Source organism: Haliotis rufescens, unplaced genomic scaffold (assembly GCF_023055435.1).
Source record: "Haliotis rufescens isolate VD_foot unplaced genomic scaffold, xgHalRufe1.0.p SCAF_7, whole genome shotgun sequence".
NCBI classification, from domain to species: domain Eukaryota; kingdom Metazoa; phylum Mollusca; class Gastropoda; order Lepetellida; family Haliotidae; genus Haliotis; species Haliotis rufescens.
Genome location: NW_025964361.1, coordinates 52,509,089 through 52,570,553, shown reverse-complemented (window position 1 = coordinate 52,570,553; position 61,465 = coordinate 52,509,089). Strand labels below are relative to the sequence as shown.

The 61,465-nt window shown below is 40.0% G+C and overlaps 5 protein-coding genes across 9 annotated transcripts; 3 read left to right on the top strand and 2 right to left on the bottom strand.

The window, feature by feature from the left end:
• Positions 1-846: 846 nt before the first annotated feature.
• On the bottom strand, positions 847-6,726 carry LOC124133662. The gene is made up of 2 exons (XM_046498121.2): positions 6,624-6,726; positions 847-3,962 (listed from the first exon to the last, which is right to left on the bottom strand). Exon 2 carries the CDS (start codon positions 3,935-3,937, stop codon positions 2,516-2,518), a length of 1,422 nt encoding a protein of 473 aa, XP_046354077.2. The 5' UTR covers positions 3,938-3,962; positions 6,624-6,726; the 3' UTR covers positions 847-2,515.
• Positions 6,727-8,438: 1,712 nt separating this feature from the next.
• LOC124133661 (putative ankyrin repeat protein RF_0381) lies at positions 8,439-16,222 on the top strand. Its single transcript, XM_046498120.2, has 6 exons — positions 8,439-8,533; positions 11,070-11,247; positions 11,697-11,806; positions 12,630-12,753; positions 13,401-13,600; positions 15,357-16,222. Exons 2-6 carry the CDS (start codon positions 11,109-11,111, stop codon positions 15,564-15,566), a joined length of 783 nt encoding a protein of 260 aa, XP_046354076.1. The 5' UTR covers positions 8,439-8,533; positions 11,070-11,108; the 3' UTR covers positions 15,567-16,222.
• A 9,454-nt stretch (positions 16,223-25,676) lies between these two features.
• LOC124133660 (nocturnin-like) lies at positions 25,677-32,818 on the top strand. Of its 2 annotated transcripts, none has more exons than XM_046498118.2 (3): positions 25,677-25,751; positions 27,332-27,500; positions 29,051-32,818. In XM_046498118.2, exons 2-3 carry the CDS (start codon positions 27,338-27,340, stop codon positions 29,866-29,868), a joined length of 981 nt encoding a protein of 326 aa, XP_046354074.1. In that variant the 5' UTR covers positions 25,677-25,751; positions 27,332-27,337; the 3' UTR covers positions 29,869-32,818. The 2 variants fall into 2 exon arrangements, with proteins under 2 accessions (XP_046354074.1, XP_046354073.1); XM_046498117.2 differs by having other exon boundaries at positions 25,693-25,751; positions 27,298-27,500.
• Positions 32,819-38,827: 6,009 nt separating this feature from the next.
• Positions 38,828-51,429, bottom strand: LOC124133657 (probable dolichyl pyrophosphate Glc1Man9GlcNAc2 alpha-1,3-glucosyltransferase). 3 transcript variants are annotated; one of them, XM_046498113.2, is made up of 13 exons: positions 51,401-51,429; positions 50,414-50,492; positions 49,685-49,878; positions 49,112-49,230; positions 48,086-48,153; positions 47,092-47,215; positions 45,678-45,781; positions 43,971-44,091; positions 43,001-43,140; positions 42,098-42,237; positions 40,747-40,844; positions 40,244-40,316; positions 38,828-39,109 (listed from the first exon to the last, which is right to left on the bottom strand). In XM_046498113.2, exons 1-13 carry the CDS (start codon positions 51,412-51,414, stop codon positions 38,866-38,868), a joined length of 1,518 nt encoding a protein of 505 aa, XP_046354069.2. In that variant the 5' UTR covers positions 51,415-51,429; the 3' UTR covers positions 38,828-38,865. The 3 variants fall into 3 exon arrangements, with proteins under 3 accessions (XP_046354069.2, XP_046354068.2, XP_046354070.2); XM_046498112.2 differs by lacking the exon at positions 51,401-51,429 and adding an exon at positions 51,010-51,091; XM_046498114.2 differs by lacking the exon at positions 51,401-51,429 and adding an exon at positions 50,750-50,921.
• Positions 51,394-56,715, top strand: LOC124133659 (39S ribosomal protein L30, mitochondrial-like). 2 transcript variants are annotated; one of them, XM_046498115.2, is made up of 3 exons: positions 51,394-51,481; positions 53,820-54,080; positions 56,251-56,715. In XM_046498115.2, exons 1-3 carry the CDS (start codon positions 51,425-51,427, stop codon positions 56,641-56,643), a joined length of 711 nt encoding a protein of 236 aa, XP_046354071.1. In that variant the 5' UTR covers positions 51,394-51,424; the 3' UTR covers positions 56,644-56,715. The 2 variants fall into 2 exon arrangements, with proteins under 2 accessions (XP_046354071.1, XP_046354072.1); XM_046498116.2 differs by lacking the exon at positions 51,394-51,481 and adding an exon at positions 51,689-51,981.
• The last annotated feature ends 4,750 nt before the right edge of the window (positions 56,716-61,465 follow it).

Below are 61,465 nucleotides of genomic sequence, written 5' to 3'. Positions count from 1 at the left end.
TTTTCAATAGCGTTTATCAAAAGGTACATAACCACTTTGCAATGATTCATTAAGAGAAAATTCATTATTTTATATGCTATCACTGTGAACCATCTCAATAACAAAGTTATATAATCTTTGTCTTTGGTATGACATATCCCTCTGATGTGGGAAAATGGCGACATTCATGTACCTCATGAGTGCAGTCAAGATTGTTTTTTTTCAACCAGTGACATTGTAAAAACAAACAAAATTCCATAACCCAACCAAACACAATTAATAGCCTTACATAACGATTCTCTCAGTCTGAAACTGATAACAGAAACATGTACAATAACAGCTTTCACGAACATCCACATGGTGTTATCCTGCCTATCAGCTTTCATCTAAATATATATACATGTATTCACAGATCTGTATCTTTTGCTGCTGATAATTAAAAGAAAAAATGCAAAGAACAAAAACAAAATGTACAACTCAAAAGATGTTAAAGAACACCCGATTAAATAACAGATTAAATGTAGTAATATGAAAATCGGATGGTCTTAACTTCGTTCGAGTAATATTATCAGAATAGTTTCAACTAAATTTCTAAAGAAATACTCAACATTTTCCAAATTAACATCAACATAAAAAAAGCAATCAACATTAAGCCTGTAAGCAATGTAAAATGTTGTAAATATGGGTACCGTATTCGACTTAATAAGTGCCCAGGGCGCTCTCAAAAATAGAAATAGGGGGAGTTGAAAGATGACTTTCGTGGTTTATGCTGACAGCCTGAAATGTTTATGTACGGCAGATATATTTTTATAGAATTAATTGCCCATAATTAACACACCAGGGCATATTATACACAAATAGATAAGACTTGAGTACATTGATCAATCGGACGGGATGCTAATTGGGATTGTTCACTAGCCAATATATTAGCAAATACCGCCGTGGGCGCTTATTACATCGAATACAGTAAGTGACACGAACCCCATTGTAAATGTGTAAAATAAATGCACTGCAAACCCTCCAGTAAACGTGGTGAAGATACATCATCGTGTACAAGATGTGAGACTAACTGGGATTATTTCCCAAATGAGTACAAACGACAAAGGCCATTCACGATTACATACTTACATCTTGTTACATCAAAAGAGAAATCCTACCCAACATCACATCTACCTTCTGTACTGCTTTATTTATAGTATTACCTTATTCATCGTACTAAGCGCCTTGCTCCATAAGTGTCAACTTCTAGACCAGTCTGCAAGTAATCTTTAGAAACTCTCCTGTAAGACCAAACACTTATATGACGGTCCATATTTTCTTGTGTAAATGACAGATTTGTTACAGTGCCAGCAGTACAGAATGGGTACATAACATTTTGGTTTCATCGACGTCTGTTCTTTAGCTCAATCTCTAAAAACAAATTTCACTTGAGTATGGTTTTAATCAGCACCCAATTTGGCCAAGGGCATTTTTACAGCAACTACAGCATTATACTGTAGGGATGTTCACTGGTGTTGGCAATATGTTATAAAAACATGATCTATCATCACATGGAGATAAAAAAAACTTTCTAATAATTTATCCTGTTTAAATCTTAAACATTGAAATGAAACATTGAAAACAACAAGAAGTGTTCATGACTGGAGCGTTTCTCATACAACTTTCTATTTAAAATGAGGTTGAAAATAAGTCATGATGATTTTTCCCCATCCAGATCTACTGACTAACAAATTGATAATCATAACATCAATATAATAACCTCTGAACACATTTGTAAATAATACTGACATGCATATTTGATGTAATCTCATAATTCTTTGGTCACCTCCAAATTCAAAATCTCCACAGCAAATCTATACTCAATGTCATTACTGAGGGGACAATAAGAGATAAAATTATTTCAAAAACATATTTTCAACTTCTGACAGTACAGTTCAGTTTTATCTGGAATGAACCATTTTATACCCACATTGACTGTTACTTGTCATGCATTGCACTGCATGGGTTAAACCACTGGTTGAGTTAAGCCATGTGTTTTGGGTAGCTTTTTCCATCACCTTCAATATTGCGCTTTTATATTCTTTATAACAGTCGTCTATTTTAACAGTTTCAAAAAAGCATCCGATCAGTGTGACAAAGGCAAAAAAACCATGTTCTTCAATGGTTAACCACATTGTCAACATACTCAGACCAATTGGTGCTTGTTGGCATTCACCCTAGTTTGCCCTCCAAAAAGTTAAATACTACATCACTTAAATGTTCTTCAGACAACAAAGCCATTTGTTTATCTAATTTCAGATTTGTTGTCAATTGGTTTTGTGAACCAACTAACAAACAAATAGAAGGGCTCAAACAGCATGACGGACAAGACTGTTTCATAAACACTCAAAAAATGGTTACATATTCAGATATTGTTTTGAAGAACAAAAAAATCTGAAATGTCTTTGTTATTTTTCTCACCTACAGGAAATAGGATTACAAACAAAATTTGTAAACCAAGACACTAAAAGCGTTTGTGGCCTATGGACAGTCAAGTTTATACTGGCTTCCACTTGTACCCCATCACTCCTGAAACCACAGAACTCATTTGTTCAATTGTCTCTTCCCTGTTGTCGTCATGGCGATGGAATCTATGCAGCCCTACCAGTATATACTCTCCAGCTTCGTTCCTCCTGATGGCCTCATCAGCATCCACATCATCCCCATCTTCATCATCAAACGTGTCCAGTTTCTTTTCCACAAACTCCAGCTTTGACCACTGTCCAGATTTCTGTGTCGCCATGGTAACAACTGTGGAACACTTGATGCTCCCATGGAACACCAGAGTCCTCAGACCAGAACACTTGGACACCAGGTATCTAAGTTCAATGTCTACATCAGAGGTGTCGGCATAACAGATGAAGTCTTTGAGAGACGACATAAACTTGTCTGTGATGGAGCCAATAATCTGCCCATTGCATCTGGAGTATGGGAGAAAGGTGATAGACTTGAGCGGCACATCAGGACACAGGAGGAGAGAGAGTTCCGGGTTCGGAACCTGGGACATCACGGAACACTCCACCTCCAGTTCCGGACTTGCCAGCACCAATGTCTTCCAGATATCTGATGATATGTCTGGAATCTGAAAGGCTTGGTTGAAGGCCGAATATGTGACATATATCTGTAGCAACTTGAGCCTGCATCTGTCTGGAGAAGACAGCATGGTGAGAATGTCCTCGTTCAACATGGGAGATCTCACAGCAAGGTGAGACAGCTTTTTCAAATCTGGTAGAAATGTCATCAGAAATCGGGGTGATGGTAAAAGAGGCTCTCGCTCAGACCATGCACTGTCGTCTCTCCAAAATAAACTCAAGGATTCTAGATCCTTGAGTTTTTCATTCTTGACAATGGCGTTGAAAATATTGAGGCTATTTTGAGTGAATAACGCTGGATACATTGGCCATGATCTGATATTCAATTGTTTCAATCTAAAAGCATTATTGATAAAATTTATGAAAATTTGTATATCTGACTTAAATGGTGGAAATCCACTTATATCAAACTGGGTGATCAATTTCCCGGCCTCAAGGGTCAGACTCTCCAGACGACAGACTTCGCTAAGTTTTGTCAAAATTAAACGACTGTCATCATCAAAAGTGCTCACATGACCAAATATTTTGATGGTGAGCTTCTGAAACAGATGGCCAAACTTGTCAATCATCTGGACCAGTCTGTTTGGAATATAAGTGTTACTGAGTGAGAAGTTTGTTGACCCTCCCGTCAAGTTGACCTTGACATTGCTCCACAAGGAGGGGTGATAGAAGTGTTGGTACAATGCCTGACAGGTGATGGACAAGCTGTATCTGTCCTTCAGTTGTAGATACTGCATAATCTGAACCCATGCCACCTCTGGAAGCAGACCAAAGTCGTAATTCTCTCGTCCTGCATCCACAGGAATCTCACCTTCGGCAACCTCCATGGCTTTGCCCAGTCTTGGTTCAGTACTAGAAAACAGAAAGAAAATTCTAAGCAATACAAATATACTACCATATTTTCTTGAGTATAGTGCGCACTTTCTTTCCCGAAAACACAGCTGTGAATAAGGGGGGGTGCATTATACACGCCATGATGAGTTTTGAGTTTTTTACCCCCAATGCAAAGACCTTACTGAGAGCACATAACACTGGAAATACCATGTCAACAAATCCCTACTGAAGTAGGCAAATTAATCGTGTAATTACACTGTCTAGCTATAACAAGTGTTCATTGTATATCCGGACTTATGTTTGTAACTTATTTCATTAATTTTATTCACATTTTATGCATAACATTTGCGCTTTTGGTTCCGGCGCCAGCACTGGACAGTCTAAGTGATACAAACGGTCAATTTTTTATGTCAAATGTTCGCACATTCTGAATCCTACGCAGACCTCAAGGTTAATATTTTCCTTGGGATACACCGGGTCACATTGTTATTTTCCAAGCTAAAACAATGTTTAAGACACAAACAAAATTTCACAAGGAGTAATCATTTAAATATTTAAACAATGTAGATCCAGTTTCACAGTCAAGATAAAAATCCCAAAGAGTAGAAACTGGTCGATATTTGAAATAGTTTTGATAGGTTTTGTATTGCATCAGACACATGGGTTCCTCGTCTAACCAGTGTATCATATCTCAATTCTGTTGCGATAAATACCCTACGCCCTTTCACTACCATAGGATAAATTTAGAAATGATGTCAGTCACTGGTCACAAAGGTGACTTCATGAAAGTGAGAGATTGAGTGAGTGCATTCAGTCTAAACGCACTTTGAACAGTATCTCAGTTATTTCACAGTGTGTCAGCTTCATGTTGGAGGAAAGCTTGAAATGAATCACGTCTTAGACGTTTATCACAAGCACAGGAATGGTGCTGACAAACCTACAAACATAATCAGGTCAAATCCGGGATACTAACCCACGATCATAGGCTCCTGGAATACCTAAGGGACAAAACTCTGCACCACAAATTGCAACTACTGATAGATGAGTTGGTCACCTGTGCCCCTACTTCATGATAATCATTGAAATGTAGAGGTTGGTTGCACTGCAACCAGATATGGCCACCTAACCCAGGGCTCTTCAGATTCAATATTACAAGTACCGTATTCGACGTAATAAGCGCCCAGGGCGCTCTCAAAATAAGAAATAGGGGGGCTCTTATTAGAATATTATTTTGGTATAAAAATAAACAGAGTTGAAAGATAAATTTCGTTGTTTATGCTGTCAGCCTGAAATGTTTATGTATGACAGATATATTTTTCAAAATTAAATGCCATAATTAAGGGTGCATAACACACAAGTGCGTATTATACGCGAATAAATAAGTCTTGTGTACATTCATCAATCGGAAGGGGTGCTAATTGGGATTGTTCACTAGCCAATATCTTAGCAAATGTCGCCGTGGGCGCTTATTAGAGCGGGGCGCTTATTACGTCGAATACGGTATTATTAATTAATTTTACTGGTTCAATACAATTTTCCTTTTTGGAGCCCTATGTACAGCTGTGCATGCCTATATATGTTTTCATTATCATGATTGTCATTAAAACCAAAATGTCTAGGATATTACTTTTTCCGTTTTTAATGCATGGGTACCCGGTAGGATGTGGTGGTAACGTGACTGTCACCTTTCTAGAGCCTGAAGGCAGCTTTGGTTGTATCAAGGACACGTAAGGTCCATGGCTGTATACTCAGCAGGGAGCTGAGACTGAAATGGAGTGCACATGCACTGATCCACTGACCGGGGTACTAATAATGTACGTAGTGCCAAGAGCATTTACTTAATTGTGAGTGGGGGGCGGTTGGGTAGCCTAGTGGTTAAAGCGTTCGCTCGTAACGCCGAAGACCCAGGTTCGATTCCCGACATGGGTACAATGTGTGAAGCTCATTTCTGGTGTCCTCCGCCGTGATATTGCTGGAATATTGCTAAAAGCAGCGTAAAATCAAAACTCACTCACTCACTACTTGTGAGTGGAATTTGGGGCACTGTAAATATGGGCTTATCAATATCTAGGGTTGGCTAAAAAGATTGATAATCTGAATGATCGTCGATGAGAAGAACTATTAACTATTATCTATATTGTTGTCATTGATAATAACATATACATAAATTATTGTGATGAAATAGATTTAGATTTACTGGTCATGCATACACTGAAGTTGATTGAAGTTTTATAACTTTATGCAAACATATAAAGTTAGTAGGAATGTGTACATAGTCAGAAAGATATGTGAACACTTGTCACTTATAGTGTAACCATAGAGTTCTAGCAACAATATAATCACGTGACTAACCACCGGTCCGCGATGTCCTATGGGTACCCGGGTCCTACTCAGTTCCCATCCGACCCGAGTACCCGAGTTACCCGTCCCAGCCCTTATACTCTATCGACACAACATAAACACAAACTATGACAATGTACAACAGTTTGTCGGTTAAATGACTCAACCACCGAAAATAACTTTCAAGTTTTAAAAGATAAATACATAATGCATCACCATTCAAGATAATGAAACTACGATACTAAGAAACCCTACTTCCGGGATACTGCGTATATAAGTGGAACAAAGTAAAGTTGAAAAAGATTTTCTGTTGATTTTAAACACATCTGATAAACATACCTTATAACATTGTCACCTGAAACCGAGGCAACGCCTCACACACATCTGAGGTTTGTCCGTATCTAAACCAACCAAGTAAATTCCGGACACGGGAATCTCCCTATGTCATTTCTAAAAATAGACCAAATGCGGATGCGTTCGTGCGATTTTTCGTGTTCTGGAAACACAGGTTGAGCAGGGAATCGTAACCACGCGGAGCCCACTGTGGCCTATTTGAATCTGTTTCGAACACAAAAATTATAGAAGTCGACTGTTTGTGGCAGTTTATGCATCAAATCCTCAAAAACAAATTATTCGTTGTTAGTTTTGTTTTTGTTTTAGGTCAAAGAAAATATCATCAAAACAAATGTAATTATGTTGTCATGCTCAACTGGGCATATGTGGCCATAAATTATTGGGGTGTATGTCATGTTGATGTGGTGTAAGGTGTATAACTATCTCCCAGTCATGCGACACGCCCTCGGTGAGAAACCGCCTCCGTGATCTGGTGGAGGAAGTCTGCCCGAAGAACGGAAGGTCGATGCATGTTTTGAACCAAGGCTGCGTATTACCAAAAATCGTTAAATTATACTTGTTGTTACCTTGCCTGGCAGTTGGCATTAAGGGGCTAAAACAAGGACCAGTGGGCTCGGAGTCAGTATACTGTGTTTGAGTGGGGTATCAATGTTAAACTGTGACGTGGGATCACAATTAATGAGCTTGCACGTTGCTATATATATAAGTGCACTTATCTTGAACGCGAAGTGAAACCCCTCATCTTTAGTCAACAATACACTATTTTTCATATATTCATATGTTTGATTGGTTACTAATACTTTGTCGTAAAATCGTTGAATAGTATGAGTGAGCTGGGTTTAACGCCGCTTTTAACAGTATTCCAGTTATATCACGGCGTGTCAGCTTAATGTGGGGGGAAAGCCCGAAGTGATACAGGTCTTAGACGTTTACCACTTTGGTGAAACCCACGAGCACGGGCATGGTGCTGACAAACCTAGAAACATAATCGGGGCAAGCCGGGATTCGAACCCACAATCATAGGTTTCTGTCGTGCCCGCGTGACGCAACACTCCACAGCGAATTGTTGCACCTCAGATGACTGGGCCACCCGTGCTCACGAATATTGTTTATGAAGAACATTGATCAACATATGACAAATCAACGTGCTTCCAAACTCTCATATGAAATGCATTTAATTTCTTTCTCCATATCACAAATTTGGTGAAAATGTTAGACTTATTTGGTTATCTTCTCGAGGCAAGGGAGTTGACTGACTGAAAAAGTCCAGTTTCCATCCTTGCCGAACCAGGCTGCAATTTTGGGGTTACATTTTGGCTGGATTAACGAGTCTATGCATAGTCCAATCAAAATCGCGTTACGAACTAGACATCCAGTATTACCCATAGGCTTTTTTTTCTAAGAAAATATAGGAAAACATGGGTATGCTGATCACCCGTGGAGGTATTAAATTGAGGAAGACAATGAAAAAAATGGATGAACTAGCTAATCAGCATGAATCAAAGTTAATAAAATATTTTCACTGATAAACGTGTTTCTGTGGGCAAAATAGCTTTAGAGAGGGGTGTTTCTTTATTTAAATCAGACTGCGAATTCACCGTGCATGACCCCTCGGGCTCGTACCGAAAAGTCATTTGTATTATTGGAGAAAAATATTGGACGCTGATATTGACAGTTCAATACAATCGTCAAACCTCGCCCCTTTCCTTGGTCTATCTTCAAAGTTAACTTAAAGCTGCAAGACACGGAAACAAAGTGCGGTTAGGAGCTGCACTTTTGGTGATGTCGGGAGCTTAACACCGACAACGAGAGTTAGCTCCCTTTGTAAACACGCTCTGTCATGATGTGTTGATTGTTGATACTTCGTCTTGCAGAACAGAAGAGATCGTAGTTAGGTATAACTTTCTATTCGAATGTTAATGTTAGTTGATACAACTATAGATATACACAAATTTTAATTATTTATGCTTTGTATACGAAAGTCAATCGAGCCGAGAATAATCTCACGGTGCCATATGACTTGACGACGTTTGCGATTAGAGTGAGTGAGTGGATAGTGTTTTAGGCCACAGTCAGCTGTTTTTTTCAGTAGCCTGACCAGCGATCTTGTTGGTACGATGATACACAAGCAGCCCGGTCATACATGGTTGTGAACAATTCTCGGAAAATCTTTACTTAAGATACTAATTCTTTGAATGTGAGTGAGTTGGGTTTAACGGCACTTTTAACAGTATTCCAGTTACATCACGGCGTGTCAGCTTAATGTTGGATTAAAGCCCGAAGTGATGCAGGTCTCAGACGTTTTACACCTCGGTGAAACACACGAGCACGGGTATGGTGCTGACAAACCTAGAAACATAATTGGGGCGAACCAGGATTTGAACCCACAATCATAGCTAGGTTTCTGGCGTGCCCAAGGGACGCAACTCTGCACAGCGAATCGCAGCCCTTAGACGACTGGCCAACCCGTGCCCCCTCTTTGAATGTATGACAAAGTATATTAATTAACAAACTGTGCAATGAAAAGAATGCTCATTGTTAGGAGAATGAAAATCTCAAAACAGTCTTTAGATCAAGTATGATTTTTGTATTCAGTCGACTGAAGAAATATAAGCATACAATTTTGTAGTGTCTATCGATGTTTGACGTTTAGTTCACCAAAATGGAGACTAAAAAGACAAATTTTCACACCCTGTTCTGGCTATCAAAATGTTTTTTCCTCCTGTTCAAAATATTATCAACATTAAGATTCTAACCACAGACCTTCTGATCCGAGGTTGGACGCTTTGTCCACATGACCAAAGAGGTTAACCCTGTCAACAAGATGACAAGGTAGGATGTCGTCTGTGGGATGACTCCACACCCTGCTACATACTCCCCAGTCAACAGAAGGCACGTCTCGGGCCACATTGTAGGGTACTGAGACAAGCTCAGTCCCATTACTGGCACCAATATTGCGTCCATAAAATTTCTGAGTCATGTGATGGGATTCAAACCACGGACCTTCATATCAGAGGTCGGACACCTTGTGCACATGACCATTGAGGTTAACCTCGTCAGCAAGCTGACAAGGTAAGGATGTCATCTGTGGGATGACTCCATGCCCTTATACAATTGCGTAAATATCTATAGGTCATAACAAATTAGTTTTGTTCATACAAAATACTATATTCAAAGAATGCATTAATTACAGACATATATTAAAAAAAGTTTTCAGCAAACTCATCAGCTGTATTGGGTAAGGGCCTGTCTGTTGAAGATTTACCCAACATTGTTAAATATCATATTTTGCAAGAAATATCTTCGGAAATGTTTGTAAATTAAAACCAACAAAACACTTCCCATACCGGTAATCATAATAAAAGCAGAGTCCATTGTATGATTCCAACTATATCATAACCATGTGTTTATGAATCTCTAAAGTAGAGATACTGGCAGGTGTTTGCAAACAAACATGGGAATGCATGGTACATGTTAAAAAAGGAAGTTTTGTTTGTTTGTTTGTTGTTTAACGCTGCACTCAGAAATATTCCAGCTATATGACGGCGGTCTGTTAATAATCGAGTCTGGACCAGACAATCCAGTGATTGATATCATGAACATCCATCCACGCAAGTGGGACACAATGACATGCATCACTAAGTCAGCGAGCCTGACCACCCGATCCCGTTAGTCGCCTTTTACGACAAGCATAGTCACCTTTTACGGCAAGTATGTTTACTCGTGGGGAATCAAACCCTAAAATATTATCTTGACGGGCTCAAACTTGTGAGCTTTATACCATGTTATAAGAGACTGGGTCATTTATTAGAACAGTGTATTAGAGAGGATCGAGATTGGTCTACATTATTTCATGACCCCTCCCCCCCCTAAACTTACCAGTCTCTACCCTAAATAATGGTAAAATCTATTTTGTTCTTTTTGAAAGAGATATAACTGTCAATTGGTGCCTCTTACGACAAGCATAGTCACCTTTTAGAGCAAACATAAGTTGCTGAAGACCTATTCTACCCCGGATCTTCATGGGTCAAAATAGGAAGTAAGTGAGTTACATTTAACGTTGCTTTGAACAGTATTCAAGTTCTATCACTGCATATTAACTTAATGTTGAAGGAAAGCCCAAAGTGATGCAAGTCTCAAATGTTTTCCCTTTGGTGAAACCTAGAACCATGATCAGAACAAACCAGGATTGAGACCCACGACCATAGGTTACTGGCGTGCCCAAGGGATGCAACTCTGTACAGCAAATTGCAGCACCTTACACAACTGGGCCACCTGTTTCCCCTTAAAAAAGCAAACTTAAAATGCGTGAACCTTGTATGTTTTGTATATTTTCTCAATTAACTTTTTGAAGCTTTCCTACTTCCCAGAATGCTGTAACACAGGTCACATTTAAAGACAAAACTTAATATTCATGTTCTTTGTTCACAGTCCACAATGAAATAGACAGAAGAACTACAAATTACTATTATGTCTACCCTGGAGCAAGAGTTGCACAATGCAGTGAGGGGTGGTCAACTGCCCCAGATTCAATCTTTGCTCAAGAAAGGAGCCAAAATTGATGGCATCTACTATGGATGGACGCCACTACAGCAAGCCATTGATGTTGGTAGGTGTTAAGAAAAATAGGGAATTGAACATGTTGAAGCGTGGAATTATTTCCCTTTTGTCTAGAACAAGGAACATTTTGTAGTAGCACCAGAAGTGTTCAAAAGTAAGCGTGAAAAAAAAAGTGATAGTTGTTTTAACCCTAATGTAAAAGGTATTTTTTCTCAGTGTTAATTGTGTTCAGGCATGTTGGAAGGGTAGAATCTAACATTTTTAGTCCACTAGTCCTTACAATGATAACATATAGCAAAACCCTTAAAAAATGGCAAATTTCTACTGGTCCTTATGATACCTTAACTATTGGCCAGTTTGGCAAGGACTACAGGACTAGTGCCAATTTCTAATGCTGCATGTAGGGGAGAAGGATTGTTCTTTAAAATACAATTATCACCTATTTGTGACATGTTCTACTCTGTGTTGTTGTACTATATATTCAAATTTCTTCCCAAGGAAATGAAGATGTGGCGATATTTCTAATAGGGGAAGGCTGTGACATCAATTACCATGACAACAACCATCTGGCACCGTTTGAGAATGCTGTCAGAAAGAACCTGGCCAAAGTAAGATTCCTTAGACTGAATCCTCCTGATGCCGTCCTGTTAATGTAAAAAGGGACAGGTTTGCAAAGCTCCAGATAAGCTGTGTATTTGTGTAAAATATCCACAATAAATCACCATGACCAAATTACTATTGAGTTGCTTGCACACAAATATGCATGAAGAAATTTGATACCCCAATAGTATAACAACACTGGCTTAATTACCCAGCTTGCATTCATGCATGTCTTTATTTAAGGATTGACTGTGTATTTTTTTTCAGCAATGCTTATAATTAAATTCGACAACGAAAACATACAATAGTTTAACCCAAAAGAGTTGTATGTATCAAAACAGACGAAAATGACGAGATTCATAGACATGACAGTTGAGGAGCTGAGGCCTGCACGTTTGCTAGTTCATTCCTTCTCGGTCTCAAAGGGTTGTTTAGGTAATGAATATGCATGAATTTTGCTAAATATCTTGTGCATGACGATACACATGAGCAGAAAGGGAATTCTCTCGACTGTAATATTGGGATTCCCGCACATTCCGTAGTTATGTAACTGTGACATGTCCCTGTTTAACATATTAAAAGCCAGTGCCAAAACAAAATTCTGTCTTAAAGGTTGATTGCCTGTTTATTAAACATTGAGATACACAACTTGAAGGGTTATTTCTGCTGTTTGTGAAGAAGATAACTGTTAGTGGGTAAGTGAAAACATTGTGCAAGGGCGGTTTCAGCATTTTTTAAATGGGTGGGTTCCGGGGGGGGCGGGGTCTGGACCCCCTCTGGATCCGCCTATGTTCTGTTGGTGAAGACTAAATCGCTATTTATGACTTTAAGGTGTGTGAAGTATTCCTGAAGAAGGGCATCGATGGTAACCTTGCGTTGTCGGATGGGGAGACCCCGCTGAATGTTGCTGTTGAGAAAGGCAGCACCAAGCTGGTCAGTGTGCTGGTCAATGAAGGTAATGTATCAGCTAACATGACTCTCTCATAGAAGATAAAGACATTCACTTTGTCATGGATTACTCTTTGTAATGACGCTCTTGCTCATTTCTTGTCACCATTTGTTCAAGAAATAAACAACTAGTGGGTTTTGATAAGAAGTACAAGCTTAAAATTTTTAACCAATTTTTGATAATGATGATACCCACAATAGAATCCGACCTCGGAAATGTCATTTTATGAACAGGTGGGCTAAGTTTGGTATTTCCCGCATATTCTCACAATCCTCACGTCGATGACATGTACCTTTTTTCCTAATACCAACTGTCAGATCTCTCCCACTTTTGGATGCGGTTGCTTGGTCACTGCTTTATCTGTGCATCCCAGCTACATCTCTGGGGAACAACTCACAAGACACTTGACTCAAAGTAACGTCGCCCAATATATGACGTCATCAAGTTGCGAGCGCATATTTGAATCACCAGAAATTACGTCATGATAGAACGTTTTTTTATGAAATAAAGACATGCTTCGTTCTTCATTGCTCTTTGTGACTTATCACGTAGCTCTCTCAGGATTTATTCTCCCTGCATTGTTTAATTGTACAATCAACGATCATGAGTCGTTTATTTCTATCTAGTTATTACTTAGGGTTTCTGTTTCTCAGGGAAAGTTGACCTGAGCTGTAAAAGCAAGCGAGGACAGTCGCCACTGTACGTGGCGTGCTCCGAGGGCCTGACTAAGATTGCCTCCATGCTGGTGACCTCAGGGGCAGATGTCAACTTTGTCTGTGACGATGATGGGCAGACTTCACTCATTGCTGCAGCTAGCAGCGAACACCTGGATGTCGTCAAGCTTCTCTTAAAAGTAAAGTTTCTATTCTAGCTTCATTAGATGGGAAAGATTCTGACTCACAGTAATACTACATTTGTAATTAGTTTTGCTGGTGAGTGGGTATGCTCTAACATAACTGAAATACTGTATACTTATAGTGATGAGTGAGTATGGTTTTACACCAGTGTTAGCAAATTTCCAGTAATATTTTGGTAGAGGGCTTCACACATTATACCCACATGGGTAATCCAACTCTGCCTTCAGCATTTCAAGCCTATGGTTTAGCCACTAGGCTACCCCACCACCCCTACTACTGTGCTGGTGACTTTGCTTGTCGTAAGAGGCGACAAACAGGATCAGATGGTCAGGTTCGCCGATTTGGTTGATGCATGTCATCGTTCCCAATTGTGTGGATCGATGCTCATATCAATCGCTGGATTGTCTGGTCCAGACTCGATTATTTATTGACCCCCGTCATATAGCTGGAATATGGCTGATCGCGGCGTTAAACAACAAACAAACAAATACTACTGTGCTATACATATTTGTGATTAATGCTCGGCTTGGAGGACTGCCTGCTTGGTCTTGTGAATAGAGTGTATTCCCAGAGATTGGAAGGTCGGTGGTCTGAAGTATTCATGTTATAATGCAGCATGGTATGTCAATGGGCTAGCACTTTAACAAACCATTAAAATGACTAACAGGAATTCAACATTAGCCAATAAAAAAATAGCTTCCTAGAGTTTTACAGCAGTTGTTTCAAAATGGCAACTTCAGTTCGTGACTATGCTTTGGAAAATATTTTGATAATGTTCTCAATGCAAAACTTGAAAACTGAAAAAAAAAGTATTCTGGAATGTTTAATAGATGGCCGAAATTTTATTGGCAGTACTTCGCCCGGGCAATGGAAAGTCTTTTCCGTTTCATATGTTTATGGTTTTTGAAGCAAGAGATGGACAATGTCTAGCATTCAGAATCAATCTACAGCCCGTAGCTGACATTCGGTTAGGCCTCTGTTAACCTTTTCGGGGTTGCATGATTAGAAGACACATTAAGAATTTCACGAGCTCATAAGCAACACTCTGAATGGTTGGATGAAAGGTCGTTCTGACGCTATCTCTAATGGGATGTCGTTAGATCTTTGTGTTGGGGGACAGGGCACTAACATCTGATTTTAATTCAATTCTGGTAACATGGGTGTGTGTTGCTAGTAAACACTGTGCCAGGGTATGCTTGTGATACAGTGTTTAAAACAATTTTAAAACCCTAAAAGTGACCAAAAGTGGGCAGGTGACCTTCAGATATTGCCTGCCCATCTTCAAAGTTACCAGCCCACATTCAGACATTATAAACTTTGAAAAAAAAACTAAAAAAACTAAGAGACAAATCTTGATTCAGTTGAAATAATGCAAACAATTACATGTACTTGAGAATCTATGAGGAGTTCTGATAAAACTGAATACGTAAGTGGTCTTATTTGAAAGACAGTCGGGCAGGTTGAGACAAATTTTATGCACCCTGACAGAAATTATTCGAGGCGCAGGCAGACAGGCAGGCAGTTATGTCAGACACTGTTGTGATGGGTCCAAATCCCAGATGCTGAGTTTGTCTGTACCATACCCATGCTCATGCTACACTGAAGGGGTAAATGTTTGTGCATCAGGATGGGTTTTCCTCCCACAATTTGACATAACATGATCTGACTGAAGAACAGCTCATAGTGGCATTTAAGTGACATTTAACTCACGCACTCACAGAAAAGTTGACATTGTTTCCCTCTTCTGTGCAGTACAACGCAGACGTGAACCTCCAGGACACAGATGGGTGGACGGCGCTGTGGCATGCTTACACCAACAGCAGCGAGGACATCATCGAGCTGTTGCTGAAGGCGGGGGCAGACAGAAACATCCCCAACAGCGACGGCCTCACCATCATGGAGGACGCCAGGGAGAATGAGGATGACGAGATGCTGATCTTGTTCCAGAAGTATCTCACATGACACTCGTCCAGAGCTTCACAATCTCAAAACACAATGAAAGTCCACTTTTTGTGTCATGACAAGCTTTTCACATTTCAATTTCAATTATAGGTTCGGGTGTTTGTTAGTTTAACCCATGCTCAAAAACCGGCATTTGTCTCACTCATCACTTCACATTTAGCCATGGGTAATCTTCAATCAATATGGTATCATACTTCGCTCTTATGATTATCAACCAATCAAAACATGTGACACAAAGATGTGGCACTGATTGGAAAGGGAGGTAACTCCAGTGTGCACAGACTGTTGCACTGATAGGGAAGGGAAGTAACTCCAGTGTGCAGAGATACCTAAAGAGAAGGTGAAAAAGTTTGGTTGAGAGAAATTAAATATATAGGCTCCAGAGCTCCAGATATGCTTCTTATTTGCATAAAATATGAAAATATTATTAGCATTACCCAATTAATTGTAAATGAGTTGCCATCACATACTATGAAATGACATATAACAATCTTAGTGCTAAGATCACTTTTTGGAACAGTGTCCTGGCCTTCTGCAATCTCATTAAAGTCAGACCTTAGTTCTTGCTACTGCTAAACAAAGATCTGAGGACATCCCATTACGGGTCACGTCAGACCGACCTTGCACGAACTTTGACTTTCTCGTGCTTTACGGCACTAATTTCAAATTGGCGACTACGTATCGAAACATATTTTGACAAATTCTCGATTACAAATTTGAAACCTAAACAAAAAAACATTCTGGAATGGCTGATAGATGGTCTAGATTGTATATATTCAGTAACCTGTAACTATCGTTTGGAATACCCCATGTTAAAGTTTTCGAGGTTGTATGATTAGAAATCACATTCCGACTGTCACTTTCATGATCTGGTAAGCGATGCTCTCATTGGTCGGATGAAAGGTCGTTCTGATGTGACCCCTAATGGGATGTCTTCAGATCTTTGTTTAGCGGTAGCGAGAACTAATGTCTGATTTTAATGAGATTGGGCCTTCTGAATCGTGTACTGATCTGCCAGTAAAGAGTAACGTGACTCCTGGCCCCTGTTTCATAAAGGTATTGTAGCACTACAACACTCGTAAATATATGTTAAAGTATGTGAGTTAATATATCCATAGCGCTTTGTTGGACGGGGCCCAGTAGTTCAACCTAAGCAGGATAATCCGAGACTTTACTTTTATTATGCATTTCCATGTTTCAATGGGTATCATGTTTTTTATTGGGAGAGGGTTTCCAACTTGTTCTGCTTGTATTATTATCCCATCGTTTACTGAAAAGGTATTATTTGTCATTTCAATGTTGTTTTCTAACTTTCCACACAACACCCTCTGTAAATAATTCTAATTTGATGGAATCGCAAGGTCTCAAATATAACGTGGCCCTTTTTCATTTCATTCCATATTGAACCATCTTCTCGAGGCAAGCGTGTCCACTAACCTATATCAAGGCCTAGTTTCTACCCTTGCCTCATCAAGGCCGTTTTTCTTGGCTCAACCCTGGCGCCACCTCGCGTAGATCATGAGTTGTGCCTCTTGTAATGAAAACGTGATATCCAATCAGATCGCTGTTCTTATTCCGTATGGCTTCACAAAGTTGGCGACTACCATAGGCGACAACCTAGTCGATCAGATAACGAAAACATTCACATTTCATTTCTGACGCAAAAACATAGGCAACCGATGGGGGGTTTGAAAGATGAAAAAGACATAATCGTATCAAGAAAGACAGGCAGCAGTAAATCACCTTCATACGAAGGTGTACAATCGTGGATGTTGATTTTGTGAAACGTTCTCTGATTGGACTATCGATATGTGCGATAGTCCAATCATATTTAGCACAGAAAAGTGGGCTTGATGTGGCAAGGGTGGAAACAAGACTTCGGTAAAAGGGCTAGTGGACGCGCTTGCCTCGGGAAGATGATATGGAGCATGTTGAATGGCTTTGCTTTTACTTTGGTCAGTTGTATATGACATACTACAATACGATTGTATCTGTTATAAACAGCCCATAAGTGTAATTACTGAACTTGCAGTACTTACATGTTGTGTCTGACATGTTTCATGATTCAGAATATACAAAATGAATTTATGATTATAATATTTGACTTTTTTATCACAACAGAAGGAACATATCTTTTGAGGTAACAAAAGGTCCAAACTGAATTTTTTAAAATTAGTTCATGTACAGGGTGTTCATATCATATGCATAAACACCATTGTAAAATATGTCGAAGTTGGATTAAAAACGTATATCTGAATGCCAACAGTTTCCAACAAGTCAAATTTCTGAAACGGTGCTAGTATTTTATCTATGATCTTCATAGCACACCCAGTTAACATGTGATGGCCAAAGTGTGCAGTCACGCGTACCGGTACCCTCTCTTGGGTAGTCACCTGTAACATCCTCTACTGGTTAAGCACTATCCCTACAATAAGTGCGCTATCCCTACAATAAGTGCGCTATCCCTACAATAAGTGCACTATCCCTACAACAAGTGCCTTCTGGAAACTGTCTGAGGATGGCGGCAAGTGTACAGGAACAAGGCATTGCTTGCTCCCATGTGCCAGTACTTAACTCACAACCATTCTAACCAGACTAAGTTAGAAAAGCGATCTTGTGGTCAAATCGGTTCTATTTAGGAGATAAACCTGTGTTTTCAAAAAGAATTTGGAACCAAATGTGCCGCGTGGACTCTAAAACTAGACATACATTCCCTTAGTCAATTTCTATCATGTTTTTTGCTCAAAATGTATTACCAAAACATACTTTGAATATTGTACTAATCACAAATCTGCATTTTGTAAGTTATAACTGTACATATTATTAATTACAAATAACTACCAACAATTACTGAGAAAGAAGTACTTTTGTTTTAAATATTAGCGTCTGGCTGTTTCAGTCAGAGGTGATTATTGTGATTTAATACCTCTAATGGACCAATTAGAATCGACTAATTTTCAAACTTATTGTAGAATTCTTGTTTTACAGAGTAGGACTGTCATTCTGCATGCATTATATTATTCTTTCAACTGTTGGGTGTTATTGTTCATACTTAACAAGTAATATTACATTCCGTCCTTGTGGATATTTTTTATTGTTGGAAGAAATGTTTAATTTCTATATTTGCAAAAATTGGAATAAATTGAATTACATTGTGGAATTGCTTTGTCTGTTGTTTGTTGTCAGTTTCAGATAAGGTAAAATTTAAGAAAACTTCACTTTGCAAAATCAATGATTTCATGGTCATAATTGTTCAGGGATTAGATTACAGAATGTTAACATCTTTTGCCATCCTGATTATCTGACCGCCTCTGTGGTCTGGTGGTAGAGCGTCCGCCCAGAGAGTGGAAGGTCCAGGGCTCGATCAACGGCCATGTCATACCAAAAAAGACATTAGAAGATGGTACTTGTTGTACCCTGTCTGGCGCTCGGCATGAAGGGGCTAAAACAGGAACTGGTTGGCTCGGAGTCAGTGTACGGTGTCTGAGTGGGGTATTCATGCTAAACTTTGGCATGGTATCTGAGTGGGCTAAGTGCAATAATCTTGGACGTGGCATTAAACCCCATTTCACCTCACCTCACCTCTAGATTATCTGTGGAATGTTAAAATGTTACACTTGTGGAATGTTAACATGTTTTTCTTGTGGAATCGGGTGGTCAAATTCTTTGACTGGTTATGTGTCATTGTTGGTTGGTTTGTTGTTTAACGCCGCACTCAAAACATATTCCAGCTATATGACGGCGGTCTGTAAATAATCGAGTCAGGACCAGACAATCCAGTGATTAATATCATGAGCATCGATCCACGCAATTGGGATCGATGACATGCATCAACCAAGTCAGCGAGCCTAACCACCCGATCCCGTTAGTCGCCTTTTACGACAAGCATAGTCACCTTTTTACGGCAAGCATGGGTTGCTGAAGACCCATTCTACCCGGGAATCTTCACGGGTGTTATATGTCATTGTATAGATGGCATGGGACGTTACTCACGCTATTAACCACTGGTTGATTACATGTCACTGGAATATTGATGAATGGGGCGTAACACATTCACTCTCACAATCTATGCATACACACCACATACACAAAATATTCAGTGTCAAATAGCGTGCATATTCTATTAAACGCTCTTGGAAGAAGACCTAATTCATGTTTTCTTTATACTTCATGACGTTCATTTTGCGTTTGGGGCGGTCGGGTAGCCTAGTGGTTAAAGCGTTCGCTCGTCACGCCGAAGACCCGGGTTCGATTCCCGACATGGGTACAATGTGTGAAGCCCATTTCTGGTGTCCCCCGCCGTGATATTGCTGGAATATTGCTAAAAGCGGCGTAAAACCATACTCAGTCAGTCAGTCAGTCATTTTGCGTTTACACTGAATTGTTCCTCAATACCACTCACAGGGAACAGTGGTGCATTTAGGGCCACATTTCCGTGATCTGATTTGCATCCTTTCATCGCAGGTTCGAACATCAAAATTACCCTTTTATGATTCTTGGTCTTGTCAGAAGCTACATTTGCTCATTGTTTTTCATAAAGTGGTATTTAAACCTCTACGATCTCCATTAGTTTAAGATTCCTTTGGAGTGAGTGAGATGGGTTTAACACCGCTGTTTACAGTATATATCGCTGTGTGTCTGCTCACGGACGTATATATACGTCTTTGGTCTGCTTAATGTGGGAGGAAAGCGCGAAGTGATGCAGGTTTCAGACGTTTACCACTTTGGTGAAACCCAAGAGCACGGGTGGTGCTGTCAAACCTAGAAACATAATCGGGGCGAACCGGGATTCGAGCCCACAATCATACGTTTCTGTCGTGCCCAAGGGACGCAACTCTGAACAGCGAATCGCGGGGTTATGGGCCGGAAGAGCGAAACCTAGCCATAATCAACTCTAAAATCTATTCGCTTTCGTGAAGCTACAGTAAGACTGGTCACGCTACAGTAAACACGGGATATTGCTGTACCGGGACTCTCAAATTACAAGAAAAACACAAAAATGCGTATACCGTATTTACAGTAGTAATTTATTAGATGCTGAAGTATAGTATAGTTGCACAAAAGTACTTTACATTAATTTTAACAAATTTAATAACTCTAATACTTTAATATTTCATAGATGTACATTATAATTTCTACAAAAACAACAATAACTTATATCTTAAATTATGGTAAATACATAAATACATTCTATAATAAATTTGTCATTCACTCCAAGTGGATCAGGTCACCAACGTGATCTGTGTACTCAACGTCGCCGATGACGTTGTTGACGAGATTGTCTTCCAGAGCCTGAAGACGGTTGTCAACCAGCCGGTATCTTCTCTTTCTGGGTGGTGCTGACCAGTGGATGAGCTTGGACTTGAAAGATTCCATCTCATATTGGATAGGTTGGTGGGTATGGTTCGCCTGCAATTAAATAATTGCATTTTAACTAATATTAACTATAAACAAATACATACATGTGACAAATACCTGTGGTATCTAAAAATAAGTAATAATAATAAGTAAAATAAATAATTGAATAGTTTGTTAAGCAAAGTCTTTTGAGTCTATGTCTTTAAGTTTATTATCATCATGATCATGTGGATTATTTTCTAACCTGCAAAGCCGCTTGAAGAATGCCGTTTTCAGTGATCACCGACGCTCTGCAGGCAGCAACAACGCAGTTCCAATACTTCTTCTCACGGACCGTTTTCTTACAACGAAACTTGAATCCCTCATAAAACAAGTGCTGACCACCTCGCACGGTATCAACCATGGTCACTCGAACTTGTGCATTAGCAATTTTGGACATAGATAATGTTGTTGTTGCATTAGGTGTTTAAGAGGTCGCCTTCTGCCTAGGCAATTTCGGCTGACCTGTCCCTCTTTGGGACTCCTGTGTGTGAGAAGGGTTCACATATCTATTGTGAGTTCGGTGTTCACATAATTTCTGTTTTTGCATTGTTATGATTTCTATTTTCTTATATTGATATGATTTCATTTTTATCCTTGGCTGTTCTGTTTATATACGTTCGAGCAACTGTCCATCTCTCAGAAATAGAGTTAGTTTGGCCTTCGCTATTGCATCTCTTGGCTTTAGAAGATCTATGACAGATAGCGGATCTAACTGCAATTCTTGTTTTAACCTAGCCCGGGCTGGGGCATGGTCTTGACATTCTAGTAACAGGTGGTTAATGGTTTCAGCCTGATTGCAAGATGAACAAACCTTGTCATAGTGCTTTTTGTGACCAAGTCTGAGGCGTGAGATAGCAGTTTCAATTTTCCTTCCATTTGAGTATGTGTTTGGCTTTTGTTGGACCTTGGGTTGAATTTTGTATAGCCATCTGCCGATCTTACTTGCGTCCCATTGGGCTTGCCATCTTTTTGCTATGGAGGCTTTGATTTTGCTTTTTATCTCTAGTTTACTAAAGGGAATAGGCTGTATATCCGCTTTGTCTAGAGCTAGCTTCGCCAGTGAGTCTGCTTTTTCATTTCCATGAATATCTATGTGAGAGGGGATCCAACACAGCTCCACCTGTTGCCCTTGGTCCGATAGTTTTGTATATTCGTATAGAATATTGTTGACTGTGTTTGGCCTGGAGTTTGAGTTTCTCCCACTGATGGCCTGAAGTGCACTTAGCGAGTCTGATAGGACGACTGCCTTTGCTTCCGGGAGTTCCGGTATGAGTTTGAGTGCATGATGAATTGCCTCCACTTCAGCCGTGAATACTGACTGACCATCAGGCAAGCGAACTGAATGTGCTTGGGGTTTGGAGCTGTGGATATGGATCCCGTAACCAGCACTGTTGTTGATAGGATTCTTGGATCCATCAGTGTTTATATGGGCCCAGCTGTCCCAGGTAGTTTGAATTTTAGTGATAGCTACTGATCGTAGTAGGGTTGGGTTTTCTCTTTTAGTGAGACATAGATAAATAAGTTGCGATCTTTATATATACCCTCAAATACATACTGTATGTATTCTTAAGAAACGACTCTCCTCTCCTCTCCTCTGTTTGAACAGCACGGGCGCTAATCTAAACTACGGTAATCCGGTGTTTTTATAGCCATTACTCATTTCTCGCTAATACCCCAACTTGGGTTTTCGCTTTACTGATACTAGGGAAAATTGGATTTTCGCTAACCCGGCACGACACCAATCGCGGCGCCTTAGATGACAGGGCCACCCGTGCACAATGCCTTCGGAAGTATGCTGACATGCTGTATTGTTACCGATACACCATTCAAAGCGGTTATGGCTGAAACGGCATCAAGAGAAAACGACATCTTGACTGCCACGGTAGATTCATACTATTGCTATACTATTTTGCAACAAGAAAACTAGACATTAGGTATGTGTCTTATTTTTAATTATATTCATCTGTACTTTCTTTATAGCGTATGGAGATATATTTTATACACATGCTATATTTCCAACAATATATCTTGTAAGCTCACTTCTCCTAAATATAGATGTATAGTAACTGATTCGTGCAAAAGATTTATTCCTAAGATGACGTCTTGTAACAATACCTTTTCCCAAAGAAACCAGTTAGTATTGACTCGCCCGATGAAATAAGGATGCATATAAACACGCAGACTTTTTACCAACAGTACGTCTTTTAATCACGTCTTCCAACTAGTGAGTGGACCCGCCCGTTTTAGCCCGAAACCCCTTCAAAGCAGATTTAAACCCAAATCACTCACTCACTTTAACAATGGCGTTTGCTTCTGACATCAGTTTGAACAACATCGCAGCAGAGAGTGCAAGAATAAGTGACAGAGGTCACATGCCATCAATGTTCATTGCAGGGTGTGCGGTTTGTCCTTGGATGTGTCAGTGACGTACATCCAAGTTGAAGGTTATTGTTTGTTCACGCATCACACGTGTTGATAAATCCATATGGATACAACTACGCATTGTCCCCTCACGGCAAACTTTCTGCACACTGCCCTGACTTCCTCGTGAGTCATTGTGAAGCACAGATCCGCATTGCAGCAACACGGATCAAATCTTCAACACCGACTCCTGTCAACGCCAGCTTGAAGCGTTTTTTTCTGATCGTTGTAAGTTTTTATTGTTTTTAATGCACTCAACAATATTCCAATCTAATCAAAAACAGATCTCAGAGCTTGCTACCGCTACACGTAGCGAGAACGTAGCTGCGCCCCTCGTGGTTCATTGTCCCTGCTGTGTTTTCTTGTTCGATAAACAACTCTCACTCGTCGTTCATTTATTTTTTTGTTTGATGTTTAACGCCGCACTCACGATATGACGGCGTCTGTACATAATCGAGTTTCGGACAGAAAATCCAGTGATTGATATCATGAGCATCGATCTACGCAATTGGAATACGATGACATGAATCAGCCAAGTCAGCGAGCCTGACCACCCGATTCCGTTAGTCGCCTCTTACGGCAAGCACGGGTTGCTGCATGAAAACCAATTCTAACCCGGATCTTCACGGGTCACCAATTTTATGAAAGCGAGTCAAATACCAGAACTATTCACTCGTTTCATAAAATTGGTATTAAATGGGAGCGAGTATTATATTTTTTAATTTGTCGTTTATTACTTCTTCTTTTTTTGAATTTCACTGTCGTGTGTCAATAGGTAGACATCTGCGCTATCCACAGAATAATGCAATTGAGTTTTACAGAATAATACTTCAAATACATTGAAATGTTGACACGTATTATTTTAATACCATACAACGGCCTACCTTTAGAATTCAGTGATCCGTTCTACAAAGCCACCGTAGTGTGGTGTGATCGCAACTCCCATACTTCAACAAAGACCGCTACGGTCGCTTTGTGGAACGGGGGCCCTGCGCCGCAAAGGTTAACAAACACGTCATAATGTCCTATGAATTTTAATGAAAGATACACCGGCGAAACAATACCATGTGACGTCAGCCAAGCAACAGGGTTACTGGTGTGATAAAGTGTGCAAAAGCTCCTATCAGTGATCTATCATCTCTACATGCAAATGTCATTGAATAAACCCGGTGGTGTTGAGAGTTTTCATTGTTTGTTAGCGAAACCGGTTAATATAGCTAAACTATAGTTCCTGCAGCAAATATAAGCACGCGCTTTGATATTCTAAGACTTGCATGGTTTATTTTGGATATATTCCCGTGTTATGGGTTTTCAGAAGCTTAAGAAACACTCGTTGTTTTCTCGCTAATCGCAACTGTAAAACATCTTACTCACTTATAAAAGACGACTTTATCTTAAAAACAGGCCATCATCTGAGTATTTACAATGTTTGTAAAATCTGGTCATGCATACACTGAAGTTGACTTATGTTATATCTTTATTCAACCATATGAAAAGTCAGAAGGAATGGGTGCATAGTCAGAAAGAAATGCGAACATCAGTGACTTGTAGTGTAACCAGAGCTCTAGATACTTTTTGTCATTAAACAATATATCACGTGGCTAACCACGGGTCAGGGTAGTCCTGTGGGTACCCGGTCCTACTCAGTACCCACCCGACCCGGGTACCCGAGCTACCCCTCCCAGCCCTAACATGGCTAAACGTATGATGTCCGAAAACCTATGATCCAACGATATTTATTTCAGGGTCTGTATGACAGACTACTAATTGTTGTTCCGAAACGTTGTGTTCCTCATAATAAAGTAGTTGACATCCATATATTCTCTTCCTTATGTGTATCACTTCTAAATGCCTTTCAAAGCCCCGATTTTTGTTGTTGATTTTTCCCCCCTGAAAATGCCAACAATTTCACAAATAAATAGATTTCTGAATCTTCCAAATTCAAGCGAATTGAGAACCAGATTATTCTAAAACAATTTTTTTTTATAATGAGTTACTATGTACTTTTTTTTACTATGTACAATACATTGTTCTACCACTCTATTAACTTTCCAAGTTACTTGAGTTTCGGAAGTTTTTGTTGATAACCTGCGACCTCACAATGCCTAACCGAAACTAGTGTGAATAACTACATAAATTTTGTATTTGGGTATGGTCAAAAACTCAAAACAACAAAATACTAAAATATAAAGACTTATGGGCGGATCGCCCTGGCCCATCCTGTACACGCCAAAGACGTTCTTTTAGTTGCAATGCGCGTCCTCTGAGCGCATCTATAGACAGGATCCTAGTAATTTATGTCACATTGCACTTCCGGTACGTTTGTTGTTGCCATTGACTTCGTTTATAGAGATTATAATAAGGGTAAGATCCAAAGGGCATTTGTTAAGAAAGGTTAACGTGACATTGTGAAATATGCTGCCTGTATACAATATACTACATACTGTTAAATAACAATATCCGGTTTCTGAACTCTTGGTGTTTGAAAATGACGTGCTGTGTCCGGATTTCGGTCAATTACTTTCCGTTTCGCGCGTCGTTCACTGATAACAGTTGTGCTTGATAAATAATTGAGTGAGTTTGATACTAACTGACATCGTTAAGAATGGTTGAGATCCACACATCCTTTTTGTGAGGTCATAAATAGCAGTCTTAGCAAGTTGGATTCAAGTCATTCATCTGTGTAAGGTGGGCCTAAGTCAATGATTTTTTATCAGCTGATGATGTGGATCAATCAAAGTTTTAACGATTTGCTTGAGTACATAGAGGCTTTTCACATGTGGCACTTATTACAAAATATAGACAGCAAATGGGCAGACAGGGTAAAGAGCAAGGGAAGGTCATGTGAATACAGTACAGAGTTCAAATCCCAGTTCGCCCCGATTATGTTTCTAGGTTTGTCAGCACCATATCTGTGCTCGTGGGTTTCACCAAAGTGGTGGCCCTAAACGTCTGAGACCTGCATCACTTCGGGCTTTCCTCCCACATTAGCTGACATGCCGTGATATAACTGGAATACTGTTAAAAGCAGAGTTAAACCTAACTCACTCACTCACTCAATACAGTACATTTCATAGCAAGCCCATATAGGCTACAGTAGGGCTGGGATTGGGATGGGTAACACAGGCACTCAGGTTGTGTGGATCCTGAGTGGGACTTGGGTACCCACAACACTACTGGGCCCCATTGTTAGTCACAAGATATATTGTTTATTGGTACCAACAATAAAACTCTGTGGTTATACTCTACATATTGCTGATGTTGGCATTTTTTTTTGACTATGCACGATTCCTTCTGACTTTTATATGTTTGAGTCAAGTTAAAGCTTCAGTCACTTCAGTGTATGCAAGGTCAGATCGTTTTATACGTGTATCTGAATAGGTTGTGCCAGGGCTCTGGTAAAAACTTCCCAATAGGACATTTTGTACCCTGGGCTTGAGACCTGAAAGGGGGTCAGGTACCTGTGTAGTAAATTTGGACTCGTCCCAGACTTACTATAATATATTGTCCCAGTCTTAGTCATGCAATTCGCTGCTCAGAGTTGTGTCCCTTTGGCGTGATAGAAATCTATGATCAGGGGATTTGAATCCCAGATTCACCCGATTCTGTTTCTAGGTTGTCATCACCAAGCTCTTGGATTTGTGGTAAATGTCTAAGACCTGCATCGTTGTGAGCTGACACGCCATGATATGACTGAAATGTTTTTCATAGCTGTGTTAAACCCAGCTCGCTCACTCAGTCAGTCAGTCACTCACTCACTCACTCACTCACTCACTCAGTCAGTCACTCACTCACTCACTCACTCACTCACTCACTCACTCACTCACTCATTCACTCACTTAAATGTTTTTCATTGTAATTCCTGTGATTTGTACAATGTTGGCAGAGATTGTTTTGATTGTGTTTGCAGGGCTAATGTATTTTTGATGCCATCTCATTGCCAGTTGAAGATGAGTGCTGAAGAATCTATGGGAACTCAGGTTGTTTTAAAGGAGGTGCAGACTGCAGTGTCCAAGAAGAATCTACCCTCCCTATTAAAGAGGCAGTTTAAATCCCTAAGTGATGAGGATGGCCCCTGTGTAAGAATATTTCAATGGAACATTTTGGCGCAAGGTACTTTTCTAAGCTATTTTTATGCAGGAATAGGACTAAATATTTTTGTGCAACAATGTACTTGTTCAATCTCATTAAAATCAGATCTAAGTTCTCGCTACCGCTAAACAAAGATCTGAGGACATCCCATTAGGGGTCACGTCAAAACAACCTTTCATCTGACCAATCAGAGCGTCGCTTACCAGATCATGAAAGTGACAGTTTGAATGTGATTTCTTATCATGCAGCCTCGAAAACTTTAAAACAGGGTATTCCGAACGATAGTTACGGGCTTAACGACTGAATCTTTACAATCTAGACCATATATTAGCCATTCGAGAATGTTCTTTTGTTCAGGTTTCAAATTTTTAAGCGAGAATTTGTCAAATATGTTTCGAAGCGTAGTCGCCAATTTGAAATTAGTGCCGTAAAGCCTTCTGATTGGCTAATGTCGACTTCTTGTCAGTAATTCCATTGGTCGGTCAGAGTTCGCGAAAGGTCGGTCTGACGTGACCCCTAATGGGATGTCCTCAGATCTTTGTTTAGCGGCAGCGAAAACTAAGAAATGATTTTAATGAGATTGGTACTTGTTTGGATGTTTTATGTGGGCTCTTAGGAACCTAAGTGTGACAACAAGACAAATACTGGTCTATGATGTGAGTCTATTAATCTTGTAATCAATATATATACTCATCAGCGTCATTGTTGAAGGGTCACCTAGGTATGTAGGGTGTCGAACATGAACATATGCCAACAAGCGTCAGTAGGTCTGCATATGGTATGAAATGGTTCATTAGAGATGCCACTGAACTGCACTCTTGGAAGTTCTACATTTTTTTCATATTATCGGTATGATCCCTCAATTATGATGATTATGATGTATAGTCCCACACTCAATGTCACTCCATGGTCACTCTGGTTAACATAGAATTACAAGTTAATCAACCATAGGCCGACACGAGCCAGCACGCATGTATTGTTTAAGCGGAAGAACTCTACTCAGCGCTAATAAGCGGTGCTATTTGGTGTGTGATTGGATTAATGTAAGGTTGGATTAAAGTGAGGATTCTCCTGTTAACCTGACAGAGGACGTTTTCTTTAGATATAAATCCACTGATGCTTGAGAGGAGGGGGGTGTCGCATTCATATTGAGTCACATTTTTGGCTAAGGACCAGTGGTCGCATTCTTTTGGCGACACATTAATTTCACGATTTACAGTAGCTTAGCTGTTATGAAATTACTGGTTGTAATCTTGACCCATCATCTTCCCGAGGCAAGGGAGTTAACCGACTATAAAAGTCCAGTTTCCACCCTTTCCGAACTAGGCTGGAATTATGGAGTTATATTTTGGCTGGACTAACGAGTCTATGCAAAGTCGAATCAAAATCCCGTAACAAAATCCCCAACTGCCTTGCAGCTTTCAATCGATTGCAGGATTTGCGGAGCATGTGTACTGCCAACTGGGCCTTGACAGATATTTTCCAAATCTGTTTGTCTTTTTGATCTACCTGCTCATGTACTTTGAAGCACTTATCATGTATCATGTATCATGTGTTGGTTGTTGTTTCAGCCTTGAGTCAGGGTGATGACAACTTCTGCCTCTGTCCAATTGAAGCTCTGGATTGGGACAATCGTCACTTGCACATCCTGGAAGAACTGCTCACCTACAATGCCTCCGTGCTGTGTCTTCAGGAAGTGGACAGATTCTCTTTTCTTGAGGAGAAACTGAAATCTGTGGGATATAAGGGAGTATTTTTCCCCAAACCGTACTCTCCGTGTCTCGACTGTGACATCTCGTACGGACCCGATGGATGCGCAGTCTTCTGGAAAACTGATGAGCTAGATCTCCTCGACCAGGAGAACGTCGTCTTGCAGAATCTGATGGGACATGCAACAAATCAGGTCTCCATCATCTGCAAATTTCAAACAAAGAAAGGAGGCAAGCAGTTTTATGTTGCTGTGACCCATCTGAAAGCAAAGAATGGATTTTCGGATGTTCGATATGAACAGGGACATTTTCTTAATGCTACACTGGAGTCTATGACTGGCAACCATCCGGTGATTGTCTGTGGAGATTTCAATGCTGAACAGACAGAGAAAGTCTATGAAGTGTTCAAGACAAGTAAGGTGGGACTGGTCAGCTCCTATGCCCAGCTGTCCGGGGATGGGTCCGAGATTCCCTTCACCACCTGGAAAGTCAGAGGAGGGATTACCGGCAAGAAGGAACTGAGTCGGACAATTGACTACGTGTGGTTCACGCCAAGCAAGATAGGTCTGAAGTCTGTGTTGATGATGCCAACCGTCCACGAGATTGGAGAAAACAGACTGCCATCACACACATATCCGTCAGATCACCTGTCACTAGTCTGTGACTTTGTATTGAAGTAATTGATGATTCCACTTAGGACAACTCTAGGATATTAGGCTTAGGGACGACCATTTTCTTTTTTTTCGACATATTAAAAAAATTATACTTTTTCATTCTTAATACACTCTAAATACCTTTTTTATCCAGTTTTCGAAAAGTGAACGAGATTAACAATCAGCATGATTTTCTAGGGCTAGATAAGCGTTGTCGTGGGGCTCTCGCCATACATAAAATGGTCCGTCTCTGATGTAATGTACCTCATTCCCTCACATACAATGACTATTGACCAACACCTCTTGCTTGTGACATGCCATTTTTATGGATTACAGCTGATTTTATTTATGTATTTATGAATGTCAAAATACCTGAATCTAATTGGTCAATCAGGGGGGTGTCAAAATCACAATAACATGCCTCTGATTGGACAGCCTTTTTACTGCTTTATATTACCTAATTTGAGGTATATAAATTAGTCGGTACCAAACGCTTTTGAGTCTACAAGCACAAACCTGCTATATGGCATTATTTTCTGTAGACTTTAGAGTTATTATATGGTCTTTTATTATTGTTTTTGGTTTAAAAAAATAAATTATGTTTAATGCAGCACTCAGTAATGTTCCAGCTACTTGAAGGCAGACAATAGTAGCTGAGATTACAAGACTGGAGAGAATGTTACTGTACTCAAGCTTGGAACTAGTGGCTTAAATCGACCGATGAAATGAGGTTTTATATATACTCCAGATATATTCCAGATTAAAAATTTGTCAAAATATGTTTCAAAGCGTAATCGCCAATTTGAAATTTCAGCCGTAATGCACGAGAAAGCTGACATCTTGTCAGTCCTTCCATTGGTCGGTCAAAATTCACCCAAGGTCGGTCCGATGTGACCTGTAATGGGATGTCCTAAGATCTTTGTTTAGCGAAGGCGAGAACTAAGATCTGATTATAATGAGATTGAGGAATTCCAAAACAGATTCCCAGTTGTACCTCGTGAGAGGTCACACTATGGGAGGTTCAGGACTTCAGACAGTCATTGTGTTCACAAATCTGATAATGTATACTGGAAAGCTTGTCCTATGGATACAGGTTTGGTTTGGGTTTGAACAAGTGCCTGTATCAGGGCCTATAAAAGCGACTATGTTTGTAGTAAGAGGCGACTAACAGGATTGGGTGGTCAGGCTCGCTGACTTGGTTGATGCATGTCAACGGATCCCAATTCTGTGGATCGATGCTCATGATGTCAATCACTGGATTATCTGGTCCAGACTCGATTATTTACAGACCGCCGTCATAAAGCTGGAATATTCCTGAGTGTGGCAATAAACAAAAAAACCCAAAAAAAACAGGGACTATAAAATTCTATCACTGACATGTCTAGGTTCATCATCTGAGGACATCCATTGCGGGTCGCATCAGAATCACCTTTTATCTGACCAATCAGATTGTCGCTTACCAGATTAGGAAGTTGACAGTAGTAATGTGCTTTCTAATCATGCAACCTTGAAAAGTTAACACAGGGTATTCCAAACAACAGTTATGGGCTTTACGATAGAATCCGTCAAAAACATAGTCTATCTGTCGCTTCAACGGGACAAACATTTGAACGGAGACTTTGCATAGCCCATTGGAAGTACTGCCATAGCGTCTAGGCCTTCTATTAGACTGTCCGGTATGTTTTTTTGTTCAGTTTTCAAATTTTGAATCAGGAACGTCAAAATATTTTTTAAAGCGTAGTCGCCAGTTTGAAAGTAGTGCCGTTTAGCGGCAGCAAGAATGAAGATCTGATTTTAATGAGATTGCTCAGGTTGAGTGAGAATTAGCCTGAATGTATTTCTACATGAGTTAATGCTATGGTAGATAAATGGACGGGGAGTCTGCAAACAGGATAGGAGTAATGTCAGCAGAACCATCTTCATCACCATGTCATCAATGGCTTCAATTTAATAAAGTACATGATATTTACAGAAGTATACTCAAGGGTACACCGGATATTGGGCCTAAGGTTCAGAAATATTTTTTAATCTGTACATTCCAAACATTCAGCATGGAATTCCAAACACTTATGTTGTTCGAGGTTGATCCAGTGGATTCAGACAAGGTTGTAGGGTGCACACTTTCTGAAGCTTTCCAAACACTAATACATTCAGAAATGTACAAGTTACTGGTTATACTAAAAGTAAATGTATGACATTATAACTATCTTGTTTGCTGAAATGTTTTTAATATAATTACAAGATTATTGAACACGATTTGCCCATTCACAAAATACACCCATCCTTTCTGAAATGATGTATGAGACCAAAAGTATGTTTTAACATCATATATATATACTCACCATTTTGAGGGGGAAGAAAGCGTTCTTTGAGAAAGTGTTTTGGTTGAAGTTTCTGTTAATTTGGTACAGATACTACAAATTATTCCTCACTTATAGAAATTTGTTTTTAAGTTGTGTGCCCTTGCTGAGTGTGAAAATGTATTCTAGGAATTAATATTTTCTGGATGAAAATATAATATATCTAATTGGATAGCCATTTCCTGAAAACAAAGTTCTTTCACCAAAACTAGATTAGGACCAGAAGATGTTGAAGGCATTTTGGGGGGGAATATGAAAATATGGATGACCATTTTTTAGAAATATGTTTTTAACTTCTGACCCAAAACACTTTTGTCTTAGAATAAAAAAATATATTTCTAGAATCTTGCAAAGCAGTACAGAGACGACTTTGCCATAAAAAATAGATACTTTCCTGAAGGAAGTGCTTTTGTACTGAGTCATGGGACAATGCAGTGTTGACAAGCTCCTCACAGCGATAGCCTGTTTGCGGAGCTCTCTAATACTATCGCTGTCACCAGTCAAAACTCCCCACTGTGATAGGTGACCACAACCATGCTTGGAGTTGAACTCGCAATCAAATGACTGTTGTGTTTTCAAACAAGTGACGACTGTCGTGATGCCGAATACACTTACCCCTGCTAAATTACTTTTCTTTGTTTGACAATTTGAATTTCTATTTCATTAAAACTATCATGTGATTGATATGGTAAGAATGTAAGGGAGAAGTTGGTGGATTTCTGTTTGTCTGCAATCTCGAACCAATCTGATTATACAAACAACAAAGTAAATTCATCTGGAAAACATGATCAGTTATAAACCTTTTCAAAATGAACTATGACGGCATTCACAAACACATAAACAAAAGTATGAACATGACTGCATTTGGGGTTAGAGGGCAAATTTCAAGATTCTTGTAATGGCCACGCCCACTCTGGTGGCAGCCATGTTACCGAGAGTGTAACAAAGGTGTCACGCGCTGGGAAGGAGCTTGCAGTGTTGACAGTAAGGGGAAGTAACTCACTCCAGCCACGTCCGGGTACCAGGCCTTGTCATGTCAGAATTTATTTATTTTTATTACGATCTGAATTTTTATGGGAAAAAGCCATAAACTATCTAATAAAAAAACCCCTACATGCCTTAAATGTACAGAAAGGATGCTTAGTGTAATCTTTAAATAAATAACATTGGTTTAATGAGTACTAAGGGTTTTGGTCTGTTCCAGTTCCAAAGTTCATTGAAGTGTGAGTTTCATCAGAATTGAGACACACTCCCCAAACCACAAAAATGCTTGATTAACTTTGAAAGTGTTGACACCGTCCAAGAGAATGAGATAAAAAGTTACCTCCCATACCTTCCATTTTACTATGGTTATCAGTCATGTCATTTCTTTGGAGTAGTATACAGAACCTTTGATATTAAACGACAAGTTATGGTGAAGCATTGATCTCACAGATAGCCTTGGATACTCACTTGTGATATGTGTACATATCTGTGACTGTGATATTTTCTAGAATCATTTAGGTTTATAGAAAGTTTTAATGAATGAAATACCTCAGTCCCTGTAGTAGCATCTTCTCGAGGTAAGGGAGTTAACTAACTTTAAAAGTCCAGTTTCCACCCTTGCCGAACTAGGCTTGAATTCCTGGGCTCGATTGTAGCGTCACCAGTGGTTATTACGGGTTATGTCCCTTTAACCCTTTCCAATGGACCAATCACATTCCAGCTCTCGTATCACTTGCATTTGTTTCAAACAAAACGGTGGCGCCCAGTCAAGACGGTCTGATCGATGGTCAAGATCTATATTGTGATAAAATGGGTCTTACGTTGCAAAGTGAATCAAATGAAGTGAGCACCTTGGTTAGAAACATGAAAAGACTTGGAAATTATCTGTTGACAACGAGTTGGCGGTGCACATGCTTCGCAAATCCTGCAATTGACCGAAATCTGCATGACAGTTTACAAACCGGATTTCAATTTTGGTGCACGATTTTGATTGGACTATGCATAGACTCGTTAGTCCAGCCAAAATGTAACTCCAAAATACAAGCCTAGTTCGGCAAGGGTGGAAAGTGGACTTTAATAGTCAGTTAACTCCCTTGCCTCGGGAAGATGCTGTAGTAAATGTGTAGGTATGCTTGAACTTATGACCTACAATTGCCTGTTATGAACACCGCATACCAAGTTAGATGAATAAGCATCAATGTGTAGTTTGCTGATGTGCAGGTGTGTTTGTAGTCTGAGTCTAGAGAATATATAAAAAATGAATCCAACTCAAGTCTAGAATGATTTGGCAAGTCTAGATTGCCTCAGCTCTTGGTCTGAAATTAAGCATTGTTCTGGGCTCCATTTGGATTTTATTTTTTATTTTTTAGATATAGATGTTTTTAAAAGAGAACTTTATTTCTTGGACTGAATGATAAGGTCTGATTGGTTCATGTGACCTTGATAAAATACGATGTAATGGTATGTCGCCTTGGAGGGGAATAAATTTCTCAGCAGGCGAATAAATCCCTTATGCCCCAACACGAGAAAAACAGGCAACATGTGCATTTCTGAGAGGAATAAATCCCTTATTCCCCGCTTCAAAGCAAATACCGGGTAGCCTCACGAGTCCATGGAAGTCATGTGACATAGCACAAGTTAAACTCAGCTCAATCGAACTGCTGTTTTCTTTCAATGTTTAATTTATGTTAATTCTTTTACAGTGTCACATTCAAACATATCGGTAAGACAAATTTGTTGTAGCAGGATCACGAGGGGTACATGGGGTTTTCTGCGTCCCTTGCTAGGTTTTGAACCTATAAAACCTAACGTGGGGTCCATGAAACCCCATGTACCCCTCTTGAGCCTGCTACAACTGATAGTGTTTTTACATTGTATATTGCATTTGACTTTGTTTTTATATATCTCCGGTTTGTGTCAAGTGTATGGACTTTTATGATCATCGAAAGTGAAAGAGGAAGTAGTATATGGTGTTTGATTCTTGGGCATAAAATTTGAGAATGAAAATGAGAAATGCCTGTTTTATTATCAGACTCATCATTCTCAAAATTACATTTACTGAATTAGCCCATACTCCTTTTTGTTGGTTAAGGCCAGATGTTATTATTCTTTTTCTGATTTTGATAGTGAAATAACTATACTCACTATAAGTATATTATTTGAAATACTGTAACTAAAACATTTTGAAATATTATCTTTGAAACTTCAAAACACAACGAATTATGACACATCATGAGAGAAAATGAATAATGTATTTGAAGCTGGAATTTATAATTCTTTGAACTAGCGAATCTGTAACACCCCCCCAAAAAGTGTCTGTCCAGAACAGGATTCATTAGATATTAGACACTAGTCATGAATTGAAATGTTTTCATAGGGTCTGTATAATTACATGGTAGAATTAGAGTGAAAGCCAAAAAAAGTCAAAGTGTGCAAGTATATGACGGGATCATTATCTCATTAACATCAGGTCTGAGTTATCGCTACCACTACACAAAAGTGGTAACGAGCACTAAGATCTGACTTTAATGAGATTGAGAGGATCACCGACATCCGTCTTGTCATGTCATCACAGTACTATATTATTCCACGTTTGAAAGGAATATGTCTCTTACCGGTATTCTATCACACTCCAAACTGCTTACTAATGCACATATTCATACTAGAGCAGAAGTTGTGTGGTACTGGTGAAAGTATTTGTGAATTACCAGCTCTATTGTACACATTATAGTGTAGCACTGTCCTGCGTTATTAGGTTATGAACGTTAGTGACAAAGGATATCTTGTTATTCATTACATAATCAAGAAGTTTCCACAATTGAGATAATACAGTCCCAGTACTTTAAAATGTCTGTCAATTATATGGCAAATAGTCTGTAATCCCAATCAGACACTTATGAGACAATGACAACACTGATCAATTAGGCTTAAAAAAAAATGAATTGGTTCTCAGGCAATAGTTTTTGAAAATTAAGTGCAGACGGGCGGTGCCATTTTTAAATATTTTTTTTGGTTGTTCAAACTCGTTTGTAACAAATAAACAATTGTGTAATGAATAAATAATTGTGTAATCAATAAGCAATTGTGTAATCAATACACAATTGTGTACAATCAACCTGGAAAAGGGCCTCCCTACATAAATGTATTTCTTGATGAGTAAAATACTGGAACACAGTATTTGACTACCGTTGGACTTGGAAATAAAAACGAAACGTGCGGCAGACTTTATGATGATGCGGGCGGTGCCTGAGAACCAAGACTATTTTTATTTTTTTTAGCCTTATATTGATGTGAACAGCATTTAAGTTGTGATATACACACAAGTATTATGAACATAAGTCAGATGTATACATATGTACTATCTACTAGTATAAATATTACAGTGTCTGTTAAGTATTAGCCATGTCAATTAATCAAGTTATTTACATCTTGTGAGAAATAGTCTGAACCAGTTGCTAAGTCACCAGGTATATGTCTCAATAAGTGGGTGTTAGCACTATTGTGCATGACCAGTGAATGTATTGACTCTTTGCATGTTGGAATTACAATAAAAGTTTAGTTTGGGTATCAATGAATTGTGTTGTGTTTACACCCGATGTTCTGTGATGGATTCCAGTCAGAAGAGGTGCCGGTACCTCATATTTTTTGGAGGAGCTGACTTACATCGGAATTGGGTCAGGCTGTGTGTTTGTTTGTTGTTTAACGCTGCACACAGCAATATTCCAGCTATATGACCAGATTGTCCAGTGATTGACATCATGAAGATCAATCCACAGAATTGGGATAAGTTGACATGCATCAACCAAGTCAGCAAGCCTGACCACCCGATCCTGTTAGTCGTCTTTACGACAAGCAGTCGCCTTTTACAGCAAGCAGGGGTTGCTGTAGACATATTCTACACCGGATCTTCAAGGGTCGTTGGGCTCTGGAACTTGGCTGATTGCGTGTCATTGTACCCATGTTCAGAGATGTGAGCAGGTTTTCCCCCCCAAAAGAGGAAAACTCTAGGGGGGTTTGGGGGCATGCCCCCAGAAATTTTTTAAACATATGATTGCATTTTAAGCAATTTCGTGCAGTTTGGACATCATTCATGCCAAGAAATGAAATAAGTCAATGGCAAAAGTCAAGTCGAATAAACAAAGATGGCGGATGCAGTAAAATTTTGAAGTTAAATGAGTACTTTTTAAAAATCGGGTCTGGGAGCAAAATACTGCCATAAGCTTCACCCCCCCATCCCCCAGACACAGGGGCAACTGTCACAAGCGTGCAATGTCTGACGGTTGGTTGGTTGGTTTGTAGTTTAACGCCGCATTCAGCAATATTCTAGCTTAATGACGGCGGTCTGTAAACAATCGATGACATGCATACTGATTATTTGGGATGAAACTCTACACAGCATATTGTGGTACCTTGGATGACTGGGCTACCAGTGACTCCCTGTTTTCAGTTAAAGGAAATGTTTACTATATTTGGCCTTTGTCAGCCCTAGTTTGCCTGTATGGGATTCCTCGTGAAGTACAGGAACAACTTACCCATGAATTCTTCCCAGACTTGTAAAAGCATAAAAGGTATAAAGCGCCAGAAGAAGAATTTTTCAACCAAGTCAGCGAGCCTTACCACTCAATCCCGTTAGTCGCTTCTTACCCATATTACATGGATCTGTGTGCATGCTGTCAGTCACTCTTTTGCCTGGTCAAGATCAGCTGGAATAGTGCTGGACACAATAATAGTTAATTAATACTGATCAACTTCCCTAGAGATCCAAGGTTCGAGTAGGTCCCTAGCACCCTAGTCACAAGAGCCAAATAAACTGAGATTTTGTATGTTCGCAATGTGTGACCTGGCTGTGTCATATTGTATCCGAGCAGTATGGATTGTTCCTGCTATTCCTGGCTCTGATTTCTAGGCAATTCCGACATAGCCAGGCTACTGCTGACCGGTGTCAAACAACATTACTGATAGCTGCCGAAGCTCCTATCCGTCTTCATCTTGTGCCAACACAATTAACATTCTCACATCCAATGCAGCTCCTGTGCTGCATCCCCATGAAACTATATAGCCAGTGAACGCTGAAGTTCAGCGAGGCAACACAAAATTATCGCAAGGGAACACTATTAATGTGTATTTTTACCATGATAGATGGGACCTTCTGCTGATACCAGTTGTTTGTAGTGTTCACCTTGGTTGAAAATCTATTTGTATATTAATAGGTTCTTGAGACCCGTGAAGATCCGGGAAAGAATAGGTTTTCAGCAACCCATGCTTGCCGTAAGAGGGGACTAATTGGATCGTGTGGTCAGACTCGCTGACTTGGTTGATGCATGTCATCGCATCCTAAATGCGTGGATAGATGCTCATGATGTCAGTCACTGGAAAGCCTGGTCCAGACTCGATTATCTACAGACCGCCGTCTTATAGCTGGAATATTGCTGAGTACGACGTTAAACAACAAACAAACAAAACAAAAGTTGATGTAAAATTGTTAATTGGTAAGGTGCAGTACAGAAAACTGAAGACCAATTCTGACCCGGAATCTTCATGGGGGGATCAACTCTTGAAGACTTACCGGTAGTCATAACAGTCATGGAATGCTGATGCTTTCAGAACACTATCACCATGGTGATAACAGAACAGGCAAGGAAAAAAACCAAAAAAACATTTATTTACATTTGTATACAGATTAACTGCTTTTCTGTTTCTTTGGTCTATCAGAAAGTGTAAGCCAGTAAAATCGAAGCCAGCAGTATGTGATACCGAATGCACAATAAACAGATGTCAATAGCAGGGGCACGAACGGGAATCTCTGTGACAGGCCCAGCGCCGAATGCCCAACACTGTTGTATATTTCAAGGGGGACGATCCCCAGCAGGTACAGGCTCTCCAGGCTGGACAACAAAGGCAAGGCTGTCGGCCGCGCCGGGATGCTGAAACATCAGGAAATTTCAGAGTTATGGCTGGAAGTTGATCCCATGTTTTCAGTGAATGAGTGAGTTAGTGCTGATTTAAGTAGTATTTCAGGACAATCTCATTAAAATCAGATCTTAGTTCTCTCTACTGCTTAACAAAGATCTGAGGACATCCCATTAGGGGTCACGTCAGAACGACCTTTCATCTGACCAATCAGAGCGTCGCTTACCAGATCATGAAAGTGACAGTCGGAATGTGATTTCTAATCATGCAGCCTCAAAAACGTTAAAACAGGGTATTCTGAACGATATTTATGGGCTAGACGACTGAATCTTTACAACCTAGACCATATATTAGCCATTCTAGAATGTTCATTTGTTCAGGTTTCAAATTTTTAAGTGAGAATTTGTCAAAATATGTTTCGAAGCATAGTCGCCAATTTGAAATTAGTGCCGTAAAGCACTAGAAAGCTGTCTTCTGATTGGCTAATGTCGACTTCTTGTCAGTAATTCCATTGGTCGGTCAGAGTTTGCGAAAGGTCGGTCTGACGTGACCCGTAATGGGATGTCCTCAGATCTTTGTTTAGCAGCGAGAACTAAGATCTGATTTTAATGAGATTGTCTTCAGGAGGAAAGTCCAAAGTGATGCAGGTCTTCGAAGTTTTCCACTTTGCATTTTTGTTGTTGTTGTTGTTTGATGCCGCACTCAGCAATATTCCAGCTATATAACGATGGTCTGTACGTAATCTGGATCAGACAATCCAGTGAGTGACATCATGAGCATCGATCCACGCAACTGGGCTGCAATGACATGCATCAACCAAGTCAACAGCCTGACAACCCGATCCCGTTAGTCGCCTACTACGGCAAGCATGGGTTGCTGAAGACCAGATCTTCACGGTTGGCCACTTTAGTAAAACTATGATCATGAGGCTGACAAACCTAGAAAAATTATCAGTGAGAATCTGGGATTTAAACCCATGATCATCTGTTATTTGGGATGCAACTCCACACAGCGTATTGTGGTACCTTGGATGACTGGGCTACCAGTGACTCCCTGTTTTCAGTTAAAGGAAATGTTTACTATATTTGGCCTTTGTCAGCTCTAGTTTGCCTGTATGGGATTCCTCGTGAAGTACAGGAACAACTTACCCATGAATTCTTCCCAGACTTGTAAAAGCATAAAAGGTATAAAGCGCCAGAAGAAGAATTTTTATTGGTGTTTCTGAAACGAAAAGTACAGAGTTATACAATTGGTGTGAGAGAGTGAGTTGGGTTTAAGCTGATTTGAACAGTATTCCAGTTATATCACAGCATGTGAGCTTAATGTGGGAGGAAAGCCGAAGTGATGCAGGTCTCAGACATTTACCACTTTGAAACCCATGCGCACGGGTATGGTGCTAGCAAACCTAGAAACATATTTGGGGCAAACCGGGATTCGAACCCGTAATGAAATGTTTCTGCCATGCCCAAGGGACATAACTCTGCTAGACGACAGGGCCACCTTGCCCTTGTACAACTGGACTTTACCACAAATCTTTGTCAGTATTTTCAAAACAGGTATAATCAGGAAATTGTGACTAACAACACACTGGAGGCTGTAAACCAGACACGAAATGAACCCGGCTTTGTTTGAGCGAGACAGCTGTACTTACCGAACTGTGTAAACAGAAGGGGAAATAAAGAGTAGCCACCGATGGTTGATAAAATGAGAAATATCTGAGCTTCCTTCTTCCTCTCTGTTGACAATAATCTGAAACAATGTTATATACTTAACATGCTTAACAGCTTCGACATGCTTGAGTGAGTGAGTGAGTGAGTGAGTTTTTTTTGGTTTGGTATGTTGTTTAACACCACACTCAGCAATATTCCAGCTATATGACGGCGGTCTGTAAATAATTGTGTCTGGACCAGACAATCCAGTGATTAATATCATGAGCATCGATCCACGCAATTGGGATCGATGACATGCATCAACCAAGTCAACGAGCCTGACCACCTGATCCCGTTAGTCGCCTCTTATGACAAGCATAGTCGCCTTTTACGGCAAGCATGGGTTGCTGAAGACCTATTCTACCCTGGATCTGGCCGAGTGAGTGAGTGCGTATGGTTTTACGCCGCTTTCTGAAAATTCCAGCAATATCACCCGTATATATACCCGTATTTATAGAATGACTCCTCCCTGAATAGAATCCGATCGCAGCAATATCAGACAAGAACATTTTATGAACAGTGAACTGTGAACTGCGCCCCCCGTGATTTATTTTACCTGTAGTGTTTCATTACTCCCCCTCGTCGATTTGTTCGTAATTACAGTCTGGACTTGTGCCAGTTTCATAGCGCTAGCCCACAGAAATACCATGCCTATGGATATCCTACTCAAACAAACAAACAAACAAACAAACAAACAGACAGACAGACAGACAGACAGACAGACAGACAGACACAGTATACTGATCGAGTTGACCATTACTTGTTTTAGCCCCTTAATGCAGAGCGCCAGGCAGGGTAACATCTTTAGCCATGACTGGAACGAGGATTGAACCCCGAAGGGATCAGGAATCGAAGAAGTATCTTTTCTGACAGAACTTGTCTTCATATACCCTGGAAGTCGTGATCTACCATCAGTTCAGTAATGACTTTTATCATCCAAAACTGGCTCCCACAGGAGATATCCTTGGGTGAGATCAAGCGATATCTACATTGTAGCTATCGCTGCAATGAAATTGCATCACAATGCTTTACAGACCATTGTGACGTCATTGGTTACCATGACTTCACAATCAAATGTTATTACTAATGGCTCTGCCACTGAAGCTGTTAGCAGTACTTTTTACACTTAAGACACTGCTTATTACTGTCTACAAATTGAAAAAGTTTCAAGAATGATGTTGGATAATAAATAAAATCATACCTCGTGCCTTTTGATATGAAATATATCAACGAGTGTTGATATACTCCATATAAAAATACACGAGGGTAAGATTCTCTATGTACCACACTTACATCAGCGGGATGAGGATCAGTAAAATAGCCTTCTCATGGACGTGCCAGCCGAACATGTAGGAGGCAAAGGCACACAGTGTGAGACAGCGAAGGAAGCTGGTCGTGCCTCGAGGGTTGTACCACAGCTTCAACATAGCAGGCTGAAACAGAAGATGACAGAGTGGAGTGAGTGAGTGAGTTTGATTTTACGCCGCTTTTAGCAATATTCCAGAAATATCACGGCAGGGGACACCAGAAATGGGCTTCACACAATGTACCCATGTGGGGAATAGAACCCGGGTCTTCGGCGTGATGAGCGTACGCTTTAACCACTAGGCTACCCGACCGCCCCTGACAGAGTGGAAGCAGTCTTGTTTCACAAACACATCTGTGTTTTGTCCATCACTGTAGGAAGCTATGACTTTCAACCTATTTGAGGATCTAGTTTTGTCACTGAAAAACAAGGGACATACGTTAATGTTTCGCAGTGTTAGAACTGCTAATTCTGATTACTCATAGTTCAGGTTTTCTCAAAATGCTTACAACACTTAAAAGTTAAAAAAAAATGGTTGCTACTTGGCACTTATTTGAAAACTTTCATGAAAATATGTAGGTTTTCAAATAATTTCTTTATGATCTGTCAATATTAATAGCCCAAAAGCAACTTTATCATGCTTTGTTATTTGTTAGCAGAATTGGAAAGAGTGATTATTGTTTTACGCCGCTTTTAGCAATATTCCAGCAATATCACAGCGGGGGACGCCAGACATGGGCTTCACATATTGTACCCATGTGGGGAATCGAACCCGGGCCTTGGGCGGTCTTCCACCGCCCCTGAATTGATAAGAAGAATAAAAAGATTGTGCATGAAAGTTGAAGTAAAGTCCAAGTTTATGACACTGTACATAAAAAGTGGAGTCTGACCATCATAGCAAGGAGTGTTAGCAGCATGGTGGCCAGCGGGGACACAGAGGGCAGCACTGTATGTCGGAACTCCTGCACCAGACCGCCGGTCATCGTAGCTGACCCGACTGCATCTGGCTGGATGACCCTTAACTGGACACCTGGAGACAACAAGACACAAGGCACACTGAGACACAAGACACACTGAGACACAATGAGACACAATAACATACAATAAGGTGCAATGGGACACATTTCAACATATTGCCAGCTAAATATTTTATTAATACATATTTGAAATTTTACTGAAATATGGACAATGAATGAGATTATGTCTCAGGGAACATTTTCCATTAATACACACATTAAAAGGAGATATTTTTGTACAAAGGTCATAGACGGAAACATGTAGGTCTTCCTTGACACCACCCACCCCACCCCTCCCTTCTACTGTACTTACCCTGGACCTCAACCTCCCTCCCAACCCCCTCCCATCTACTGTACTTACCCTGGACCTCAACCTCCCTCCCAACCCCCTCCCATCTACTGTACATACCCTGGACCTCAACCTCCCTCCCAACCCCCTCCTATCTACTGTACTTACCCTGGACCTCAAACTCCCATCTACTGTACTTACCCTGGACCTCAAACTCCCATCTACTGTACTTACCCTGGACACCCACCTACCCCACCCCCTCCCATCTACTGTACCTGCCCTGGACACCCACCTACCCCACCCCCTCCCATCTACTGTACCTGCCCTGGACACCCACCTACCCCACCCCCTCCCATCTACTGTACCTGCCCTGGACCTCAACCTCCCACCCCTCCTATCTACTGTACCTGCCCTGGACACCCACCTACCCCCTATCTACTGTACTTGCCCTGGACACCCACCTACCCCCTATCTACTGTACCTGCCCTGGACACCCACCTATCCCCTATCTACTGTACCTGCCCTGGACACCCACCTATCCCCTATCTACTGTACCTGCTATGGTGGCAGCTTTGTCAGCCACATTGTAGAGGGCCCAGAAATTAGGTGCCCAGTAGGCATGGCACAGACCTCGCTTGAATGGGAACAGTCGAGACAAGACCTGAGGCAGCTGGCCCTGATGGATGTACACAATATATCAGCAGGATAGACACACATGGGCAAAACAAAAGTGAATTTGGTTTTTACACCGCTTTAATCAGTATTCCAGTTATATCACAGCGTGTCAGCTTGATGTGAAGTGATGCAGATGTCTACCTCTGTACATGAAACACCCACATGCACAGGTATGGTGCTGACAAACCTATAATCACAATCAGGACACATTTGGAACTCAAACCCACAACCATAGGATCCTAGTACTTTCTTATGGGACATAACTCTACACAGCAATTGACTATTGACCTATTGACCTGCAGTAAATAAAGGAATCTGACAAATGTATGGCATTTATTTATTTAAACTTTTCAGGTATCAAAACTACATCTTCCCAAACACATTGTTAATCTTAAAGATAAAATGCTGATACAAAGCTCAATTCCTAATCTAAAACATCAGATTAATTTGTACAATTACTGTTTTAATATTGTTATTTAGATCAAGTGAGGGACAGAGGAGGATGGAAATATCAGACAGTACTTCATAAAAATTCAATTAAATCCTATCTGCAGACACAATCTGGCCTTCACATTAAGATGTTATGTCTAAACATTACAATAACATTAAGAAATCCATCTCCATATTAAACACGCTGTTCCAAAAAGTGCTCCCTGACCAACTGATAGACCAATCTCAATAAGCGGCCCCTACTAAGACCTAAGATTTACATGACAGTCTATTTTATTAATTTTTTATTACAGATTTTGTTCCACAAACAACATGATCACAGAAGAAGTATATAATTGCCTAGTAACTATTATCAAAAAGGTTTCAGTTTCATTGTTATTTGAACCAAGATAGTTTGAACCTGCTCAATCTCTGAATCAAATTTAACTTGTGTATAGATTTGATAAGAGCTCCAACTTTGTCAATTTTCTAGGCGCCTGTTAAGGAGAATACGGTATGTTTGGGGTGACTACTGGTCTGGAAAACACTATTGCGATAACTATTGATATTGAAAGAAACTATTGCCAAAACACTATTGCGAAAACACTATTGCGATAACTATTGATATTGAAAGAAACTATTGCGATAACTATTGATATTGCAAGCAACTATTGGGATAAATATCAATAGTTTTCAGTGTATCTTTTTAGATGGAATCTAGAGTTGAATTAAACCTTGGAACCGAAGTTTCCTTTGAATGTGATAACCATAAGACTCCCAATCACTCGATTTTCCACCCAAGTTTGTCACAAACTCCACTTGACTGTCACCCTCCACCATTTTACTTTAAGAAAGACCGGTTGCTAAGCATCAAGGGCAGTTAAATCTAATCCTCACTCGGCAACATTCGAGAGCGTGTTTTGGTGATGATACGGTAAATACAATCGAAACTATTGATAATTCTAACTGGAATCGATACTATTCATTGGAAACTAATTCAACAATCGATTTATTGACTTTAAGTGCTTACCAATAGCAATATATCGGTATTTCGATTTATCGTGAAACCCCTAGTGTAATTCCAAAACAAAAGGAACACACACTAACATGAGCTATGGAGGAGCACCAAGGAAAGCAGAGATTTCACTGTAGTCTCACCATGTATAGGAATGGTCCGAACGATACCCCGAAGACTGACAGGACTGTGAGGCCGAGACTGAAGAGCCTGGTGATGGAGAACGATCGCCACTGTATCCTCCCATCTGTAACATGAAACCACGGCTCCAGCTAATGTTTGGAGTCAATGAGCATTTACTCACATGTTATCATTCACATTGGGTTTTGATTGGTTTGGAGGGGCTTTCTATATAGGTCCAGCCTATAGGGTAGTTTTGCAGCATGTAGTAAACCTTTTTCTTAAAACAATAATTCTGCTTAGGCTTAAAAAATTAAAGAATTCGTTCTCAGGCAATGTTTTTAGAAAATATAGTGCGGGCGGGTGGTGTCTTTTTTGGGGGTGGGGTGGGGAGGTTATTCAAACTAGTATGTAACTAATAAACAGTTGTGTAATCAATAAGCAACTGTGTACAATCAACCTGGGAAAGGGCCTCCCTACATAAGTGTATTCCTTGATAATGTTGATGAGTAAAATACAGGAATACAGTATTTGACTACCATTGGACTTGGAATATTTAAGGATTTTTTTTTTTTTTTAAACAAACTTAATGATGATGCAGGCGGTGCCTGAAAACCAAGACTGGTTTTTTTTAGCCTTATAATTTTATAAAAGAGATATCAAATTTGCATCTGTTTATTTGTTGCTCCACAGGGGTGGATCTAAGGAACTAGATTTAACCTGCACTATGCTGACATGAAAAGCCAGTTGCACCAGACAAAACCAGGTTGCACCGTGGTCCTATAAATCTATTGAAGTTAAAACACAGATGCATCATCAGGCAAAGTACAGAATTTGAAAAGTTTTGCAAGTACAAACTTCTAATATTCCAGCGATATCATAGCGGGGTGCATCAGAAATGGGCTTCACACATTGTACCCATGTGGAGACAAGGGAATGCTTTAACCACTAGGAATGCTTTAACCACTAGGCTACCCCACGACCCTCGATTTACGTCACATTCAAGAATGATGCACTTTTGTCTTTCTGTCTGTACTAGTCCAGACATGCCTGTTTTATAGTGCTATACCACTGAGATACCATGCCGCAGTTTAACATGAATACCCAACTCAGACACAGTATACTGACTCGTAGCCAACCAGGCCATGTTTTATCCACTTAAATGCCGAGCGCCAGGCAGGGTGACAACAACTACCATTTTATAATATCTTTTGGCATGACAAGGCAGGGGATCGAAAACCCGATCTGTACTCCAGATAGACGCTCAATACACTATACCACGGAGGATGTCCGATGACTTAGAGATTGTCATCATAAAGCTGGAATATTGATGAGTGCCGCATTGAACAAAATAGAACACAAACAAATCATATCCTGAGAATAATAACAGTAGCTCCTGCACGTATTCATACATATTTGACCTTGACATTCTGTTACCTGGGGCACTCCTGAAGCAGTAGCAGCGGAGGAGGTAGACGAAGTATGCGGGGGCGATGTACAGGTAGATGTGCTTCAAGTTGAGCAGCACAGCAAACCAAAAGGCACTAGAAATATTTCTGCCCTGAAATAAAGAATTAACATGGGTCGATGATGACTAATACTGGCTAGATTTCTGACTCAAAAAGATGACTTCAAATGGTCCTCAACATTGTTCTTGCTTGTGGTCAGAGCCTTCTAGCAATGTCCAGGTGCTTGTTGACATGAAAAATTAGTTGCACCAGACAAAACCAGGTTGCACCCTGAACCCATAAATTTATCAAAGTTCAAACATGTGCACATAATCTTGAAGTTCCCACATTTCGACAACGTCAAAGCCCTCCCCCAACCAAAGACAAATTACACATTAAAAAGGGTCACTGACTTAATTTTGAAAATAAACTCAGATGTAATGAATGTGTTCAAAGAGCAAGTTGTGTGGATGTGTAAGGATTGACCCAAATTTAAAATTTCTTCACATGTATTTGGTGCATGTACACATAAATATTAGGTTGCATTTTTCAATAACAGGTTGCACTGGGACATGTTTTGTACAGCTCAATCGAGCCCTTTGTACATGTTACGTGTTTCTGTTCTATCAACTTCTTAATACCAATCCCTGACTTCCCCAGTATAATTAATGACTACATAACTAGCAATCTCACACAACTCCAAAGAAGTAGTGAGTGACTGAGTATGGTTATACGCCGCTTTTAGCAATATTCCAGCAACATCACGGCGGGGGACACCAGAAATGGGCTCCACACATTGTACCCATGTCGGGAATCGAACCCGGGTCTTCGGCTTGACAAGCGAATGCTTTAACCACAAGGCTACCTGACCGCCCCTCCAAAGAAGCAAGCAATTCTTATGCAAAGATGATTTAATGGTAAGCAATAACTGATGAGGCTGCAACAAATCATCAAAATATGGTGCATCACATAGTTCACCTCACCTCATGCAGTCGTACAATAGACAGGAGCAGCACTCCGGTCAGGAAGCCATTGTACTGGAAATGTATGTCTGGTTTGTTAAGTCAAAAGAACATAGACTCTTTAGTCCAGCCAACATATAACTCCATAATTCTAGCCTAGTTCGGCAAGTGTGCAAACAGGACATTTAAAGTTAGTTAACTCCCCTGCCTCGGGAAGATGAATTACGTGAGAAAGCACAATCTCCTTCCTGCGTGTGACACCATCATTGCTCTCCAGGTATTGTCGCTGCTCCCAGTGTGATAGCAGTCATTACAAGAGTGTGAGTGAGTTGAGCTTAACACCGCTTTTAACATTATTCCAGTTATATCACAGCGTGTCAGCTTAATGTGGGAGGAAAGCCCGAAGAGATGCAGGTCTCAGGCCTTTACCACTTTGGTGAAACACACGAGCACGGCTATAGTGATGACAAACCTAGAAACATAATCTGGACGAACTGGGATTCGAACCCACAATCATAGGTTTCTGGCGTGCCCAAGGGACGCAACTCTGCACAGCAAATCGCGGTGCTTCAGACAACTGGGCCACCCGTGCCCCCTCCATTACAAGAATCTTGAAAAAGTTTCCTCAAACCTCAAATGTAGTGACCTTTATATTTTTGGCGATGTCTTTGGGAAGCCATTATAGTGAATAGGGAAAAGGTTAACTTTGTTAAATGTTAACTTAATATTTCCCAAATGAAATGAAAACACCCATCTTTCCCCTTACATTCTCACTATACTTCTTACATGATACTTAGAAATTACAAATTAGCTTGGGAAGGAGTGTTCGTCATCACGACAATAATCAATTGTTTGCAAACATAAGGGTCAGTTGCCAGTTCAACTCCATGCATGATTGTGGCAGCCTAGCAGAGTGTGGTGCAGTGAGTGGTGGCAGTGATAGTATGATGAGCTCCACAAATAGGCTATTACTGTGAGGCGCTTGAAGTAAGCTAATCAAAGGGAGATAACTCATACATATGGCTTTTCACCACAAGACAAGGATACGGTCAACAATCAGAAGTCCAAAGTTGGCCAGCAGCAGAACACATGTGATGAGTTTGGGACTCTCAAACAAGTCCTGAGTCTCATCTTTTCGACTTGGCTTCAAATATTTCCTACAAAACCTGGAAAGAACAGATAAAATGCATCTATAATCCCAATTTTTCTATTAAATATAATAGTACAGATGGGCCATTTCTATTCACTGCAAAACATTTTAGATGAAATAAGTGTTTTTTAGAGTTAGATGAGACAATACATTTTGAAAACTTATATAACAAAATGCCAGAGATACATTGAAACAAGTTGCTAATTGTATATTACGTACCTATAACATTATTGCTTGTTGAGAGAAGACATTCTATTTCTCCCAAATCATTATGTTGTCAAAATATGTATAAATACTACTGAAAAGAATTTAAAGAACAACTGATTTTTTTCATATGACGATAGTAAATTATCATGGCCACACAAAATTCTGCTTCCACAAAATAAGACGTTCAATGTCAATGTTGCTGATTGAACATTGAGGTGGCAGTTCTTGACATAATATTACCATCTGAAAACATAGTCACTTACTGATTCACTGCATAGACAAAGAGGAAATCAGTCCCAATGACTGACAGTTTTTGAAACAATACTGTGGATTCGCTGGCATAGTTTAGGTTCGAGACAACCAGCATGTTCTTGTCAAAATACTGGGCCACTTGCGACAGTGCCATCTCCAGCCAGGCAAACAAGGGGGGGTAATCCAAGGTCCATTCAGATGTCTTCTGCAAAGACAGTTTTCTTGGCCATCATTAAAAATGATAAACTCACAAATAAAATACACTTAGATCATGTTTAAATATTACTCATAATATGAAAAGGTTCGGACTCAAGTAGAGACTGGAAAATACAGTTTTCATGCTGTTATGTATATTGTTTCGGATTTGGAAAGGGATGGTTTGGGGGTTTGTTGTTTTTAGCCACAGTCAGCAATATTCCAGCTATATCATGGCAGCCTGTAAATAATTACAGATGGGACTAACAAACAAGTGATTGATATTATGAGCAACACACTACACTATGGGTATACACTGTCGTGCAATCAGCCAAGTTACCGAATCTGACAACACAATGATAATGATAATTTATTCAGCTTTCATTATATATATATAGGATATCTCTTTAATACAATATACAAAATTAACATCATCATTGCTAAGTATGCTAAATTTATGTGGTTATCATGTTTGATAGTATTACTCATAATGATCAATGTTAGGAAGTATTTCTAAAGTATTTTACAAACATATAAAAACCTACCTCATAATACCAGTCTTTGATTGGCAGACTATGGGTTATTGCCAACCAGTTTCGATGAACTTCAAAATCTGTTGATCTGCTGCAAAATTACGGAAACACAAAGGTACAAGTTAATAGAACATCATGATATTTACAACCTCACAAAACATCTATTCATTCTCATTTCATGATTTAAGACTGACATTTTGATTTAAAGAAAATATGAAGGTTGTTTGGCACTACAGGTGTCATATAAATGGCAATATCAATGTTTCGTTTATTTACACTTGGCACAAAATACTGGGTCTAAAACCATTGTCAACTTGTGAAATCTTATGCGTTAAATCACCAGTTTACTACTACTGAATGTAGCCCACGCAAAAAGGAACACAATGCTGAAATTATCGGACGCGTGAGCAAGGCAAACGGAAAGTAAGGGGCCCGATATTCTCATTTAACCTGGAATCCAAGTTATTTCCCTTTGCAATGTGCCGGCATGTGACACGTGTACATGCTGACAAACAACAACTAAGCTTGTCATATCTCCAAAACAATATATATGTGACTGAAAGGTCTTCGAAAAACGTCTGTACTAGCCAAATAGGACAGACACGTACTACGTTGGCATCAAAAGTAGTTTGAAACAAGTGATCACGGAGGCGACGAGCCAAAACGTCGCCATCTTGAATATTTTGTACCTCCTTCACAAAAGAATTCGGAGCAATTTATTGCCAATCTGGGTGTAAATGCTATCTATTACTAACAATTACTGGTGCAGATAATTTAACCAAAACAATTATTTTCGATTTTATTAACTTAAATAGTTATGTTGTATAGTCTATTTCCTTTCGCAGTAGTTAAAAGCTTATTCAATAATTGGTTCGTATGAATTATCCAATGAGTACTCCCAAGCAAAAATATAGTTTCGAATTTATCACAACGTAAACAATGACATTAGATTTGTTGTATTTCTTTGTTAACATTAATTAAATTAATTTAATTACTTACAGTAAATACAACATACAACTTTCAATGGGGAAATACCAAAGTAATATCACCCAAAGATTCAAAATGGCGTCGCTCTTGCAGGTACATGTGATATTGAACAGCATGCATTTGTATTTTCCCTGCTTGTCTGGTATCAGAAATCTGTGTAAGAACGGAAGTAAATCTATCTATGACAGATACACAAGTCTTTATAGATATCTTCTTGATGTGTGACAACCTGTGTTTATAACAATGTTTATTTTGAGGGGAAACAGATGAACGTGATTTACTTTGACTTTGAAACTTTGGTCTTCGCAATTGTAAATGAAAGTTGAAATATCTTGAGACCATGTTCCAATTACGATAAGAGGCAGGGCCATGAACAGCAAACACTTGGAATACGGAAGGACCACTTTGAAACCAGTGAAAGGCCGATGTTTATTCTTTGACATTTTACATTTGTGACTTGATAAGTTGATTGGTTTGTTTATTCCACAATGAGATGACCTATTTCACAAACTGATGACAGACTCTGCATCCATACATGGGGTTATGGAAGGCCCAGTAGAAAGGACACAATGTTTATTCCTGCTGATATAAGGGTAACGCTATTTTTTAGGGCATTATCATTTGCAGAAGCCCGAGGTCTTCCATTAACTGTTGAAAAGACCCCAGGCTTCTGCAAATGATCATGCCCTGAAAAATAGCGTTACCGTTATTATAGCTAAAATGGATAGAATTTTTTATCAAATAAAAATACACAACAATATTGGTTTTGAAACATTTAGTGAAATAAACACGAATGTCACTGACCCACTTTTACAAATATGGAGTTGAGTTGTAACCAGATTTGTGTTGCAGTATCCTTTTGCAGCATGGCCATATCTCAGTGTACCCTGATTTTTGTATGAAATGTTTACAACATTAACCCATTTTGCACAAGGTCAGTGATGGACTTAACGTCAGGTCCCTCTGTAATGAAATCAGCTCGGGAAAAGCATTGGTATACCATTTAAATTCACAGATTGTTCTTCTTTTTTTTTTGCTGTGAGCAGGAGCGGCCATGTTGTTGAATGCCGTAAACCAATCATGGATACATTTATGATGTAGACTGTCACAACATTTCCAAAATCAAGATACACTTCGATATGGTCTGGTTACAAAATGATACAGCAACGCTAATCAGAGTACAACTTAATTTGTCGTTTTGTACCCTGGGTGCATTTCCATGGTATGCCAAATAAGCCTTTGTCACTAGTTAGGAATCTGGGTCAGACAAGGTTCCCAATATGTCATGCTTGTCAACCTGTTGGGATTCAAGGTCAGAATAGGTCAACAGTACCCAATGCATGTCTCCCCCGTGTGGATTACATGTCAAAATATGTCCCCAGTACATCCTGTCTGGGCCCTCCATTTTTGTATGTGTTTCTCATCTCCAATCTCATCCAGTAAGAGAGCGGGCTGGTAGAAATTTTAAAAAACAATTTAGAAAATTTAAAAGAATGTTTTTCACTAATTGTATAACTTATTTTATAAAATTTAGAACACTTTACAACATGTACAACAGTCCATATATTAATTTATGATGTAGCGATGATTTTAAAAGAAATTTGTAATAATATATCTGAAGAAAGATCAAGCTGACCAGTTTTTATTTGTGTGCAAATATAGGAGTATTTTTTTCTGTTCACATCAAGGCATAAATTTCCTAAATGTTTTTTTTAATTATTATTCCTGATGGAACGAAAAGTCAGGTATGAAGGAGATGGGAAACACAGTAAAATATACGGACAGCCTTGTTGTGAGACTATGAGCTGCCTAATGATAATGAAATGGTGATTGTTTTATCAAAGCTCTGTGAATTGGTGCATTGTGTCTAATCATGCCCTGATGGTGTGTGGCCTTGCTGATTGTGTGTCATCATACCCAGACGGTGTGAATCATTGCTTTTTGTTTGCTGTTTAACGCTGCACTCAGCATTATTCCAGCTATATGACGGTGGTCTGTAAATAATCGAGTCTGGACCAGACAATCCAGTGATTGACATCATGAGCATCGATCCACACAATTGGGATCGATGCCATGCCAACCAAGTCAGCGAACCTGACCACTTGATCCTGTTAGTCGCCTCTTACGACAAGCATAGTCGCCTTTTACGGCAAGCATGGGTTGCTGAAGACCCCGGGACTTCATGGGTCGCATCATTGCTTATGCTGTTCGTCACTTGTTAAGACCTGCTTGTTTACATGCCTCAATGGTGGTAATATACATGATATAACTGGGATATTGCCGACTGCAATGTCAAACAACATCCACTCACTTCCCCTAGTCATACCATGATCTATGTTTCATCAAAGCAAACAGTGTACAATTCAAATACTGTTAAAAGCTGGTTAAACCCAACTCACTCCCTCTTTATCAAAGTTCTATATCCTTGCAGAGAGTGCCATTTCTTCGTCCAGCATGTCAAGACTTGACGTTTGTAAGATGGAGTTTCAAGAAAAAGAAAATACCAAAGTGGGCTGACCCTAACGACATGTCCTGGGCAGAACCATTGTTTGAAAGGCAGAGGAAGCTGGAGGCTGAGGGAGGGAAGAAGAAAGAGGTGTCCATGTTGCACCTGGTACAGAGAGTGAAACCTTTGAAAGGTCGACCATACTGGGAGAGGGAAACCATGAAGACTCTCAAGTTAGATGGAAAGGTGATCAATCAATCAATCAATACTTTATTCAGTGTAGAGGTCATAGGCCGTTGTACACAGTGTTCCTGCTGGCTTTTGAAACTGCCAGTCCTGATAGACGGGCAACTCTAAGAAATTACCAGTCCCCCCTAATTTTTGTCAGTCCCGTTTTTCAACAAATAAGAAAAACCTTTAAAAAATACCTGGTTTTAATTCTTTTAACATCGTGTTCAATGCAATGGTGTCATCTCTGAAGTAAGTTGCTTAGATCTACATGTCTTTCACACAAAGTTCAATGACAATTGTCTTTTTTTTGTTGAATATTTCGCTACAGTTAAGTTATTGCAATTATACATTTAACCATGTTAACCTTGAAGCAAAGCAAAATGTTATTTCCTTGCACTAAAAACAGACAAGGGGAAACCCTGATGATAACAGACAATATGACACCGTTAGACTAGTATGAATATCGCTGATCTTTTGTTCAACAAGATTTATAAGGTTCTTTATTGGGATGCACAGGGACTGGCAGTCACATGAATTACAGGTCCAAGCCTAATTTTACCAGTATAAAAATGGCAATTACCGGTAAACAGGAAAACTGATACAAATAACAGTTTACAAATATGGTAGTGGCAAAATATATAATCTTAAACATTGTCTAACAAATACTTCCTGCTTTCATTTGCTTGATAAATATACAGGCAGAGTGATTTTATTTGTTCTGTATCATTTGTGGCAATTATCTTTTTTAAATGTATGCATATTAACACTAGTTATACATGTCCTTGATAGATATTTCATTTTAATAGCATCAAAAGTAGAACATACAAGTACAAAATGATATTTGTCCATATACGTCAATCACATTAAGGACATCTTCTCATGCATATATCAATGTTTTGGCCACCTACCGTCACTATTTATCAATAATAGTACCCCTTGAAACGTCACTGAAATATTTCGAAGCTTTTATTAAAATGAATTCGCTAATTGCATGAAGATACTTTTCTGGTTCTAATAAACATTTATGTTCTCTATAAAGGTTAGGAAAGATGGAAAGGTAATGGTGGTTCTGTGTGTAGGTCGTACCCAGCTTTTGTTGTTCATAATATCAACCACTGGTTTTTCTGGCCCATACTTGATTACTTACAGGCTTGTCATTATGGCTACAACATGATGACATAGTAAGATGCTTAACTTGCATGGATGATGCTAGCAATATCATATACATACTGTCTCAAATATTCTTGGAGAACTCCAATTCAAACACCAAAGCAGCTTTATTGAAATTGTCTTAAGACCCAATGTTCTTCCACTTCTGCATCCCTTGGGCCAACCAGGAACCTATCATTCATCCCGATTATGTTTCTAGGTTTGTCAGCACCATACCTGTTCTGGTGGGTTTCACCAAAGTGGTAAATGTCTGAGACCTACGTCACTTCTGGCTTTCCGCCCACATTAAGCTGACACGCCGTGATGTAACTGGAATACTGTTCAAACCAGCGTTAAACCCAACTCACTCACTCACTCCACTCCTGCATGCACTCTTTTGTAATTTGATGTACATTTAATATGTGTGACCGTTAAATTTGTTTCTGTGTTTATTGCCTGTCGAATTGAAAGATAAACATTTGTTTAAATGATCCAAGTAATGCTGCCATTTTATATTAATGCGACCAAAGACCGCCTCCATGGTCCAGTGGTAAGAGCGTCTGCCCAGGGAGTTGTTGTTGTTGGGCATTGAGGGGCTAAATCAAGGACTGCTCAGCTCAGTCAGTATACTAAGTCTGAGTGGGGCATCCATCATGTTATCTCAGTAGGCAAGTACTATGAAACTGACATTGACCTCCATCCACCCATGCTCGTAAAAGGCACCTGTTTTAATCGGGTGGTCAGGTTCGGTGACTTGGTTGATTGCTTATTATCTGGTGGCGAGGGGCATTTCTTCTAATATAAAACACTGAATTGTCTGGCCCAGGCTCTTATATTAACAGGCCACGTTATATAGGTGAAATATTGCTTAGAGATGTTAAACAAGAAAACAAAAAAAGTCTGCGAGTCATGGACCTGGGTTCTATCTCCCACCCCCCACCCCACACCCCCCCCATCCCATCCTAGCCAGTTGAGAAGCACATTTACAGCTATCTGTATAAGATCATCTTGTGATGTTTAATTTTTTCACCAACAGATGGGGATGACATATATTCACAAGAACATCCCCTCTGTGAATAAGATGCTGGAGAGTGTGATCCACCTCATCAAGATCACCCCCATCACATTCCCAGATGGGATTCCTGACACACCAGACGACATGGAGAACTGCTGGCTGAAAGATAACGGAGAGCTTGTGGTTAGGAAAACAGTTTATCCTGTAGAGACAGTACACTGTAAGAAGGAAGATAGAGATGTATGGACCATGGACTTTCAGACATTTGAGAAAGAGCATGAGAAGAAAATAGATACTAAAAGTGTTCACAAGGAATATTTTCCTCCCCAATATCGGTATAAATACAACCAAGATGGCAAAGAAATGAGGTATAAAGGGGATACTAATATTGGCTCTGACAGGGAGTGGAACTGATGCTGTAGTCATCAGAAGCAGTTTTGTATCTGGTCAGTGTGTGATAGTAGCAAATATATTATGAATGCAAAATGTACATGTTGTTTTTTCTTGGGTTTTGTTTCCTTCGAAACCTTGGGATACCAAGGGTTAACCAGATGAAATCCTGCATCCTATACCTATATAAATTGAAAATGGACAAATGAAATACCGAGTGCATCCACTGGGATGCAGAGAATTTGTATGCATGTTAAGGAATAACTCCTGATAATTCATAATTTGCTACCACTTTCCATACATAAAAATTTCAATACAGTCGAAAACTTCACAATCTTCTCATGTGAGTACTTAGTGTCATTTGAGGAATTTCATATTTGTTTTTAACTCACAGCCTCTGAGCATGTGAAATATGTTGGAGTACCTCATCAAGTGCCAGCAAACATGAGTAAAACTTATATATGGTATTATATATTAAATAAAATATAAATATTTGAGTTAGAATACCTCCTCAGCAACCCATGCTTGCCATAAATGGCGACTATGCTTGTCATAAGAGGCGACTAACGGGATCGGCTGGTCAGGCTCACTGACTTGGTTGATGTATATCATCGTATTCCACAGGTACTAGTATCTAATCTGTACTATTTCTTACATATGACTTAAAGTATAACTACTTAATTGTATACTTTAATGATATCTATCAATTCTGTGTAATTTAAAGGCCAAGATACCTGTACAATTGAGCAAAATATACATTGGAATTCGACATTATTATCTTTACAATAGAAAATGAGAATGATATTGCTCATAATAACATATATCTTCTGTGTAAAAACAATCCTCATTCACAACTGAAAGATTCGTTGAAATAAGAGAACTCAATTCGTTCTCAGGAAGTAGATATGGGGACAGAAAGAGGTATACCTTTGAAAACGTACTGAACGAATTACATCATATATATTTTAAGCGAGTGAACGAATTATACATTGAACAAGGGTTGCATTACATTTTCGCGAATCATTTACAAAATACGATTTCTTCGCATTTTAAAGTAATATGGAACCCATTAAAGCCAGATTTTGAATGCCAAAAAGAATGTGTATCACCTTGTCAAACGAAAATCAGTAACTTTGAAATTATGAATAAATAGTTGAAACCCTAACGACAGTACAAGGACAATATCCTCCGTTTCCTTACAACAATACATGTATATTAATTTAGATGGTAATTAACATCATCATTGTTTATAATACCGAGAAGGGGCGGTCGGGTAGCCTAGTGGTTAAAGCGTTAGCTCGTCACGCCGAAGACCCGGGTTCGATTCCCGACATGGGTACAATGTGTGAAGCCCATTTCTGGTGTCCCCCGCCGTGATATTGCTGGAATATTGCTAAAAGCGTAAAACCATACTCACTCACTCACTATAATACCGAGAAAACGAAGCGAAACCACGAATAAAGTATCACAGTTGCAAAAAACTAAGACAATAAAACGTGTCCAAGGTGAACAAGACGATCAGGCGCTGAATCAATGCTTTGTGCTCACTCCGGTTTCAATGCTCATGTTAATGACACTGTTGCCGGTGAAGCCAGTGATTTCCATCTCTTTGAGAAAAGATGTGAACAAATGATAATACACCTGTGTAAGGGACAAGGTAAATGTTATACTCTCTAAAAGAAATTGAGGATTTACGAAAACAAAACAGCTGATTACAGAAATTCAGAGAGAAATCGAGTGATGTCAATGAATGGATAGGGTAAAGGAAGGACTAGGTGTAGCATGACAATCACCAGAACATATTGGCGGCGTACTGAGAAGGTGCAAACAACCAAGACAGACGACATGGGCGTGTAGTAAAACAATGAATGTTTGAGATGATTTGATTAGTAATGGGTCACGAGCTCACGATTGCACAAACATTCGTTTGTGGTCGTGACATGGTCCGAATCAATCTTCAAATGGCAATCTGAGGTAGTCTTGTATGGCCAAGTTTGGCTAACTCAGGGTGGCCTTTGACGTTGGCGAACACGTCTCCCAATCATGTCCCAGGCGTGCGCTTTGAGATAAAGGCCAGGACTCTTGGCTGGCCATTGCGTTCCGGTGTAGTTTTGCAGCTGGAGGTAGTCAGTTACGATACCTGCACGGCGGGCAAGAGCGTTAACGTCTTGAAAGACAAAACGTGGACCAGCATCGCGCGCAAACGCCGCTGTGATTGGCGCAAATTTGTTATCTAGGTAGAACTGTCCAGTAACCTTTCTTTGGACAATATGCAGTGGCGTTCTTGCAGTCATAGTAACCCCGCGGCATACCCGCCCCATATCTTTACAGATCCACTCCAAATCTATCACGTTGTCTTACGTTGACGTTCGCTTGACACGTGTTAGGACACCTTCCAATCTCATTAAAATCAGACCTGTCTCCTCGCTACCGCTAAACAAAGATCTGAGGACATCCCATTAGGGGTCACGTCAGAACGACCTTTCATCCGACCAATCAGAACATCGCTTACCAGATTATGAAAGTGACAGTCGGAATGTGATTTCTAATCATGCAACCTCGAAAACTTTAACTCTGAACGATAGTTACGGGCTTAACGACTGAATCCATACAATCTAGACCATATATTAGCCATTCAAGAATATTCTTTTGTTCAGGTTTCAAATTTGTAATCGAGAATTTGTCAAAATATGTTTCGAAGCGTAGTCGCCAATTTGAAATTAGCGCCCTAAAGCAGGAGAAAGCTGCCTTCTGATTGGTCATTCTATTGGCCGGTCAAAGTTCGCGCAAAGTCGGTCTGACGTGACCCGTAATGGGATGTCCTCAGATCTTTGTTTAGCTGTAGCGAGAACTAAGATCCGATTTTAATGAGATTGCCTTTAGACACGTCCACGCCTTACCAGAAAGTCAAGGGCGAACCTGGACTCATCTGAAAACAATCCACGAGGCCATCGGCGATTCACCCTGTATCTACCATCTGAACACCATTGGCGTCTGGCTAGATTGTGTTGATTTGTTGACGGTGGTACAGCACCTAGTCGACCCGTGAAGATTCCGGGGTAGTATAGGTCTTCAGCAACCCATACTTGCCGTAAAAGGCGACTATGCTTGTCGTAAAAGGCGACTAACGGGATCGGGTGGTCAGGCTCGCTGACTTGGTTGATACATGTCATCGATCCCAATTGCGTGGATCGATGCTCATGATGTCAATCACTGGATTGTCTGGTCCAGACTCGATTATTTTACAGACCGCCGTCATATAGCTGGAATATTGCTGAGTGCAGCGTTAAACAACAACAAAAACAAAACAAAACAGCACCTAGTCGACGGTCATGAGATCAGCTTCATGCAGACGATTTCTAATTGTCTGATCTGTAACTTGAACTCGGGTGGCCTAGCGCTTAACGTTGGAATGAGTGAATTTGTGAGTGTGGTTTTACGCCGCTTTCAGCAATATTCCAGCAATATCACTGCGGGGACACCAGAAATGAGCTTCACACATTGCACCCATGTCGGGACTCGAACCCGGGCCTTCGGCGTGACGAACGAACGCTTTAACCACTAGGCCACCCGACCGCCCCCCTAACGTTGGAACAGCGATTTGACTGGCTGTTTGGGCTTAGTGTTCTTCGTTCAACAGTATCACAGGGCTTTAGACTTTCGGTATCACTCCTTTCAGCCTTGAGGTTAATCAATATAAAGGAGTTAGTTAAATCAATGCAGTAAACATCATAGAAGCTATCTAAATGAAGAATACTTCAAACTACAGCAATGTTGAATTTATCGCATTAAGCAACATGGTGAATTATCGGTATCATCATTCCAATGTGTACAGTGAGTGAGTGAGTTGGGTTTAACGCCGCTTTTAACAGTATTCCAGTTATATCGCGGCGTGTCAGCTTAATGTGGGAGGAAAGCCCAAAGTGATGCAGGTCCCAGACGGTTACCACTTCGGTGAAACCCACGAGCACGGGTATGGTGCTGACAAACCTAGAAACATAATCGGGGCGAGCCGGGATTCGAACCCACAATCATAGGTTTCTGGCATGCCCAAGGGGCGCAACTCTGCACAGCGAATCGCGGCGCCTTAGACGACTGTGCCACCCGTGACTTTTCATATTCTCTTGGGTGGCTCACTCGATTCAAATCCAGACATAGTGTAGGAAATTTCAAGGGGAGGCTGCTAGTGCGGACAAGGTTTCAGCTGGTTTCAGTTATACGGAAATTCGTGTATACGGACGAATTGTGAAATGACGCAAGTGTCCGTATAAACGAGGCACGACTGTAGTTGAAAAATAACAGATGCAGCGTGAGTTAAAGCGGTTGTTGCTCGCCCACATGGACAATTACACTCAGCTGGGATTTGCTTTCCAGAAAATTAATTTTGTCATTTCTGTAAAATATGCACACAAATTTGGCGTTAGGCTCCCGCAATATATTAGAATCCTTGCGTTCATACGGCAAGTTTTTTGATACAGGCCAACGACGTGACATCGTTGCACATGGGTACCGTATTTCCTGTAATAAGTGTATCGGCTTATTTTCTTTGAACAATCCTCCAGGCTTTGTGGTTATTGAACTACAGTTACATGAACTATAGTTACTAATACTTTGCCAAACAATTGAAATTAATGTACGTGATACAAAATCTATTTCAAGATAGAGAGCGATCGTAAACTGACATGTCTATTCACATGGAAGCCTCTTATAGGCGAAATTACAGTACAGTCGTCACCCCCAAGGTGGTGCTAAAAACCGGAAGTGCTAAAACGGGCCTCTTCGTGTCTAAGCTTTTATTAATCGAGGAGAAGTAATTCATATCTAACACACCCGAGGCCTACTGTGT

Coding starts and splice junctions, on each gene's coding strand:
- LOC124133662 (XM_046498121.2), bottom strand. CDS start 3,937: ATGGAGGTTGCCGAAGGTGAGATTCCTGTGGATGCAGGACGAGAGAAT.
- LOC124133661 (XM_046498120.2), top strand. CDS start 11,109: ATGTCTACCCTGGAGCAAGAGTTGCACAATGCAGTGAGGGGTGGTCAA. Junction 11,807..12,629: donor TCAGAAAGAACCTGGCCAAA/GTAAGATTCCTT, acceptor TATGACTTTAAG/GTGTGTGAAGTATTCCTGAA. Junction 12,754..13,400: donor CAGTGTGCTGGTCAATGAAG/GTAATGTATCAG, acceptor TCTGTTTCTCAG/GGAAAGTTGACCTGAGCTGT.
- LOC124133660 (XM_046498117.2), top strand. CDS start 27,314: ATGCCATCTCATTGCCAGTTGAAGATGAGTGCTGAAGAATCTATGGGA. Junction 27,501..29,050: donor ATGGAACATTTTGGCGCAAG/GTACTTTTCTAA, acceptor TTGTTGTTTCAG/CCTTGAGTCAGGGTGATGAC.
- LOC124133657 (XM_046498112.2), bottom strand. CDS start 51,074: ATGGCGACGTTTTGGCTCGTCGCCTCCGTGATCACTTGTTTCAAACTA. Junction 47,216..48,085: donor CTATTGTACGACTGCATGAG/GTGAGGTGAACT, acceptor TCTTTATTTCAG/GGCAGAAATATTTCTAGTGC. Junction 40,845..42,097: donor CTGATCCTCATCCCGCTGAT/GTAAGTGTGGTA, acceptor ACATTGTTTCAG/ATTATTGTCAACAGAGAGGA.
- LOC124133659 (XM_046498115.2), top strand. CDS start 51,425: ATGGGGAAATACCAAAGTAATATCACCCAAAGATTCAAAATGGCGTCG. Junction 51,482..53,819: donor AAATGGCGTCGCTCTTGCAG/GTACATGTGATA, acceptor ATATCCTTGCAG/AGAGTGCCATTTCTTCGTCC. Junction 54,081..56,250: donor CTCTCAAGTTAGATGGAAAG/GTGATCAATCAA, acceptor TTTCACCAACAG/ATGGGGATGACATATATTCA.